Source organism: Equus quagga, chromosome 8 (genome assembly GCF_021613505.1).
Source record: "Equus quagga isolate Etosha38 chromosome 8, UCLA_HA_Equagga_1.0, whole genome shotgun sequence".
NCBI classification, from domain to species: domain Eukaryota; kingdom Metazoa; phylum Chordata; class Mammalia; order Perissodactyla; family Equidae; genus Equus; species Equus quagga.
The window spans coordinates 58,318,520-58,390,608 of NC_060274.1; positions in this window are offsets into that span (position 1 = coordinate 58,318,520).

The following is a 72,089-nucleotide window of genomic DNA, read 5'->3' on the forward strand; positions in this document are numbered from 1 at the left end:
CTGTTTTATACATTAACAAGCTGCATTCCAGCAAGTTTTGTCAAGGTCAGAAATACATTAAAAATTTCACAGTAATATGCTATAATCCATTCAACTCTTCTTTCTTCTGTCAATTATTATTATTATTGCTGTTATTATTTCATCTATACAATTATTATGCCATAATCATATGGTAACTTAAGATAAAAAGATGTGGATGTGTTTTTTCCTTATAATTTTAATTTTATTTTTGTTTGCTTTTCCAGTTTTATTGAGATATAATTTACATACAGTACTATATAGATTTAAGGTGTACAGCATAATGATTTGACTTACATATATTGTGAAATAATTGCTACCATAAATTTAATTAACATCCGTTATCTCATATAGATACAAAAAAAGGAAAAGAAAACTCTTAGGATTTACTCTTTTAATAACTTTCATATATATCATATAACAGTGTTAACTAGTCCTCACGTTGTACATTATATCCCTTGTACTTATTGATCTTATAACTGGAAGTTTGTACCTTTTGCCTACCTTCATCAAATTCCTCCTCTTCCCACCCCCTTCCTCCAATAACCACAAATCTGATCCCTTTTTCTATGAGTTTGATTTTTCTTTCTTTTTAGATTCTACATGTAAGATCATACAGTATTTGTCTTTCTCTGTCTGAATTATTTTACTCAGCATAATGCCCTCAAGGTCCATCCATGTTGTCGCAAATGGCAAGATTTCCTTCTTTTTATGACTGAATAAGACTCCTTTGTGTATACATATATTATATATCACATTTTCCTTATTCATTCATCAATGGACATTTAGGTTGCTCCCACGTCTTCGTAATTGTAAATAATGCTGCTGTGAACACAGGGGTGCAGATAGCTCTTTGACATAGTGTTTTTGCTTCCTTCAGATGTATTTCCAGAAGTAGAATTGCTGGATCATATGGTAGTTCTATTTTAATTTTTTAAGGAAACACCATACTGCTTTCCATAGTGGTTGCACCAATTTACCTTCCCACTAACAGAGCACAAGGGTTCCCTTTCTCCACATCCTTGCCAGCATTTGCTATCTCTTTGTGATAATAGCCAGGCTAACAGGCATAGGGGGAACCTCATTGTGGTTTTGATTTGTATTTGCCTAGTTATTAGTGATGTTGAACACCTTGTCATGTACCCATTGCCCATGTCTAATCAGGGTCCTTTGGCCATTCCTTAATTGGATTATTTGGTTCTTTGCTATTGAGTTATTTGAGTTTTTTATATATTTTTGGATATCAACCTTTTATCAAATATATGGTTTGAAAATATATTTTCCCATTCTGTAGCTTGTCTTTTCATTTTGTCAATCATTTATTTTGCTGTTTAAAAGTTTTTTAATTTGATATAATCCAACTTGTTTATTTTTTATTTTGTTGCTTGTGCTGTAGGTGTCATATCCAAAAAGTCATTTCTAAAGCTCGTGTCAAGGGAGCTTTTTTCCCTGTGTTTTCTTCTAGGAGTTTCATGGTTTCCAATCTTACATTTAAATCTTCAATAATCCATTATGAGTTAATTTTTGTGAGTGGGGTAAGATGGGGTTATAGTTTCATTCTTTTACATAAGAATATCCAATTTTCTCAGCACCATTTATTGAAGAGACTGTATTTTCTCCACTGAGAATTCTTGGCACCTTTATCAAATATTAGTTGACCATATATGCATGGTTTTATTTTGGGCTCTTGATTCTGTGCCATTGGCCTACATTTCTGTTTTTATGCCAGTACCATACTGTTTGATTACAGTAGTTTTATAACATGGCTTAAAATCATTAAATGTGATACCTCCCACTTTGTTCTTCTTTCTCAGGATTGCTTTGGCTATTTGGGGTCTTTTGTTGACCCACATAAATTTTAGAATTATTTTTCTACTTCTGTAAAAAGTGGATTTGGAATCTTGATAGGGATTGCACTGAATCTATAGATAGTTTTGTGTAGTTTGGATATTTTAACAATATTAACTCTTCGAATCCATGAACATGGGATACTTTTCTATTTATTTCTGTCTTCCTCAATTTATTTTATCAGTGTCTTGCAGTTTTCAGTATAGAGATCTTTCACCTCCTTGGTTAAATGTATTCCTAATTTTCTTATTGTTTTTGATAGTATTGTAAATGGGATCATTTTCTTTATCTTTTCCAGATCATTCATTGTTAGTGTAAAGAAACACTACTGATTTTTGTATATTAATTTTGTATTCCACAGCTTTACCAAATTTGTCTATTAGATCTAACAGTTTTTTGGTGGAGTTGGGATGGGAAGGCCAGCTCCAAGCACCCTTCCAGGTATTCCCAATTAGGTTTTCTGGTTGAGAGGGACCAGGAGCTACACTCAGCAGTGAGTGGGGCTATAAATTAGCTCTCCAACCTGGGCAAAGCAAAGGAAGCCTCCAAGCCCTGCAAGGCTTTTTGTTTGTCGTCTTATTTCAAGCTCAACCCCACCCCAAGTTCCCTGGCCAAATAGTGCCACTGGCTTTGCTCTGTGGACATCAGTTCTGCCTGCCTTACCCTCTGCTCAAGGTTTGCTGAGATATGCAGCTTCAAGGTATTCCTGACTAGGCTTTCTAGTTGGGAGGGACCAGGAGCTACATTCAGCTACATTCAGCAAGAGGCTGGGTGATGACTCAGCAACATTGCCTGGGTAGGGGGCAGACCAGGCTCAAAGGCTGTAAAAGCTTTGTTTGAGGACGCAAATCAGGCAGACCTGCATCCTGCCACATTCCCTAGTCAGACTGTGCTGCCACCTTGGCTCTGCAGATGAGCAAAGCCAATGGTTGGGACTACTACTTGGGTGCTGCAGGTAGGAAATCAGTCTGCCAAGATCGGAGTGCTGGTTGTTGCAAGCTGCTCCCCACTTCTCTGTCACAATCAGACTTACAGTAGTCAGGTCCCACAGATTCCCCTGCAATCCCCATGGGGCAAGACCAGAGTGGAGGCTTCCAAGAAGTGACCCACAATGCTGGGGGAACTAGATGTCCACCCTAGGCTATCTTTGCCAACTGGAGGAACCATAGGCTCAGGCGAGACCTCTTAGCATGGTGCTGCGTTGGCCTGAAGGAGGGGCAACGTGGTCACTGTGCAGCTGTTCCTCTTACCCTTCTAATGCGGTCTGTTTTGGTCTCTGGTGCAGAGGGGTGCTTCAGCCACACCTTCGTGTTCCAGGATTGTCTCAGTGGTGTCTTGTCCACGAATAGTTCTTATGAGTGGGAGCAAAGTCAGGAATGACCTATGTTGGCATCTTGGTGATGTCACCCCCTCCATATAAATTTTTTAAATTCTCCTAGCTATGGTTCTTATTTTTGTAAGTATATAACTATACAGTTATATTATAGATTTGAGAATTTACATAAAATGAGAATGTTTGTGAGAGCTTGTTGTTGCTCTTTAATGTACAACAAATAATGCCATGCCTTAATCGTTATGCTTCATGTTTTTACTCATTGACTTGCAGGCCTATATTTTATACTTCATCCAAATATCTAATTGCCTGACTAGGAATCAAATATCTTCTTCTAGGATCTTGTCTGTTGTCAGTACATTCGCCATATTTCCTTTAAGAGGGGAAAATTATACTAAAAATAACTGTCGCCTTGCCATTTTGGAGACAAGTAAATGATAAAAATGGTAAAATACCATTCCCATAAATTCTTGCTGTTAAGAGAAACTTTAGAGCTCAGTTAGTGTCCAGAACAGTAGCTACAACCTCGTAGACACTAAGTAAAATTTTTTTAGTGAATCTAGTACTGTGCTTTTCATTTTATAAACAGTGATTTTAAAAGTGTGTCCCAGAAACACAAATGACTTTCCCAAGGTAACCTCATATTGAATACAAAAATTTGGCTCTTCGCTATAATACCGTGCCATCCAGATTTGAATTGATGGCCAGAGTTAAAAGTATTAGCAATAATAATGTAAAGAATGGACTTTAGGACCAAACTGTCCAACTGCAAAATTTGGCTCTTTGACTTGCTAGCTCTGTGGTCTGAGCTAAGTTCCTCAGCCACTCTGAGCCTCAGTTTCTTCATTTAAAAAATGTTGATAATGATAGCACACATCTGTGTAATAAGGAATTTGCCTGGGAGGTAGTCTCTGAACTGTTGGAATAAAGAATTTGGCTGGCCTTTGACCTGGGTTCCTGGGAAGTAGCTCCAAATTCTTGGAATTTCCTGAGTAATAGGTGTGCCTGGATAGTTTATTCTAATGAGGTGGGGTGACTCAGGGCCTGTCCCTAGGTAATTTAAACTAATGACTCAGAATAGAGGCTAACCATGCCATAAAGACCAACCATGTGACTAGAGGGTTGGGGCTTTGAGTCACATGATATCAACCTTATCTCCAGAAAGGAGAAGTAAACAGGAGGTTGAGTCACATGGCCAATAATTCAATCAATCCTGTAATGAAGCCCCAATATAAACTATGGACACTCAAGCTAAGAGGAGCTTCCCTGGTTGGTGACATTCTGTGTCCTAAATACATAAGAGGACAACTGGAACTTTACTTTTGGAACCCTCCCATTGTCTATATGCCTCTTCTTTTTGATGGTTCTGATTTGTATCCTTTTCGCTATAATAAAACTGTAATGATAAATATAGTGCTTTCCTGAGTTCTGTAAGTCATTCTAGTGAATTATTGAACATGAGGGGGTAGTAGGAGTCTCTGAATTGGTAGTCAGTTTGTCAGAAGTGACGATGGCCTGAAAACCCCAAAACTTGCAGCTGGTGTCTGAAGTGAGGGCATTGTTGTGGAGGACTGTGTTCTTACTCTGTGATGTCTGTCACAACTGTGGGTATCTGGTGTCAAGTCATTGCAATATCTTATAGAGTTATTATGAGAATCAAATGATTCATTGTATATAAAATGCTTAGAATAGTAATTGGTAAGCAATAAATGCTATGTAAGTGTTAGCTGTTATAATTATTGTTAAAAGGTTCAGATTCTTCATGACTGATAAATATAGTAGCAATAATAATAAATAATAGTCATTGCTTGCTTAGCACATTTTTTTAAAGCTTAGAATCATTCTATAAGATGTTTCTATAAGATCATTCTTCAAATTGTTAATAAAGGTAAAAGGAACATTTAAAAAATCTATAATCTCTATTACAATGTAATATATCTTATCCCATTTACTCAAACCTAAGGCTGGAATCTCCTTTTCCAGAAGGAACTATTAAAGGTATAGCCACTTAAAATTTTGGACTGATCTTTTTTTTTGGTAAAAGAAGAAGAATGGAAAGTTCACCTCTAGATTTCCTTGTAACTGAGCTAACTGAGTCGCTTCAGTACTGTCTGGAATGTTTGGCTATCTGTCATAACAAATAGACCCCAGAAACGATAATGATGCAAACTTGGTAGAAGTTTATTTTTCAATAAACTTCATTAAAGTTTATTTTTAATAGAAGGACTGGGTGAATAAATACATCCGTGGGGCTGCCACCTTATGATATTCAAGAAAGTAATCTGATAGAAGCTCTTCGGTCTTCAAGGGATGGCTCCCAAAGCTTCCTTGGGTGTCATCTCCAATTCAGCTGGACAGAAGTGGGGGGAAAAATGGGGAGAAAATATAAAAGGTTTATACGGTGTAAGCCTAAAAGTAATGTCAGCTTGCATTCCCTTGACTAAGTCTCAGTCACATGGACTAGCTGCAATAGAGCCTGGGAAATACAGGACAGCTGTGGAAGAAGAGGCAAAAATGTTCTACCAGCAGTTTAGTATTTCATTGTTAATTTTTCATATACTTTTTATGCACACCCACTAAGTCCTTGCAGAAAGTAGTCAATAACAATTAAGTGCCCACTGATTATTTCATTAAAGTCGCCCCCTTCAATGAAATATCTTTCTTGCCTACCACAGTTAAAAAAAAAAAAGTCTTTCTTTTTCGCTGGCTGGCCTCTTTTGCCTAAAATTCCACTATAGAAGTTTCAAGCTTTGGTATTCAGTGTAGAAATTCATCATAGGCATTTCTGACTTAATTCCCTGCCCAAATGCAAATTAGCTCATCTGGAATAAATGGTATCAGTCATTTATACCTTGGAAAGAATGAGTTTATCAGACATTTTCCTCCTGGCTCTAGTCCATTGAAAGGGCATTTTCCCTGGTGGGAGTGGGGAGAAACGTAAGTGGGCAGGCCACACAGTCAATGAGGCAAATGCAAAAGCTCCATCACATCTATGCTCACAGCTCTGTGTAGAGTGAGCTGGGATTTAGTTATAAATATTCCATTATATGTGCTGTGTGCCTTACTTTCCTTCTTAAAGAGGAGTGAAATCATAGTTCTGATTCTGGCAAATTTAAATATTCATTTCTTCTCCTGAGTGAAGGAAAACCAAAATGTTTAAGATTCCATCTACCATTGTCTTTTCTGCTTTCTATCCGAAACCCATCCAGTGGCAAGAAAAAAAGAGTGGAGGGATGGTATTTGCTAGTCTCATGGAAATGAAAATGTACAACTGCAGAACCCCAGGATTTTGGGATGGAAAACTGCTGTTCTGATAGTGTGATGTGATCGGGCCTCTGTTATACAGCAGTACAGTTAAGTAGCCTGTGACTCCCAGCACCCTTTCTCCTGACATTTGCTCTCTTTCAGTTCCAAAATATTATTTTAAAGAATTCTTTTTTTAAATTTATTTGTTTACTTTTGGATTTATATCATAACATATTTCAAATTCTGTGTAGATTACATCATGTTCAACACCCGAAAACTAATTATAGTGCATCCCCTCACGTGTGACCCTAATCCCTCCTTTTGCCCTCCCTCCTCCCCCGTTCCCCTATGGTAACCACCAATCCAATCCCCAATGCTATGTGTTTGTTTGTTGTTTTTGTCTTCTACTTATGAGTGAGGTCATACGATATTTGACTTTCTCCCTCTGACTTGTTTCACTCAGCATAATACCCTCAAGGTCCATCCATGTTGTCATAAATGGCCGGATTTCGTCATTTCTTATGGCTGAGTAGTAGTCCCTCTTGTATAAATACCACAGCTTCTTTATCCATGCGTCCCTTGATGGGCACCTAGGTTGCTTCCAAGTCTTGGCTATTGTGTATAATGCTGCAATGAACATAGGGGTGCAAGTATCTTTATGCCTTTGTGTTTTCAAGTTCTTTGGATAAATACCCAGCAGTGGGAGAGCTGGATCATATGGTAGATCTATCCTTAATTTTCTGAGGATACTCCATACTGCTTTCCATACTGGTTGCACCAGTTTGCACTGCCACCAGCAGTGAACAGGGGTTCCCTTCTCTCCACACCCTCTCCAACATTTGTTGTTTCCTGTCTTGTTAATTATAGCCATTCTGACCGGAGTGAGGTGATACCTCATCGTAGTTTTGATTTGCATTTCCCTGATAGCTAATGATGTTGAGCACCTTTTCATATGCCTGTTGGCCATCAGTATATCTTCTTTGGAGAAATCTCTGTTCAGATCTTTTGCCCATTTTCTAATTTGGTTGTTGGTTTTTTTGTTGTTAAGCTGTATTAATTCCTTGCATATTTTGGATATTAACCCCTTATCTGGTATATGGTTTGCAAATATCTTCTCCCAAATGTTAGGTTGTCTTTTCATTTTGTTGATGATTTCCTTTGCTGTGCATAAGCTTTTTAGTTTGATGCAGTCTCATTTGTTCATTTTTTCTTTTGTTTCCCTTGCCCGATCTGACATGGGACTTGGAAATATGCTGCTCAGACCAATGTCAAAGAACATACTGCCTATGTTTTCTTCTAGAAGTTTCATTGTTTCTGATCTTACATTCAAGTCTTTAATCCATTTTAAGTTGATTTTTGTGCATGATGTAAGGGTATGGTCTACTTTCATTCTTTTGCATGTGGCTGTCCAGTTTTCCCGACACCATTTATTGAAAGGACTCTCCTTTCTCCATCGTGTGCTCTTGGCTCCCTTGTCGAATATTAGCTGTCCATAAATGTGTGGGTTTACTTCTGGGCTCTCAATTCTGTTCCATTGATCTGTGTGTCTGTTTTTGTGTCAGTACCATGCTGTTATGGTTACTATGACTTTGTAGTATATTTTGAAATCAGGGAGTGTGATACCTCCAGCTTTGTTCTTTTTTCTCAGGAATCCTTTGGCTATTCGGGGTCTTTTGTTGTTTCATATAAATTTTAGTATTCTTTGTTCTATTTCTGTAGAAAATGTTGTTGGAACTTTGATAGGGATTGAGTTGAATCTATAGATTGCTTTAGGAAGTATGGACATTTTAACTATGTTAATTCTTCCAATCCAAGAGCACGGAATATCTTTCCATTTCATTGTGTCTTCTTAGATTTCTTTCAACAATGTTTTATAGTTTCAATGTACAGATCTTTCACCTCTTTGGTTAAGTTTATTCCTAGGTATTTTATACTTTTTGTTTCAATTGTAAATGGGATTGTATACTTAATTTCTCTTTCTGCTACGTCGTTGTTAGTGTATAGAAATGCAACTTATTTTTGTATGTTGATTTTGTATCCCACGTCTTGACTGTATTATTGTTTCTAAAAGTTTTTTAGTGGATTCTTTAGGGTTTTCTAGATATAAAATCATGTCATCTGCAAAGAGTTATAGTTTCACTTCTTCTTTTCCAATGTGGATCCATTTTATTTCTTTTTCTTGCCTGATTAGTCTGGCTAAGACTTCCAATACTATGTTAAACAAGAGTGGTGACAGTGGGCATCCTTGTCTGGTTCCTGTTCTTAGAGGGATAGCTTTCAGTTTTTCTCTGTTGAGAATGATATTTGCTCTGGGTTTTTCATATATGGCCTTTATATGTTGAGGTATTTTCCTTCTATACCCATTTTATTTAGAGTTTCTATCATAAATGGATGCTGTATCTTGTCAAATGCTTTCTCTGCATCTATCGAGATGATAATGTGATTTTTATTCTTCATTTTGTTAATGTGGTGTATCATGTTGATAGATTTGCAGATGTTGACCCATCCCTGCATCCCTGGAATGAAACCCACTTGATCCTGATGTATGATCTTTTTAATGTATTGTATTTGATTTGCTAGTATTTTGTTGAAGATTTTTTTTTTTAAACTTTTTTTTTTTTTAAAGATTTTATTTTTTCCTTTTTTCTCCCCAAAGCCCCCCGGTATATAGTTGTGTATTCTTCGTTGTGGGTTCTTCTAGTTGTGGCATGTGGGACGCTGCCTCAGCGCGGTCTGATGAGCTGTGCCATGTCCGCGCCCAGGATTCGAACTAACGAAACACTGGGCCGCCTGCAGCGGAGCGCGCGAACTTAACCACTTGGCCCCGGGGCCAGCCCCTTGTTGAAGATTTTTGCATCGATATTCATCAGTGATATTGGCCTGTAATTTTCCTTTTTTGTGTTGTCCTTGTCTGGTTTTGGTATCAGGATAATGTTGGCTTCGTAGAATGAGTTAGGAAGCCTCCCCTCCACTTTAACTTTTTGGAAGAGTTTGAGAAGGATAGGTATTGTCTTCTTTGAATGTTTGGTAGAATTCACCAGGGAAACCATATGGACCTGGGCTTTTATTTTTTTGGGAGGTTTTTGATTGCTGTTTCGATCTCCTTACTGGTGATTGGTGTATTCAAATTTTCTACTTCTTCTTACTCCAGTTTTGGAAGGTTGCATGTTTCTAAAAATTTATCCATTTCTGCTAAAATATCCAATTTGTTGGTGTATAGCTTTTCATAGTATTCTCTTATTATCTTCTGTATTTCTGAGGTGTCCATTGTAGTCTCTCCTCTTTCATTTCTGATTTCATTTATTTGAGCCTTCTCTCTTTTTTTCTTGGTGAGTCTAGCTAAGGGTTTGTCAATTTTGTTTATCTTTCAAAGAACCACCTCTTGGTTTCATTAATTTTTTCTAGATTTTTTTAGTCTCTATTTCATTTATTTCTGCTCTGATTTTTATTATTTCCTTCCTTCTGCTGATTTTGGGCTTTGTTTGTTGTTCTTTTTCCAGTACCTTTAGATGCACTTTTAGATTGTCTATTTGAGATTTTTCTTTGTTGAGGTAGGCCTGAATTGCTATAAACTTCCCTGTTAGAACTGCTTTTGCTGTATCCCACAGATTTTGGCATGTACTGTTTTCATTTTCATTTGTCTCCAGGAATTTTTTGATTTCTTCTTCGATTTCTTTATTGACCCAATCATTGTTCAGTAGCATTTTGTTTAATCTCCACATTTCTGTGGCTTTTATGGTTTTCTTCCTGTAGTTGATTTCTAGTTTCATACCTTTGTGGTCAGAAAAGATGCTTGGTATTATTTTGATCTTCTTAAATTTATTGAGACTTGTTTTGTGGCCTAATATGTGATCAGTCCTGGAGAATGTTCCATGGGCATTTAAAAAGAATGTGTATTCTGTGGTTTTCGGATGGAATGTTCTCTACATATCTCCTAAGTCCATCTGGTCGGATGTGTCCTTTAAGGCCAGTGATTCCTTATGGGTCTTCTGTTTGGATGATCTATCTACTGGTGTAAGTGGAGTGTTAAAGTCTCCTACTATTATTGTGTTACTGTCTATTTCCCCTTTTATGTCTGTTAATAATTGCTTTATATATTTAGGTGCTCCTATGTTGGGTGCATAGATATTTACCAGTGTTATATTTTCTTGTTGAATTGTTCCCTTTATCCTTATGTAGTGCCCATCCTTGTCTCTTGTTACAGCTTTTGTTTTACAGTCTATTTTGTCTGATATAAGTATTGTTATCCCTGCTTTCCTTTCTTTGCCATTTGCATGGAATATCTTTTTCCATCCTTTCATTTTCAGTATGTGAGTGTCTGTGGGTCTGAAGTGTGTCTCTTGTATGCAGCATCTACATGGGTCTTGTTTTCTTTATCCTATTGGCCACCCTATGCCTTTTGATTGGAGCATTTAGTCCATTGACATTTAAAGTAGTTATTGATAAATAGGTATTCATTGCCATTATGCCACTTTTTTTTTCTGGGTGTTTTAGTAGTTCTTCTCTGTTCGTTTCTTTTTCTCTTGCTCTCTTCCCTTGTGTTTTGATGGTTATCTTTAGTAATATGTTTGGTTTCTTTTGTCTTACTGTTTTTCTTGCTTGTTATAGGTTTCTGATGTGTGATTACCATGAGGATCCTATTTAATATACTATGCATTTAAAAGTCTATATTGAGTTGATAGACTCTTTAGCTTGACCTCTTTCTAAAAGCTCTACTTTTTCACTCGCCACCTCCCACGTTATATATTTTTCAAATCATATGTAGTCTCTTGTTTACTGTGTGTCTATCCATTACCCTCTTATCATTGAAATAAGTGATTTTAGTGCATTTGTCTTTTAACCTTCATTTTATCTTCACAGGTAGTTGATCTGCTGCCTTTACTATATTTTTACCTTACAAATGATTTTATTGCCTGATTTTTTGTTGTTGTTGTTTTGTTTTTTTGATGATTTTTTTAATCTCTATTTGTGGTCATTGCTTTCCCACTTAAATAAGTCCCTTCAGCATTTGTTGCAGAACTGGTTTCTTGGTGATAAACTCCTTTTATTTTTGCTTGTCTGGGAGGAACTTTAACACTCCTTCCATTCTGAATGATAACCTTGATGGATAGAGTATTCTTGGCTGTAGGTTTTTTCCTTTTAGCACTTTAAATACATCGTGCCATTCTCTTCTTGCCGGTAGGGTCTCGGCTGAGAAGTCCGCTGATAGCCTGATGGGTTTCCATTTACATGTCACTTGTGGCCTTTCTCTTGCTGCTTTTAGGATTCTCTCTTTGTCTTTAATTTTGGACATTTTAATTATAATATGTCTTGGTGTGGGCCTCTTTGGGCTTATCTTGTTTGGAGTTCTCTGTGCTTCCTGAACTCGAATGTCTGTTTGCTTCCTCAGTTTAGGAAAATTTTCATCTATTATTTCTACAAATAAATTTTCTGCCCCTTTGTCTCTCTCTTCTCCTTCTGGGACCCCTATAATCCAAATGTTAGCACACTTTATATTGCCCTAGAGTTTCCTTAGACTGTTCTCATTATGTTTAATTCTTTTTTCTTTTTTCTGTTCTGCTTGAGTGATTTCTTCTAGTCTTTCGTCTAGCTCACTAATCCATTCTTCTGCTTCCTCTACTCTGCTATTGAGTCCCTCTAGTGAATTTTTCATTTCCAGTACTGTATTACTCATTTCTGATTTTTTTTTTTGTATCTTCCAGTTCTTTGCTGATGTGCTCACTGGGTTCATCCATTCTTCTCCCCATATCTCTGAGCATCCTCATGATATTTTGTTTCAACTCTTTGTTGAGTAGGTCACTAGTTTCTGTTTCATTGAGTCCTTTTTCTGGGGTTTTGTACTGTTCCCTTGCTTGGAAAGTATTTCTTTGCCTCCTCATCATGCCTCTTTCTCTGAGCTTATTTCTATATATTAGGTGAGTTGGAGAGGTGGCCTTATGTATGAGATGCCTTATGAGGCCCAGCAGTGTGCTTCCCTCTCATCACCAGTCCATAAAAACCAGGAGTGACCCCTTAGTGAGCTACCTGTGTCCTTCTGCTGTGGCAGGGTTGCTCCCACTGCAGGTATCCAGGGAGTCTAATCTTTCCTTCTCTGGCCAGTTGTTTGTAAATCGGGTTTGGGGAGCCTCAGCACTGTTTGCTACAAAGTCTATCAGCACACTCCTATTGCAGTTTTCCTCTTAATTGGGTGGGTACCCAATGTAGCTGGTTGCTAGGCTCAGGGGTGTACAGTTGTGATAGCCTCAGGTCTACATGGCTGTTGTCAGTTGTCTTAGGAGTGCAGCTGAGTGGGGCTGGCCCTAGGTACAGGGGCACTCAATTGTTTCAGGCTTTGGAAGGTGGGGCTGATCCTTTTTATGGTTCTTTGTGAAGCACAGGTCTTCTGCTGCTTTTAAGCCTCACCCCCAACAGGACCACATACACCATCAACACAGTCCTGGTTAGTGCAGGCTTCTCAACCCCCTGGAGCATACCCCGATGCCACACTGCAGGGGCCCACACTTCTCCACCAATGCCCCCTACAGTTCACCTGGTCCTCACACAGGCCTTGCCCCACAGAGGCAGACACCATTGCCTGCCTGCAGAGGATCAAGGCACCCAGTCAATGCAGGCTGAAAAGTAGCCTGAGGGCTTGCTGTTAGGTGGGGCCGGTCCCTAGGGTGGGTTGCCTGTCCTGGCTGAACTGGATTAAATCTGTGCTTTAGTGTGTGTTGCAGACCCTTGGGCTAGCAGGCCAAGGGATGAACCTCAAAGGCACCCACAGGGGTCCTGTCAGCACTCCTGGACCAGCTCAGAACAATGGCCCCCACCAATGTCTCAGTCTCTGCAGAGGTCCCTCCTCTCACCAAGATGCCCCCAGAGCCCACTGGGTGAGTCTCGTTTCACCAAAGGACAGTCAGCCTTCTCTCTGGTGATTTTAGGTTGCTGCAATGAGTGAATTTGTGCGTGGACCCTTTAAGACCCGGGTCTTTTCGGCTTTCAGCAGATAGCTTTTCTTGGGGTATCCTCACTGGGTTAATAGCCAGCAAAGCCAGACAGTAAGACCCCTGTCTCAGTTGGGCTGCATCTGAAGGATGCTTATAGCAGTATCGCCCCCGCTCCAGACCTCACTCCTCCAGGGAGGGCTGTGTACCGTAGCTGGCTCCTGCCTGGCCAGCTGAGAAGCTCCGCTGCTCCCAAAGGTGGCTTTTTTCCTATCTAGCAGGAATTACTACCTCTTCTTCGTCAGGACTGTCTCTTGTTGTGGGGGTTCTTTTTATCCAGTTTTCAGTTCTCAATCCGGGGTAATTTTTCCAAAAATTGTTGTAATTTGGTTGTGCTCGTGGGAGGAGATGAATTCAATGTCTGCTCACACCGCCGTCTTGATGAGATCTCTTCTCTTAGACCTAAAGAATTCTTTAAAAAGACCTATCATTGCTTTGTTGCAGAGTAGAGTTTCTTAAATGTTGCAGCCATTACTGAATTTCCCATACCACATCTTCCATTTCATTGAGGAATAGACTATTCCACTGCATAATTACTAATCTGGTGGATTTACTCCAAAAGCTTATACAGTAGACAACCACAGGCTTCATTCAAGTTCTTACCTGTGGGTGCCTGGTGATATCCAATTGCTGTATGAAATTACATATTTATAATTGAAAAACACTGCTTATGGATATACATTTTTACTTTATAAAGTCCCTGCAAATGAGCAGATATGGTCAGGCTGAATTCCCTTTCAACAAAAAATTCCTCTCTCCTGCATTGAAGAAGGAAAGATTCACCAAAAAGAGAAGTTAGGACATCATAACTACTGGAGCCCTTGTAGAATGTGACCTATTCTGAGGGTTAGCATATTCTAGGCAGAATGTTACTCATAATAATCATTTCAGATCTCTTATGCCCAGGAACCAAGCCTACAGATGTGGTGTAAAGGTGATGACGAGAAAGGGTGGGAGGAGAGACAATTATTTCCCATCAGTGGTTTCCAGGATGGTGGTGTATTCTTAGATGATGAAATAGAGACATTGCCACCACTTTTTCAGAATATACTTTAAGTGGTGGCTTAGAATTATCAATAAAACAAAAATTAATAGAAGGATAGATACATAAAAAATAAAATGGTAGGATTTTATGGCAATGAAGTTTCATATTGATATTTTTCCTCAAAGAGAAAGTATATATTTTAGGTGTCTTGGTCTGTCATAGATAATCCCAAATATGTTTTCCATTCTCTATGCAGTTATTTTGCTTTCTCACTTTGGTTTCTGTATCTACACAAACATGTATACACACACAGAGATATACTTTAAAGTATATCTTCTTTCATAACAGACTTGTTTTCAACCAGAAATAAAGATGGAAGGAAAGTTAAGGACCAATGGGAGAAAAAGTGAGTTTTTTTTTGGTTTTAAGGAATTTGAATTAAACATATTCAGATCAGTTCAGAAAACATTTTGATGTTGTGTCTTGTTTTCAATCCAGCACTTTTATAAAACATATAGCTTTGTTTCCTGTTCATTCTGGTTCATTTGAAAATTACTAAAATAACAAAACAAAGCAAAAAATGACTTAGGTCACATGTCAGAAAAAAAAAACCTAGTCAGAACCATGCAAATTAGCATAATATGCTAATAACATATAAACAAGTTAAAATGGATACATTCAGGTCAAGCCATGGCTTATTTCAAGGCTGATCGGCCTGTGCCAGGTGGGTATTAGTCCTCAAGAAATTGTCTCTGCAATGGGACTGCAGGTGCTACAGGAAGCTCCAGAGAACAATGAATTGTCTTGGATGCTCTATACACAATGTGACTAAAACAAATTGGTACATGATGGTTGGAAATTCTAATTTGTTTTGCTGTCAAAATTTGTATCTTATAAGGCGTAACTTCATTGGGCCCGACCTGGCTGCATAGTGGTTAAGTTTGTATGCTCCACTTAGGTGACCTGGGTTTCGCAGGTTTGGATCCTGGGCATGGACCTATACAACGCTCATCAAACCATGCTGTGGCTGTGTCCCACATACAAAATAGAGGAAGATTGGCACAGATGTTAGCTCAGGGACAATATTCCTCAAGCAAAAAGGGGAGGATTGGCAACAGGTGTTAGCTCAGGGCCAGTCTTCCTCACCAAAAAAACCCAAAAAGCAAAAAAACTATAACTTCAGAGAGGCATGCTATAGAGTGTTAAGCAAGAACTTTCGACTTATTCTGCCTGAGTTCAGATTCCAATTCCGTCTTTTACTAGCTGTGGAAACTTGGGAAACTACTTAACCTCTTTGCACCTCAGTGTCCTCATCTATCAGAGAGTAATAATGATCATTTATACCTTGTGAGGTTGTAGTTTAAAGCATTCAGTGAAATTGTCTGGCACATCTAAGGGTTTAGTTAGTATTGGCTATTGGTATGATTGCCAACCTTCTATTTAAAAGCAGAATATTTTACCAAGGTAATGAGAATGGGGTAAAATCCTCAGTTTGAGTTTAGCATAAAGGAAAAAGACCATGAGCCTCAGTACTCCCCTAGATGGGCTCAGCTGCTCATTTATTCCCTGACTCTTAGCTATAGACCTTGGGCTGAGGTAAGAATGGAACTTCTGCTTTCCTCAACTGCCTTGATTGACCAGGCCCTAAACACACCTACTTCTGTAAACCAGACATCACATTGATATTAATACATAAAACAGCATCATGACATGTCCCAGAGAGTCAATCTTGATTATCTTGGGGAGAATTCCTAAATGGGACATCTTTCTATCTAAATTATTGATATCCATATGGATCACAAAATCTTATTGAAAATTATTTTATTGATCTCCACCTTGCCACTGATGTGAGTTAGGGTCTCCTGAGAGGCAGATACCAAATTGGGATTAGCCGTGCAAAAAATATATTGGAGAAAATGCCTGTGAGAAAAAATCAGGAGAGAGTCAGAAGAAGTTGGGAGAACTATCAGACCAAGATGCAGGTCTAATTCTTATGAAAGAGAGAAAGAAGCCAGGATGGTTGAGTAGGAAAAGTCTCAGACTATAGTGCAGTTCCAAGAAAGTTATAGGAAAGCCAACAAAGAGCCCTGGAGCCAAAGTCATCAGTCCTAGGCACCTCATATCTCCCAGGAATTGGCCTGGCTTGGTGTCCCTGTCACATTCAGTCTCTGGCAGTGAGCACCTGTTGGGAAGCAAGGCTCCTAAACTGCCAGTGGATTTTGGAGCACATCACCTGGGTCCATTGGACAACTATCTCCCTGCTGTGAGATACAGGAGAGGATACTTCATGGCCACCAAACCCCATGCTGCTTGAATCTCTCTCTTCTTCTGCACTCTTCCTCTCTGCAATGCTGGAATTCCACCACCTCCTCTGCTAGGCACTGGTTGACTCACTACCCCCCTCCCTCTCTGCCTTTTCTTTTATCTCAAGTGATTTCCAGAACATCCCTTATGTCTTTGATTGTGAGAATCACAATAAACTCCAAAGACAACTGTGCTTAGGGTTAAGTATTAGGCAAACACTAGCAATATAGAATGTAAATAACAAGTCCCAGAGCAAGCACAATCTCCAGTTGTTATTAATCTTTGCCAAGACTGATAAATTGCGGTAGAGGACTTATTATTAAACTTTATGGACTCGGAGGCAGATCAGGGTGTTGGCAACAGTCTGCATTAATATCGTGCTTTGTTCATTGATGCTGCTTGGGATCCGATTGTAAAAATCAAATGAACATTCAAATATCCTGAAGTCTTTCCAAATCTATAAACAATACTCTTTCCCTTTAGTTTTGTTTTTGCTTTCATCAGTGTTTACTAATTTAACAGCGATGAAAAATGATGAACGATGCTGATAAAAAAGTCAATTACAAAACTGACTTTACAGAAAAAGAGTGTTAAACTTTAAATCAGTGACAATAATCAATTTACCAAACTTCCAAATGTACATAGACCAAACTTTTCTCATTAACATTTCAAAACATTCAGAAGTAGTAGAATTTTGTAGTAAATTGTAAATAACTTATGAGAAAAAGAATTTGTAGTCAGGTTTTGGCTAGAGAAACAGAGAAACTCTGCTTTGCAGTTAGTTTTATTAATTTTGTTTGCCCAAATAAGATAAAGGATCACATTTTTCTTTCTCTAGTGTCTTAGTAAGCTGAGGATGCCATAACAAAATACCATAAATTGGGTGTCTCAACCTAGAGAAATTTATTTCCCACAGTTCTAGAGGCTGGGAAGTTCACCATCAAAGTGCCAGCAAGGTAAGTTTCATTCTTAGGCCTCTTCTTTTGAGTTTGTGGGTGGCCACCATCTCACTGGGTGCTCATATAAGCTCCTTTTTGTGAGCATGTGAGGAGATAAAGAGAGAACAAGCCCTCTTGTGTCTCTCCTTATAAGGGAAATAATCCCATCATGGGGGCCCCATCCTCATGAACTTATCTAACCCTAATTACCTCCAAAAGGCCCCATCTCCAAATCTTGTTGCATTGAGGGTTAGGGCTTCAGTATAGGAATTTTGGGGAGTAGGGGAACAAACATTCAGTCCATAACATGGAGTTATTGCCATAGCCTCAGATCTCAATCTCTAACACAGCATGGTCAAATGACAAAACCTCCCAGGTTTACTGGAAGTACACTCATTTCCTTCTGAAGTCTCATTGTAAATTTTCCCCATGTATGCCCAAGGTTCTTTGCAAAGATCAGTATTTCATTCCTCCTTTGTACTGAAGGTAATCTGGTATGATATTGGGGTTTCAGGGATGCTCCTCAAAGCCAGTTGCCACAACTGTGACCTCCAGGTCTGCTAGTCTTGGTTACCTCCTGGACTACCATAGCCAAATTGGGATCTTAGAGTTACTTATTAAACCATTACAACAATTCCCCACATGTAGTATAACATCACTGCAGTCCCAGTGCCATCTTGCTGCCTCTGTGTTACATCTCTGTTGACTCTCTCGGGACTCTGTGAGTGGCCCAAGTGTCAAGCTCAGTCAGTGAAATCCTACAGCGAAACCTACTTAATCACCAGCTATCACAGCTTTTTGTCACCCACATTGTCAGGCACATACAACACACATGCACATACACAAACAAACACACACAAACACAGAATTGTTTTCCCAACAATATGCCTAGAGTAATGAGTGGGTACTTGCAATGCAGAGACCAAACTGTCTCTGCCCCAATACTTAGATGGTATAGAGTATTAAGGACAAGTCTAGATGCTTCTTCCCATATGGTTAAGTGTATCTCAGAGGCCTCATTGGCCTTTTAGCTCTGTATTGCTTAGTCAGGTTTCTCCTGTTTAATTATATAGATTTCAATACACGCAAAATTTCAGAATCTATTGACAAAGCTGGTCTGATACTATGTTTAGCCAGAAGTTCCTGCTATATCCTTCTTCATAATGACATGGGTACATGCCTTATTATCAACATGGATAGCTATCCAAGGGTTTTTACTCTGAACATTTAATATGATAAGAAAAACATTACACCTTAAGATCTCAAAACTAACAATGACAGGGCCCCATTGTAGAGCTCAATGCCCTAGGGAAATAGCCTTGATACTCTGGAGGTCTTTACCTCCTGACTTCCACGTTCATGCTACATTATGAAGTTGAAGAACAATGGAATAAAAATTATGACATTTCTAATATGTGCTTTACACCAATTTGTTTTAAATACCTCACTCTTGAGGTGAAATGCTACAACTTTCTAAGTTAGAAGCAGTAGGGTCTGACTTTCAAAGAAAGCTCTCCCAGTGAAAGATACCCATAGGCAGGTATCTGAGCTCCAGAAGACTGTACTGTCCTAGCTCAAACTTCGGCTTGCAATGCCTCTCCCTAGTGTTTGATGGGGTGCTGCATCCCTGCTTAGGGCCCGGGCACTGAAATTCCTTCTCAGTCCAAAGCCCAGTGAGGAGCTAGAATGTGTGGAGTTGAGAGGAAATTGAATTCTGGTGATGAGACGGATGAGGCAGTGTACTACGGGAGGCCATTGCACCTTTGGCCCCTGCCCCATGGAGCGTGGTAGTGAGAAAGAACAGTCTAGCTGGAGAACTGCTCTTCAGTAATTATTGCTTAAAGTAAAACGCAGCTGTCTCCCTAGGCTCTTGTTAGAAAGCCTAATGTTGCATTTCCATCTTGAGTTTTATTTCTACCACCTGAACCATTGGCATTTCTTTAACATCAATCAGGAGGTTGCTGTGAACTTCCTCCATTTGAACTCAGTTGATGCAGAATTTATTTTCTAGATAGTCTAATTTTATCATAAAAAACAGCTCTGAAATTAAAGCTGGGTTATATCAAGTCTCTTGGGAATTGAAATTTGTGTCATATTGACTTCCTCAAGTTTTATTTCCGAACATGAAAAACAATTCTCCTGTTCAAGTCTTTAGGAAAGAGAGAATGCACAGACTTTGGGAATTTAACAACATATAGCCATGGAGGCAACACTCACAATAGCAAATTTGTAGATACAATGGTGTGAAAGTTTAACTGCCCATTACTCTCATAAATCTTTACTCCGTCACTCTTGCTGTTCCTTTGTCTCTTGACTGTCTCTCTGTCATGCCAAGCTAGGAACCAATTTCACAGTTGACATGTTGGTCTCATTTCCTAAATGTAGGTTCCTCCAGGGCAGAGACCACATCCTCTTATTTAGAGCAACTAGCAAGTCCTGGGATATGGTGGGTACTGCATCAGAACAGATCTTCCTCGACTTATGATTGGGTTATATCCCCATAAACCCATCATAAGTTGAAAATATCATAAGTAGAAAATGCATTTACAATGCCTAAACTACTAAACATGACAGCTTAGCCTAGCCTACCTCAACTGTGCTCAGAACACTCATATTAGACTGCACTTGGCTAAAATCATCTAACACAAAGATTATTTTATAATAAAGTATTGACTATCTCATATGATTTATTGAATACTGTAGTGAAAGTGAAAAACAGAATGATTGTCTGGATACAGAATGGTTGTAAGTGTACTGGTTGTTTACCCTCATGATCACATGGCTGACTGGGAGCTGTGGCTCACTGCTGCCCAGTATCACAGGAGAGTATCATACTGCATATTGCCATCCCAGGGAAGGATCAAAATTCAAAATTCGAAGTACAGTTTCTGCTGAATGCATATCACTTTTGCACCCTTGTAAAGTCAAAAATTGTAAGTCGAACCGTCATAAGTTGGGGACCATCTGTATTTTATTAAAACAAAATTAAAAAGGGACTGCCAAACGCATTCTAACTGCTTCCTTTCAATTTCTAGTTGTATTACTGTGAACATCTAACATTCGTGTACCTTAGCTTCTTATCTGCAAAATGGAGAAAGAATATCTTTTTTTCTCTGGGTTGTTATGCATATGGTCTGAAATAATACCAGGAGAAAAGATTTGTAGATCATAAAATATTATCCAAATATAATACATCATTATTACTATCTTATCTGTAACAAGTTTATCAGTGGTAAAGAACAGGAATCTTCCATCAGATATTTCAGCAAAGTAGATAACTAAGTGTAAATTATGAAAGAATTGGATAATTTTGTAGTAATTTCTGAAATAAATGCAAACCTCTCCAGTTGTAGTTTGCATTAGGTTACATAATGAGATACAGTTGTAGAAGGTACTCTCAGCAAATGAGGCAGTAAGTGAGATCAATATTCAAACTGTCTGATTCTAGTTGGAAATACCGACAACTTAAAAGAAAAATCCTACCAGCAAAACCACAATTGCTTACAATAGGATGGCATGGCTTACAAGGCCATAAAATAAAAGCTCATATTTTGCATTTACATGTAATGAGAAACAAGAGTTGCAATGGGGGCAGCTTCAGGAATCTTACCCCTCAGAAGCATTCAGGAGGCCCAAATAATCATGGGTATTCTAAGACCCTACGAAGGGGACACGTCCTGATATAAAAGATGCTGCAGCCCTGTGGCAGCCCCAGGCTTGCTGATGCCCAGGAGAATCCTTCCCTCATCCAGGGTCAAGCTTGCAGCAACTGCTGCTGGTGTTGCTGCTGTAATTAGGATTTGTCACAGCTCTCCTCCACTTCCCTTCACTCCTTTCTTACTTTCAATAACATTGTTTAACCCACCCCCTAATCACATGAATTTTTTTCATGAAGAAATGCCTATTTGAGATCGTGGCATATTCTTTGTAGCAAAGCATCCTCTGCATTTTCAAGTTGACGTGGTTAATAGAAAATAGTATTAAAATATACATGCCGTGTAGAATTTATCAGTTGTGTTGACACATGTTGATACCACAGACTGCTTAGTCAGAATGAGTCTTCTCTGTTTAGTTTAAGGTATGTAATTTTTTTTTTCTGGGGAGAGGGTTCTACTTAAAATGACAATGGAACTACATTAATTCCCCAGGACTAAAAATCTAAAAGTAAGCACAAAGTTCCATAATTTTGTTGGAAGGCATCTTTGTGCAGATTAAACAAATTGTCCAAATGCCTCTTTCTTTGATCACAAAAACATTCTTCATAAGCAAATTCCCTATGGAAGTCAAAATGTACATCCAACAAGAGTATCAATAAAGCATCTAAGAATCTAGGCTTCTGATGTGTGATTAGCTTTCTCTCCTGCAGTGGCTTCCTGAGCAATATTGTTTAGGAGAGCTATCTTTGTTCCTGCTGCCAAAATCCATCACGTTTGTCAAAGTACAGCCCAGCCTTTCCCATAGTAGACTCCAAGGCGGTAGCTTTCCTTAGATTTCTACAAAGCATTTGGGTCCAGGCATTCATTCTGGTTCTTCACATTTTATTATTCAGGCATTTGCAAAGTATTTATTAGGTTCTTGCTAAATGAATATGTGAACAAGTAATATAGAGGATTATAATGAGTTATGAATTTGTATTCTTAAAGTTAAGACTTTGGCATCTAAAACTAAAGACAGCAATCCACAATGTGTTTTGCTCACCATCTTATCTCCAGAAAATATAACAGAATTTGGCACATAGTGAGCCCTCAGTGTTTATGAAATCAATGAATGAAGAAATAAGTAAATGAATCATTATACTAGAGAATGGCATGTGAAGTGTTTTAAGAGAAAAAAAAAGAAAACTCTCCAAGTCTTGTAATCCTTGACTGTCCTTATGATGGAACCATAGGTGACACTTTGGGTAAACTCTCTTCAATTAATACCCCCCAAGCACATCTGGGAAAATTTATAACCCAAAATTTACAACTGTCTTATTTTATACATTTCCAAGATAAAGTTACAAAAGCAGGTTATATGTACTGAAATACACAAGAAGCAGCATATCATGAACAGCATAGGACTATTAAGAATCTTGATACACCACCTTCTCTTAACTGTAATCCTTATCACTCATAGTCTGAAAATTCATGGTGACAAGGAGAGATTTTTTCTCCTGGCATGCCCACTGATAAACTCTGCCGCATCCCCTGCTGCTTCCTGAACATGGGCTTGGCTGGCCCTCATCAGTGTGCTCTGCTTACTGGACTCCGTCTAGTGAACTGGGTACAGCTTTAGCATTGGAAGAACCCAGAAGAGTCCACCTCTATGTTACTTCTCTGTTACACCTTTTTGTTGCTGTTGTTTTTGGTTTTCCATCCAAGCTCACTATCCAGACACAGAATAAAGTCCGAATGTCCCCTAGAGGCACTTTGAATAATTCTTGTTGATGCCAGAGTCACAATGCATTCTGAAAACAGGAAGAGCTTCTCCATGGAAAGATGCTTATCAGTAAACTTCTGAGGGGAACAAACACACAACACACTCGGGGAAAGGTGAGAACATATTTCAATTTGGGGTTTGGGTTCTCAGTGAAGGAAAAATTGATGTCTGGAAGGATAGGTTTGGGCAATCCAGTCTTCTCCTATTCCTTAATTATAGAGAGGTCATCCCATAACAAGGTCTTCACTATTTCTTCTGTTTAAAATGTCATTTACCTATATTATTTCACGAATTTTTCCTTCAAAACTTTCAGATACTATTCAAATTTTCTTTTCTCAGAGATCTTTCCTTGACTACCCAACAGAAGCACCTTCCATGTCATTTTATAATGTTAGCCTATTTTATAGTCTGCATAGCACTGAACAATATTTTATATTTCTTCATGTTTTCTACCTGTTTATGTCACGACATATCCACTCTTTCCAGTCACCCCACTTCACCACTGTATCCATAGCTCCTAGAATAGTGCCTGGCCAAGACTAACGGTGTGGAGACCTAAGGGAAGATAGTAAAGGGCATTGGATGCCAGACTTTTTCAGGTGGAACGAAGGGATCTGTGGAAATTTTTTCAGCTATGGGAGGTCACATGTCCAGAATTGTGCCTCAGAGAAATTACGTTGATTGGTGGCAACATGCAGTCTGGACTGGAGAAGAGAGATCCTGGTGCAGAGAGTTCAGTGAGGACATTAGAGTTTTTTTGCTGTATGATGTGGTTAACATTGCTCTAAGTTATATTTCTTTGTACAATATGGTAGCTGTTCAGGCTAGAAACAGATTTTAAGCTAAAGGAAATCTATTCTTTAAGACATGTTAAACATCATAGATCATACATATTTCTCAAAGCAGCCATTAGCTGTGTGTGTGTGTGTGTGTGTGTGTGTTTGTGTGTGTGTGTTTATGAAGTCTTATTTGGTTGCTTAAAGCCATTAAGACATCTCTATAAAAATGAAAGCAACTATTGACCAAAGGAACTAAGCATTTTAACCCAGACAATATAAAGAGTCTTGGAATTCAGAATTTGCTGTAATTATTGCAGTAAAAAAAAAAATAGCAAAGGCCATTTAAAAAGCTTCCTGTCTTGAGATGGTATGCCCTTGTAGTCCAGGAACTTAATGAGGGATAATAATAATGATTATGATAATGATAATCTCATTAAAATCATGAAAGTATATTTAAAAAGCCTATAATGAGTTTCGTGCTGAGATGATAAAAAGGGTGTTTTGAGGCCAAGTTGAGAATTGAATGTCTACATAGTCCAATTAACTTCACACAGAGGAACAAAAAAAACACACAACAACTGTTAGTCGGCTCTATGCTTTACTCTCAACTCTGTGTAGCAACTACAACAAATCAACAATATAATTATTGAGCATCTAATGTGTTGATGGTTGAAAACTATTTGCAAATATATGTCACCAGCCAAATAGGAAACTGGACAAAGTGTGGATGAGTTAGTGCAAACATCCCAACTACTGGCAAATGTCCAAAAAACCTCAATCAAAGCAAAATCATCTTTCTAGGTATTCAAGAGCTAGATGTTGTTTATATCCCTTTATCTCTTATGACTTCTCTATATTAGATTGTAATAAATATTAAGGAAAAAAGAAATTAATTTATCCCCATATTCCGTTTTTATCACGAGGCTCTCAAACCTCCCTTTCAATTCCGTAGTGTTGATTTAAAAGACAGATCTGATTATGCCTCTCCTCTGCTTATCACTTGTTAATAGCTACCAGAGTCAATAGAAAAAGGCCAACCATCTAAACATGGTATATAAGGTTCTCCATTGCCAGTGTCTTGCCTAATTCTCCAGCCATATTTCCCAATTCTCTTCACTTTACACTCAACAATGTGTTAATCCAAGCTGCTTCTACTCATTCTGCCTGAAATGCCCACCTTTCCTGCGCTACCTTCTTACTTCCTCTCCTGACTCACTCTTACTCAACCTTCAACCCTAAGTTTAAACATCTCCTCAAGGATGTTTTCCCTATATCCTGAGCCTTAGTTAAGTGCCCTTAATCTAGACTTCTACTGCACTCTGGATACTTGTATCATATACTTATCATTAACTTTATTAGCACCCACTTAGGTCACTGTACCTAATTCCTCAGTAACATCTGTCCTCATTTCATTCCAAAATGTATCCATTCTCATTACTTCTTTCAAATGTCTCATGAAAGCATCACCAAAGTCATCCTCAATGTAAACATAAATGACTATGAACTGTTGCTATATTGCTTGACTAGTTGCAATATTTGACACAGCTGAACTTGCCAAAATTTTTAATAAATTATTTAATGAAGTATAATACATATAAATTCCATAAGTCATGGGTGTACAGGTTAAGAAATTTTTTTACAAATTGAACATACCCGTGTAATTACCACGCAGGTCAACGTATCAAGGTATAGAATATTTCCAGCACCACGGAAGCCTCATTCTGGACCTTCCTGTTATGATCACTAATTCCCATTAAAAGTTAATTACCAAAGTTTGATTTTGCCTGATCTTAAACTTTATATAAATGGAATAACATTGTATGTTCTCTTCTGCATTTGAACTACTTCCTTCAAGTTTTGGTTTGTGAGATTCACCCATGGCCTGTCATGTATAAATAGTTCATTGCCTTACATAGCTGGATAAAACTCCCTTCTATGAATATACCTCAAATTGCTTACGTACTCTTTGCTGGATGATTATTTAGTTTCCTTCCAGTCTGTAACTATTGAGAATAACTCTCTTCTGAATATCCCTGTACTTGTCTTTTGGTGCAAATATATATGCATTTCTATTGGTTATATGCCTAGGAGCAGAAAGTCAAATCACATGTATGCATGTGTTAATCTTTGGTAGACACTACCAAACAGCTTATCAGACTGGTTGTATCAATTTAAATTCCCACAAGTAATATATGATAGTTCTTCTTGTTTCACGTTATTTCCAACAGTTAGAATTTCAGCTATTTATTTTTTTGCAGTTATTTTGTTTTAATTGATAATTTTCTAATGACAAATGATATTTTTCCCCTCAGCTTTATTGAGATGTAATTAACATATAATATTGTGTATATTTAAGGTGTAGTGATTTGCAAAATGATTACTGCGTAAGGTTAGTTAAGACATCCATCAGCTCACATGTTTACAATTTTTTTTTGGTGGCGAGACCATTCAGGATCTACTCTCTTAGCAACTTTCAAGAATATAATACCATATTGCTAACTATAGTCACTATGACTATAGTGAATATTATATAGCTGAATATTAGGCCTCCAGAAATTATTCATCTTACAATTATAAGTTTGTACTCTTGACCAATATCTTCTCATTTCCCCCACACCCCAGCCCCTGTCAGTCACCATTCTACACTCTGTTTCAATGACCTTGGCTTTTTTTTAGATTTGACATTTAAGTCAGATCACATAATATTTGTCTTTCTCTGTCTGACTTATCCCAATTAGCATAATGCCTGAAAAGTGCATCCATATTGTTGCAAATGGCAGGATTTCCCTCTTTTTTATGGCTGAATAATATTCCATTATATAGCTATACCAAATTTTCTTTATCCATTCACGGATAAGTGACACACACTTAGGTTGTTTCCATATCTTGGCTATTGTAAATAATGCTGCAATGAACAAGAGAGTATAGATGTCTTTTCAATATCCTGTTTTCATTTTCTTTGAGTATATATCCAGAAGTGGAATTGCTGCAACATGTGGTAGTTCTATTTTAATTTTTTGAGGAGCCTTAATATTGTTTTCCATAGTGGCTGCACTAATTTACAATACCACCAGCAGTGCACAAGGGTTCCCCTTTCTCCACATCCTCACCAGCATTTATCTCTTGCCTTTTTGATGATAGCCATTCTAACAGGTGTAAGGTGATTGTGGTTTTGATTTTCCTGACCATTAGTGATGTTGAGCATCTTTTCAGGCACTTGTTGGCCATTAGTGTGTCTTCTTTGGAAAAATGTGTATTCAGGTCCTCTGCCCTTTTTTTCATAAGATTATTTGAATATTTTTGCTATTGGGTTATATAAATTTCGTATATATATATGATATTAACCTCACATCTGATATATGGTTTGCAAACATTTTCTCCAATTCTGTAGATTGTTTCTTCATTCTGTTGATTGTCACTTTTGCTGTGCAAAATCTTTTTAGTTTGTTACAGCCCCACTTGGTTATTTTTGATTTTCTTGCTGATGCTTTGTTGTCATATCCAAAAACTCATTACCAACACTGATGTCAAGAGCTTTTTCCCTATGTCTTCTTCAGGTCTTACATTTAAACTTTAATCCAGTTTAAATTAATTTTTGTGAATGGTATAAGATATAGGTCCAATTTTACTGTTTTGCATATGTCTATCCAGTTTTCCCAACACCGTTTATTGAAAAGACTGTCTAATACCCAGTGAACATTCTTGGTTCCCTTGTCAAATATCAGCAGACCATATATGCATGGGATTATTTTGGGCTCTCTATTCCATTCAATTGACTTACATGTCTTTTTTTTTTTTTCCAGTACCATATTGTTTTGATTACTATAGCTTTGTAGTACACTTTTAAATCAGTAAGGATGAGGCCTCCAACTTTGTTCTTCTTCCTCAAGATTGTTTTGGCTATTCATACAAATAGATTCCGTACAAATTTAGGATTTTCTGTATTTCTGTGAAAAATGCCACTGGAATTTTGATACAGATTGCGTTGAATCTACAGATGGCTTTGTGTGGTATGGACATTATAATATTAATGCTTTAAATCCATGAACATGGAATACTTTTCCATTTATTTGTGTCTTCTTATATTTCTTTCATCAGTGTCTTATTTTCAGTGTAGAGATCTTTCACTTCCTTGGCTAAATTTATTCCTAAGTATTTTGTTGTTTTTGATGCTATTATATATAGGATTGTCTTTATTTCTCATTTATAATATTCCATTGTGAAGATATTCCATTGATATAATACATAGATTTTATATCCATGGATATAATATAATGTATAATAATTTGTTTTTATATAGAAATGCAGCTTATTTTTAAACGTTAATTTTGTATCCTGCAGCTTCATTGAATTCATTCATTAGTTCTAAGTCTTTTGGTGATGCATTTAGTATTTTCTCTGTGTAGGATCATCTCATCTGCAAACAGAGACAGTTTTACTTTTCTTTTCTGATTTTGATGGCTATAATTTCTTTTTCTTTCCTGATTGCTCTGGCTAGAACTTCTAATACTATGTTGAATAGGAGTGATGAGAATGGGCACCTCTGTCTTGTTCCTGATGTTAGTGGAAAAGCTTTCAGCTTTTCACTATTTAGTATGATGTTAACTGTGGGTTTGACATATTTGGCCTTTATTATTTTGAAATATAATTTTTCTATCCTTAGAGAGCTTTTGTCATGAAAGGGTGTTGATCTTGCCAAATGCTTTTTCTGTGTCTGTTGAGAGAATATGATTTTTAATCCTTCATTCCATTAATGTGCTGTATCATATTTATTGATTTGTATATATTGAAACATCCTTGAATCCCAGGGATAAATCCCAATTGATCATGGTATAGGGTCCTTTTAATGTGTTACTGATTTTGATCAGGTAGAATTTAGTTGAGAACTTTTGCATTTATATTCATCAGGAATATTGGCCTGTAGTATTCTTTTCCTGTAATGTCTTTATTGGCTTTGGTATCAGGGTAATGTTGGCCTCATATTGTGAGTTTGGGAGTGATTCTTCCTCTTCATTTTTTTGGGAAAAGTTTGAGAAAGATTAGCATTAATACTTCTTTAAATGTTTGGTAGAACTCACCAATGAAACCGTCTGGTCTGGGGCACTTCTTTGTTGGGAGGTTTTTGATTACTGATTCAATGTCCTTACTAGTTATTGATCTGTTCAGATTTTCTATTTCTTCACATTTAACTCTTAGTAGGTTGTGTGTTTCTAGGAATTTATCCAGTTTCCTAGGTAATCCAATTTGTTGGTGTATAATTGTTCATGGTAGCTTTCTGTGATCCTTTGCATTCTTATGGTGTCAGTTGTAATGTTTCCTCTTTCATTCACAATTTAGTTTATTTGAGCCATGTCTCTTTTTTTCTTGGTTAGTCTAGGTAAAGCTTTGTCAATTTTGTTTATCTTTTAAAAAACCAACTCTTAGTTTCACTGATTTCTATTTTCTTTCTAGTTTCTATTTCATTTATTTCTATTCCAGTCTTTATTATTTCCTTTCCTCTACTAAATTTGGGCTTAGTTTTTGCCTCTTTTTCTAATTCCTGGAGGTGTAAAGTTAGTTTGATTATTTGAGATATTTCTTTTTTTTAAATATAGGCATTTATTGCTATAAAATTCTCTCTTAGAACTGCTTTTGCTGCATTCCATAAGTTTTGGTATGTTGTTTTATTAATTTGCATTTCTCTCAAGATACTTTTTGATTTCTTCTTTGACCCATTGATTCTTCATGAGGTTGTTGTTTAATTTCCACATATTTGTGAATTTTTCAGTTTTCCTCCTGTAATTGATTTCTAGTTTTATACCATTGTGTGAAAATATCCTATATATAATTCCAGTCTTCTTAAATTTGTTAAGGCTTGCTTTGTGGTACAACATGCGATCTATCCTGGAGAATGTTCCATGTCTGTGTGAGAAGAATGTGTATTCTGGTGCTGTTGGATGGAATATTCTGTATGTGTCTGTTAGGTCTATTCGGGCTATAGTATTATTCAGGTCTTCTGTTTCCTTATGAATTTTCTGTCTGGATGATCTATCCAATGGTGAAATGGAATATTGAAGTTATTACAATTATTGCTGTGTAGCTTTCCCTTCAGCTCTGTTAAGTATTTACTGTAAATATTTAGTTGCTCCCATGTTGGATATGTATATATTTACAAATACTATGTTCTCTTGAAGAATTGACCTCTTTTTCACTATATAGTGACCGTCTTAGTTTCTTGTGACTGATTTTGACCAAAAGTCTATTTTATCTATCATAAATATAGCCACCCCTGCTATCTTTTGGTTACCATTTAAATGGAATGTTTTTTTCCATCCTTTTGCTTTTAGCCTATGTGTATCCTTAAGGCTAAAGTAAATATCTTCTAGGCAGCATATTTTGGGATCTTAGTTTTTAATCCATTTAGCCACTTTATGTCTTTTCACTGGAGAATTTAGTCCATTTACATTTATGTTAATTATTTATAGGTAAGGACTTACTATTGCCATTTCATTAATGTTTTGTGATATTTTTGTTCCTTTCTTCCTTTCTTCCTCTCTTACTTCCTGCTTTGCGATTTATTATTTGAAGAGTATGTTTTACGTCCTTTCTCTTTATCTTTAGTGTAACTACTGTAGGTCTTTTCTTTATGATTACCATGAGGCTTCCTTGAGACATCTTATAGTTCTCACAGTCTATTTTAAGCTAATAACAGCTTATCTTGATTTTCATACAAAAACTACATTTTTACTTCTCCATCCCCGATATTTTATGCTATTGACGTCACACTAAATTTTTTCATATTATGTATCCATTAAAAAATTATGGAGCTCCTGAAGCTGAGTATAGGACCCTTTCAAGATTTCCTGAGGTGCAGACATGAGTATCTCCCACCCGGTTCATGTGCCAGCAGTACTGCCTGTGGAGTGTGGCTGAAAGAGGCTGGAATCAAATATAGGGCCCTTTCAGGCCCTCATGGGGTACAGACAGGAGTATTTCCCACTGGTTCCAAAACGGGCTAGCAATATTGCTCATATTCAGCAGTGAAAATCAAATTTTGAAAATGAACCTTGATGCTTTGGTTCTTTGAGCTTTGATTCTGCCAAGAGAGGAACGAGACAGTCAAAACCCTTGTTAGCTATTATTTGGTGAGGTAGACTGTAACAAAGCAAAATGTTCTTATTTTATAGCTACAAGAAATGTAGTAATTACCTGGAAATATCCTGAGTCTACAAGTGAAGGGAAGAGAGTGGACTGTTGACAAGTAGCAGGACAATGAATGTCTAATGTTAATGAATCGTTATGGGGAAAAGTTTGAGTTGCAAAGCTGATTTGGTGCCAAGGCCTAGAGCAGAGCAGGTCTGGTAACAGACCCAATCATCCAATTTCCTTTCTTCTTCACTCCTCATCCTAAACAGAGTGCCAAATATTGTAATCATCTTCACTTTCACACAGGAAGAACAAGATCTTTGGCTTTCTGCCCATATTCTAGTTAAATAACAAAAGTTGTCAGAATACCCTTTTGTATAATGGTTTCTATTGCTCTATTCAGAGAGCCTAAAATGGAAAGAAACCTTTTCTTTTAAAAAAGAAATTAAGTTGAGTTTAAGGTGGAGTTAAAATTGAGACATCTCAGGGATGTTTTTATAATTTCAACCCTGTGAAATACAAAAGCTGAAGGAACATCAATAAAATTTAAAGAAATTATTAAATTAATTTCATTTTATATAATCCCAAGGGATAGCTTTAAGTAAGCCCTCCTCTTTCTTGTCAATTACCTTGAGCAGAGCTCTTTATGAAATAACGTGTCCTTTACCAAGATCCTGTCTTAGTGTTCTGCTCTATTAGTGAATACCTTCCATTAAGGTTGGGCCAATTACAGAGTACAAATGCTGTTCAACGTTTTTTTCTTCATACTAACACAAAGGTCAAAGTCTGAGAAACCTTTGGGTGGGTTGAGGTTTCTTTTTGCTTCAAATGAGACTCTATATATGTATTTCTTGGGATGCTCCCAATTCTTGGAGAAGGCTTTTAAAGCTCACGACATCATCCCTACATCCCTCTTCAGGCTACCACTGAGCAAGTAATGGATTAGCTGCAAGGATTTTTGCATGATATAGAAAATCCTCTAACTAGTGGTTCAGTGGGTAGTAAGAAAGGCATTTCGCAGCACAAATTATTGGTTTTGTTTTAATTTGCAAAATTAATTTAGGAAAAGCAGTAGCTTGTTAAGGACAATCTCTTATCTTACTACAGAGCGGACATTAATTTTTATTAATAGATTTTCATCCAATTTTATACTTAATTGCATAAGATCCTGTAAGATCCTGTTGCGATTTGACAGTTTTTCAACTATAGTCTTTCTGATCAGAATATTTTATGGTACTCTGATCATATTTTTACGCAGTGATTTTATGCAATCTCATGAACACCAGATTTCTATTACTATTTGGGTACTAACTTTAACATCTCATAAAGATAAACTCTTTATAAACCCTATCTGAGAAGATACAAAGGAAGTAATGAATAAAAGGGTCAACACATTTAATATGCTTCATTAGAGGTTACATTTCTATTGGGATGTGATCCCCAATAGGTTAACATTTCCATTTCCATAAAAATAAACCAGAACAACAAGAGTAGGGACACATTGAGTAACTGCTGCAGCTGGCTATTTCCCATTACTGCTCTATTTTCTTATTCATTTGTGTACATACAAATTCAATATTCCTGTCAACAATGGAGAGTTAGATAACTATTCAATACAGTTTCACATTTGAGTGTAAATTAACATACCCGCAAATTTCTAAAGATAACTTTGCACAGCTCCTTTAAAATCATGGTTTAAAATATGGTCTATGGGCAAGATGTGATTTCAGTCAGCTCTCCCAACCCATCACTGATGGAGTAGATTGATGGCAGAATTAAGTCTGAGCACAGGGATAATTCTATGTCATACAGATTTGACTTGAAAAACATTGTATTTTCTAAAGCAGATTTACTGTTCTGGTTCAGCTTGGTTGAGGCTAACATTCAAATGTGTTGATTTTCCCTTGGAGATGGAACCTGAACCATGTTGGGCCTCAGGGTAAATGAGCCTGTCGCTGCTATATTTGTGGCTCACTGTCCACAGAACTGATGGGCTGTATTTGTTCATAAAGGAGAGCAAACTATTCTAAATACCTTAGACGATAATAATTTTCATTAATTCCATTGTTCTTAATGTATTTTAAAGAACTTGAAAAATTAGCTCAGTTGGACTTTTCATAAATCATTGAGGATTTAAATTTGACCATTAAAATAGAAGCAATTTGAGAAAAAAATTTAGTATATATTAATGGCCATAAAAATCACCTTTTTGTATATAATAATGCTTCTTTTTTTCCCTAAAGACTTATTTCAAAGATGATACTAGTAATGATCACCAAAGCATGTGGCACTTTTAACATTTAATGTACTCAGAGTTTCATAATCTGGATATATAGCTTGCTTCCAATCTTTTGATGGGCATAAAATTATTTTTAAAAGAAATATAATTAATTGATATATGGTCTACCAATCTGTGAGCCTATAGCTTTTCAGTTCCTTGACTTCAGAATTGATTAATATTTTCTTGATGCCCTCCTTAAGGCCTTCAACATTTAACTTTTCCTTTATGAAAAGGAATTAATAAAGGCTTGGAATTAAGGTAAGGGCCATGGAAAAAGTATCTAGGACTATGGCAAATAGTTGGAAAATTTATTTTATGTAATATACGTGCAATAATACAAGAGGGATATAATTGGATTCTTCTAGTTACCTCTAGACTCCCATGTAGTCTTTCAGGATTAGTCTCTCATTTTTCATAATTTTTATATTATATTCTCAGTTCTGTTAATATTTGCTTTATATATTGAGGTACTCCAATGTGGGTTGTATATATATTTGCAAGTTTAATATCATATATTTACCTTTGTCTCTTGTGGGGTCTGTTGTTGATGGGCCTGTTACCAGGGTGTTGAGGGTGTACGGATCCTGTCTGGCCCCTGGATGGATGGGGCTGCCTTTATGACCTGGGCCAGTAGGGCTGGCACTGAGACAAGGGTCTGCTTTAGTGTCTACAGTTGGATCTGCCTACCTTGTACTTGTTACTAGTGTGCAGATGGGTAGGGTTCCTGGTGGGGCTTGGAAAGGCTCCCTCCAAGTTACTGATTAGGACCATGGATGGACAGGACGGGCCCTAGATCTTGGCTGAGAACAGCTGGAAAATAGTAAAAGAGCTGCTTCAGGGTTTACAGCTGGATTCCAAAGCTCCCACAAAGGCACTTTTGTCCATGAATAGCTGCCGAATTATTGTTGCTGAGGGGGGATACAAGTGAGGAGTCCCCTATTCTGCCATTTTGCTGATGTTACCATATAGATACTGTTGCTTTCATGTAATCCAATTTATCCATCTTTTCCTTTGTGGTTATTTTCATGCATATATGTGTGTTTGTGTGTTTGTGTGTCTGTATTTTCTTCTGAATGCTTTTAAGATTTTCTCCTTGTCTTCTGTTTTCAAAAACTTCCCTATGGTATGCCTAGGTTTGTCTTTCTCTGAATTTGTTTTATGTGTGTTTCATAAGACTTCTTGATTGTGTACCTTTATGCCTTTCAATTGTTTTGGAAAATTATTGGCCATTGTTACTGTGGGGGACTGGAATTTGCCACCCCAAGATATGTCTCTTTGGTATGAAGATTATTTTGGACTGGTTACTTTTAAAAACTGCAAACATGAGAGAAACTCTGAAAAGTAGAAGTTACCATTTGTCAAGAGAAATTTACATTTGTAAAGGAAATCTCCATCTGTAAAGGTGTCTCTCTCTCTGTACCAGGAAGAAGGGGGGATGACCTTATCTCTAGAAACTCTTTTCAATGTGGAAGGCAAGGACTTAAATCTGCATAATAACCTTATTCATGTTTACTGTGCTTTTATGGTACTCTCCCATAACTGACTTCCCCAACCCCCAACATCCTCCTTTGCCTTTAGCTGAGGATGGTATTTAAGGTGAGAGCTTCTGCCATTTTGGCTAGTTGCTCAGTTTGCCTGAGTCTCTCCCATGTATACACATTACAAAGCTTTGTTTGATTTTCTCCTGTTATTCTGTCTCATGAATTTAATTCATTGTCCGGCCAGAAGGACCTGGGGTGGGTAGAGGAAATGTCTTCCTCCCCTACAGTTTGGCAATGAGGATGGGATAAAATTTCACTGGCTGGACACTGCTCACTCCTGGCCTACTGCAGCTGAGAGATCCTGGACCCCTGACAAGAGCTGGCAGGAGGTAAGAGTTCTTACCATGTCAGTCTCCCAGATCTCTGCCTGTAGGGCCCAATGCAAGCAAGAGTGGTGAGTTGTTTGCTTTTCTAAATTTAGATTAGCAGGAGAAAATTTTGATCAGGCTAGCTTCTTGGACTCAGCGACTCTAGGATATGGTTGGGTACTCATTGGTTGTAGGTCCTTTTCCTCCCAAAGGTAACATTTTTCCTTGTCTCTGTCTTTCTTTGTCATTTGTCATAAGACACAAGCATCTCTATAAGCCTGTTGTCTAGGCCTTTTGTCTTGTTCTATGTCTTGAGAGCTTGTCTTTGTGACCTTTCTGCTCTCTGCCATCCAGAGGATGCATGTACCGGCACATATCTTGGTGACCAGTCAAGTAGACTGGGACATGATGTCTTTATACAGCTGTGTCAGCTCTCATGGGAGTTTGTCAGAAGGGGTCCCAATTGCTTTCATAAAGGGCCTTTGTGATCTCAACCTTCCTTGCTTGCTATGCAATGAAGGCCTTTGCTTTCTTAGACTGTTTTTGGGACTGAACTTTCTGTATATCTTTTGGGGATGCCTCTTGTGCCCATGGTTAAGCTTATTGGTATGAGTCACTGTTGATCCTACTCATCAATGTGGCCAGATGGTGAATCATTTAAATTGGAAAAACTTATAAATTGGGGGAAAAATTTGTGAGAGCTCTCATTGTAATTTTTATTGGTACCTATGAAGAGGCCAAATTAAAAAGGAAAGACAAAAAAAGCAAATAAGATAATGACTAGCCTTAAGACCTTGACTCAGTTTACGATTGAATTTAGGAAATATAAAAGTGATATAAAAATATAAGTGTTGATGAAATTATAAAGGTTGGAATGCTTGAGCTAATTTTGTATAGAAAGGTTATACTAACTTTGCCTGAGTATGTTTTAAAATGTCTGGCTGGTAATACTTCCCTATCCAATATTATAAGAATAAGACCTATTGATGAAGTCCTAATGAAAACTATAATTAGAGGTATAAAAGTTGATGGAATTCAGATAAAATTTTTTGGAAAATTGATATATTTATGGGCTTTATGTAAAGTGATTGTATCTGCTTTTGCTTGATTGTATTATAGATTGTATCCTGCAGATAGACATTGTCTCACTGGGGAATGTTTACCCTGCCTAATTGTAAGACTTTTAAAGGTGTAGATACATTGTCCTGAAAAACTTTAGAACATACAAATCTTTGATTCACCTCTTAAGTTAAAAATTTCCCTGACATAAAGAAGCAATTGGAAGGCTGTAGCTGCAGGGGTGAGTCAGCCTCATTTTTCATCATTCAGGCTGTAATCCAGTTCCTTGAGGAATTGGAAGCAACCGTCTTTGTCTTGCAAATCTCCGCAAGGCCAGAAGTATGGTTGTAGAGGGCAGTTTAAGAGTCACCTGTCTTTTTGCCAACCCCAGGGCCTACCCTTTTCTTCCCAAAATGCTCCTAGATATTGAGACAAAAGATTGAGACATTAGAAACAGATAAGGAAAATATGCCTCAGAAACATCATCTTGAAAAAGATTTGACAGGTTTTTCTGGTGCCTTCATGATGTAAATTTTCAGCTCCCATTTTCTCTAGGACCTGAGAGAGAAATTTTCAGTTCCCATTTTTTGAAATGCAAATGTTTTTCAGAAACTAGTGTATTTTGTAGTGCACCTGATTCATAACAAAAATTTAACATCTCCGTCTGTGTCTACCTGTGCATTTATGTGTGTCCGTATGTGTCATATTTTACCCCTGGATGTTATGGCCAAAATCAAGAGCTCTGTTTAATTGACTTAAAGTAAGCACTTACATGTCTTTAAAGTTAACATGATATGAAATAATCTTTGGTAAATGAAAGCTTGTTTAAGTTTGTTGGTTTGATTAAAACAGACATGTCCTCAAAATTATCAGCACTGGATATGATGCAAATGTGCAGCCTGGGTTTACTAGTTAAAAAAAGCCTCATCTTATCCTTGTTACAAATTTATCAGCATAATAACTTAAAATGATAGCTGATTTTGTCTGATATCTCAAAGTCTTTATAGGCAATCTAAATAATTACTGGAAACAGGTAAAATAAACAGATGTGGAAAAGATAAGAGTGTTAGGTAAACTTTTAAAAATAATTATGTGTTATGACATTTGTATCTAAAATAACTTCCAAAATTTCTTTGGAAACTTGAAACTTTGAAGTTTTGCTAGGTTAATTTAAATTATAATATTCACTGAGTATCTAGATCATTTCCAAATAAGATAAGATATTAGACATTAATTATTAAATGTGAGTTTATCCACTTTTGGCTTCTTATTGCAGAGAGTCTAAAAGTGTTTGGGTCTATTAGTAAACATGCCTTGTGTTTTATTACTTGAAGGAGTGTGTTTCCTAGAAATTATCAAAAGTGTTTAGAATGCTGAGGTAAAAGACAGTTCATAATTGCTTACTTCTTTAGTTTTTACTATTGTCTGTAAGTGTTAAAAATTCTAATTAATATATGTAATTAAAGTTACTGAAAATAAGGCAAACATCTTTGTATTCAAGGAAAGTAAAATGTAAGGTTTGGTAAAGAAGGTATAAAGAATGGAAGTATTTTTGTTTGTTTTATTAAGAAAGATAAATTTTTCCTAAAGTACTAGGAGGAAAAAAGAAGGGCATGGGACAAATTCTGAATGTAAAAGGAAAGTTATAGAAGTTTTGTGAAAGAGGAGATCTGAGAGAGTTTTTTGCTGGTCAAGTTGACTAAGATCAAAGTGAATCCAATTAAGTAAATGAATTTTTATGTCAAAAAAAAAGCTGGTGCAAAGGTTAAAATTTGGTTTTCTCTCTCAAAAGGATAATTTTCTTGAACTTTTGGTGTGCTCCAAGACTACCTAAAAGACAGAAAATCTATGTTTTGCTAAAATAATTTCCTATGTTCAGAAAGACTGAGGTCTCTCTCTCAAGATTTTTTGACCGTTTTAACTGCTTTTGACTGCTGATGTTGTCACTTTGAATAGATACCTGAGCATTGTTTCACAGTGAGCATTGTTTCCTATCTGACCAAGTGTTTTCAAACCTTTTGATAATTTTGACAAGCTGTCCCCCACCAAAATATTCAAATCCTGAATGAAGGCTTTCTTTTGACCTGGAAGAAGGAAGAAGATTTCTCTGAGGATTTTCAGAGTGTCCCTGAGACTTCTCAAAGAAATTTTTTCTCTCTTCCTATAAGGAATAAAATACTAAACTAAGTAGGCTTATTTGGTATGTTAAATTACATGGGAAGCATTGTCAGATAAGTGATGATAACTTTCTTAGGTAGTATTATGTGGGTAAATGTTATTGACATAAATGTTTTGAAATTATATAACATTCCTAAAATTCCGATCTGTCCAGCTTGTCAGCCACAATTCTGGTTATTATTTTAAAATATCGTATGTCACAAAATTAACCAAATCTCTTTGTTGCCATTTTGGGATCTTGTTGTTTACAGACAATTGTTGTTTTACTCTGATGCTTTTGCAAATATGTCTCATCTTCAGAGAGATTCATGGAAAGGACTCTGACATTTACTCTGGAATGCAGATTTCTGATAAACTTTCAGATCATAACACTGAACTGGGTAAGAAATTACAGAATTCTATTGGAGAAACTGATAACCACATAAATCTGCTAACAGAAGATTAAGGTAAAAATTGATTACACAGGACTCTATGAACTGATGAAGATGATTATGAACTGATGAGGATGATTATAAATTTTTATGATTTTTATGATTTTTGTTTGAAATTGTGTTGATTTTTTGATGTTTTGTTTTCTCAGATTTAAGGAAGACTTCTTCTCTTCTCTAATGCTAACTATGACATAGCAATTTGGTGAAATGATACATTTGTGAGCAAAACTGAAACATTTATATTTTTCTCCCTACCTCATCCCTCCAGAATTTGGAAACTTAGTGGGTGAATGCGTGGGGCTATTTCATGGCAATATAATTATTTGTATAAATTCAATAAGGCTATTTCATGGCAATATAATTATTTGTATAAATTCAATAAGAAGCTGTTCTCCTTGGGCCAGCCCTGTGGCCAAGTGGTTAAGTCCATGCGCTCCGCTGCAGTAGTCCAGGGTTTTGCTGGTGCGGATCCCGGGCACGGACATGGCACCACTCGTCAGGCCACGTTGAGGCAGCGTCCCATCTCCACAACTAGAAGGACCTGCAACTAAGATATACAACTATGTACCGGGGGGATCTGGGGAGATAAAGCAGAAAAAAAAAAAGATTGGCCACAGTTGTTAGCTCAGGTGCCAATCTTTAAAAAAAAAAAAAGAATCTGTTCTCCTTATAACAGGACATATTTGGAAACATTGGCTATATTACTGAGGCTTTGACTGGAATGTCATATTTGAGAGAAACGTACAGACTCACATATGACAACACAGCCTTTGAGTAATAAGGTCGACTTTCTGGAATAAAGCCACTTGGAAATATTGGCCTGGTACCTTGTTTACAGAGATTCCAGTAATCTTAACTGGCAAGTAAGGAAGCTCACTTATCTGGCAGGTGCAAGGAGCCTCAAAATATTTTGAGGGACCTCGAAAAGAGAGGAATCCACCCAAATCTTTAGGGTCAGATATGGATTTAATTTGGTGGTTCATATCAGATAGGAAGCCAGAGATATTTTGATGGCAGTCAGGAATACAGATGCAAGATTTGGTTTTTATAATGGCACAAGTGCCCCCATATGTTGCTGTCAAGACATCCAGTGCCATTCGGTTTTGGAGGACCGTCTTACACATTTGGTATACTTCTAAATTGGTCAGTGAAAGCCTATGTTGTGTATCATATAATGCTTTCATGGTAAATTTGTTTAGGGCTTCCATGTATCAGACTGCACTTTTACAATATGACTCATGAATATAGACGCAAAAATCCTCAATAAAATAATAGCAACCAGAATTAAATAAGGCATAAATATTGGAAAGGAAGATCTGAAACCATTTTTATTTGTGAGCGATATGATTTTATAAATATCAAATCCAAGAACATCAAATAAAATATCCATTAGAAATGAAATGAGAATTGTTTAACTGATTATAAGATTAATATATTTAAATCTATAGATTTATTTCCTAAAAATCTCACTAATATAAAATATATTATGAATAAATATGCTAGCTACATTGTTAAAAATATGTCTCAGAATAAACTGAACAAAAAATTTCAAAGCCCATGTTATAAAAAGAATTCAAAACTCTACTGAAGTGCATTAAAGGCAACTTCAGGAAATGGAAAGGCATGTTTTTCTTAGATGAAAGACTAATATTATCATGTCAATTATTTATAAAGCAATCAATAAATTCATTTCCACCACCAATCGATGAGCTGATATGTATTTTTACCTCAACAAAATGATTATAAAGTAGTTCTAGAATAACACACACACAAATGCAAAAGGTACTCTAAAAAAATCTGATGATGAATTGGCAGTTGAAAGGATATTATAGCCCTACCTGTTATTAAAATATATGAAATGATATGTCACCATGTAAAGGAATTTGGTACTATAAAACTAGGCATATTGGGGTAGAGCTCAAAATTACAAGGCTATTCAGCATGGAAGAGTGGTAATATTTCATACCAGTGGAAAAAGTAATCACAACATTCAACAAATGGTTTTGAGGAACTACCCAGCTGCTTGGGAAAAATTATATAAGGACATATTCCTAACATCCTTCTAGAGTTAAACTGTAGATATTTTAAATAAAACACATGGGTGAACCTAAAATTAGACTAGAGAATGTATTTCTTAGTGTAATTCCAAAAAATGAAAAAAAAAAAAAGGCGGGCATTAAATAGATACTATTACAGACACAACTGGTTGTCTAATACTCTTCCTTCATAACATAAAATGTGAGTGAATTGAGTATTATGCCAGTTAAATGTTAAAATAATGTGTCATTTTTATTCCATTTTATACTAGATAAACCACAGCAGAGTGATGCTGCTGAGATTTTAGATCTACACCTTTTCTCTTTTCCTCTGCTTCCATGGTTTCTGTGGGGGAATTTATTGATTACAGAAGACTTTTCCCTACTGCTAAGAAGCTTTTAATTGTTTGGTTGGTTTTATTTCGAAATAACTGAGAATATGTTTGTTTGGAATGAAAATGAGGAGCCCAGTGTTATAGTACGCGATACGAGCACTGCTATTCACAGCCAGGGGAGATTTTGCTCCTGTAAATCGCTGCTGTCAGTAAGGGAGGTGACTTGGGAGGTAAGACATAATATTTTGCAGGGAAAAGGGTATCTTACTGAAAGCTTGTTTATTTCTAGCTTAGTTTTGATCAAGTTTGTGAAAAAATATTCAGAAGGGATTATCTTGTACTACTTTGTGGTCTACTTATACAGTTTTTAAATCCATTTTAGAAAAAGAGACAAATTTTTCCTGCCTGAATCTCATGTTCAGGCTCAAGTTTGCTTTCATGTGATGAGTAACCAACACAGAGAAAACCACCCACACAACCTTCTTCAAAGGAAAGATATGAAAGGCAAAGTCCAAAAGAGGAGAATTGCCAGGGAGATGGGGTTGCACTCATACTTTATATCTTCCACTAGGATACAGTTTAAGTTGATTAGATATTTAAATATAGAAAGTTAAAAAAATAAAGTTATTGAAGAAAACCTCATTTTTTTATAATCTTGGAATATGGAAGAACTTTCTAAAAATGTTAAAATTTAATGAAAGTCATAAGAAAGGTGAGATATTTGGATGCCACACAGAAAATTAAAAGATAAAAGGCAAGCAGGAAAAAAGTTGTGACATTCACAATGTCCATTTGTATACATGATTTTATATGTATATTTTATATATATATATATCAACTTCTAATACAAAAAAGAGCAAAGACTACTCATGGAAAGTATTTTAAAAACTGCAAATGGGGGGCCAGCTCCATGGTCTAGTGGTCAGTTTGGTGCATTCCACTTCAGCAGCCCAGATTTGATTCCCGGGCATGGACATATACCACCTGTCAGTGGCCATGCTGTGGCAGCAACCCACAAACAAAATAGAGGAAGACTGGCACAGACAAGTAGCTCAGGGTGAATCTTCCTCAGCAAAAAACCAAAACAAAAAAAGTGAAAATGGTCTTTTAAAAAAATAAAAAAGAATTCAACATCACTTAAACAGAAATCCTGAAACTTCAAAAACAAAATTGAAAAGACATATGTGATATAGTCAACCAAAAGAATTCTACATACAACATAAAAGAATGAATTACCAACATTTGCAGAAGCACTGTACTCATTAAAAGGTCAGAAACAAAAATGTTCATATTATATGATTTTATTTATATTCAATAATTTATTTATATTTAATAATTTACAATTATTTTCAAGAATAAGCAAAACTACTCTGTTGTTATAGAAGTCATAATGGTGTTTATCTCTGGAGAGGTTGGATATTTATTTAAAAATGAGCAAGAGAGAGATTCTGGGATAGTGATTATGCTGTAAGTCCTGATTTGGGTAGTGGTTACACAGGTATCTACACATGTAAAAATTCACAAAGTTGAACACTTTTATTATAGTATACAATATAAGCCTCATTAAAAAACAAAATCTTCGATGAGATATAATATTTTCCCCCTTAGGTTAGCAAAGATAAAACAATATGATATTGAAGTATATGTCTAATAATTATATAACTTAATAATAACATATCCAGTAATATATACAATATAATAATATACAATATGATAGATTGATATATAGAAAGAAAGGTAACGTGCTATTAGGAACTGGAGGAAACAGAGACTCATAAACTCATAGTTGGACAGTAAATTGGTACACCTTCTGTAGGGTGCAATTTATTTTATCTTTCAATATTACAAGTGGACATAATATAGGTCTAAATTGGACATATGAAGCGCTGTTAATAATTCCCAAAGAGTGAAAGAAATCTAATGCCAGTCATTCCACATATGGAAGCACAAACCATAACAATGAATGGGGAGGCTCGTTATGTCCCATCATGCAATAACTTCTAAGATACATTAAGTAGAAAAACCAAAGTAGAGAACAATGTGCATAATACGGTAGTATTTTATCTTAGCAGTAGGGTGGGCTAAATGACTATTTGCTTGGATATGCATAAAATATTTCTAAAAGGGTACGTAAAAAATGGTAAGATTAATTTCCCCCAGTGAGAAATTATGTGACTGAGGACAAGGGTGGGAACAAAGATATTTTTTGTAAATTTACATTTTTGAACCACATAAGTGCAATATTTACTTGAAATATTAAAATTAAAAAAACTATAAAACTGGAAATATTGTTAATTTGGGTATAGACAAGAGTCTGAGAGCAGTGATTGCCTCTGGAGTAGGGTATGAGTGATTGTAAGGATAGAGGTGGGAAGGAGACTATTTTTACAGTAAACACTTGCTATATTGTGAGATTTGTCTCTGTATATATCACACCAATCAATATTTCCTATGAATAATCAATGACAGACATTTTGCAGAACACTGGAAGAAATAAATGAATTTGGAAACACAAATAATTAAGATGGTAATCTCTAAATGAATTTCAAGCAAGTTCCTATGGAGAACTAGATAAGGACCCTGGCAAAAGAACATTACTTCTCAAGAGAGACAAGAATGATGCAAGAACTGTGTAGAGGTCACCTAGAAGAGAATCAAGACAACTTGACAAGAAGAAGGTGAGGAACTGAGACTTCTGACACTTGTCTAGAGCAAATACATTTTAATTCTTTCATAGTAAACAGGTACTGGAAAATAATACCAGCCACTCCAAGTAGCAATTTAATTTGTCTTTTTTTAAAGAATTTGAAATTCAAGGGACAAATTCTTACTAACTCTTGATCAAGCAAAGAAAAAGAAAAAATTTACAAAATATAGAAAGTCTTGAGATAAGCTTCATAAAATCAGGATTGGGCCTGGCATTTTGTTCCTCTCTCACTGAATCTGAAAGAATTCTTTCTCAGCTTCTCTGATTTTTGTCCATTCTCTTTTCTGTTCAGATCTGCCTTGTCTCACATACAGCACCCTGTGACTCTCATGGTCACTGTAAACCATTGTCAAGCATTAGGTCTGTATGGCTAACCTTTTGGGTCAGCTGTTCATAGAAAACTGACTGAATTTGTCAGTGGTCTAATTTACGGACCTTGGGGCAAAAGAATCATATTAATTCAGTCTATTCTATGTGTTGATTTCCCTTGAGATCAAAGGTCTATCCAAGTCCTTATGGCTGTGGCCAGCATGGGGTGGGATGGGAAGATTACTTTGTACAATTACAGCAGAAAGGGCTAAGAGAAAAGGAAGGTTACTTTGTAACGACAATGACTTGTATCCTAACAGCACTGTACATCGTTGTGATCAAGCTGACTATATGGTTACATGGAAAAAACTCTCATTCCAATACATAATCTATTTTGTAACTTATAATTTTTTCTTCATAAAATTCTGAATTTGAAAACAATAGCAATAATGCAACCTCTTCCGAATAAGATGTTTTGTCTGAGTCAACTGTACCTGTCTTATAGCCAAGATATCTGTGCTTTGGGCTCAGCCCGCTAGCATAGAGGTTAAGTTCACCTGCTTCACTTCAGCGGCCCGGGGTTCGCCGGTTCAGATCCCGGGTGTGGACATATGCACTGCTTATCAAGCCATGCTGTGGCAGACATCCCACATATAAAATAGAGGAAGGTGGGTGTAGATGTTAGCTCAGGGCCAATCTTCCTCAGCAAATGGAGGAGGACTGGCAGCGGATTATACCTCAGGGCTAATCTTCCTCAGAAAAAAAGATATCTGTGCTTCAAATGAGTAAGTCATAAAAAACCTCTCACACCACACAAAATTATGTTTTCATTAGGGGTATGCAGCAAATGTACACACGTAGCTTTGAGGATAGGAAATACAGATTCTCAAGAACTCTTACTGACATCATGCCACTTAATCCACTAGAATGGAAACTAGGAGAATGAAATCTAGCAATTCTCCTGGCAGTTCATATTATCTTGTATCAGTTAATTTTGAGGAATAATCTGAGAGTGAAATTTAACAGCTATTTTATATTCAGAAGGCCTACTCTAAGATGCTTCAGGAAACTACAATATTTACAACAGTTTTTCTACATAGCCATGAGTACTAAGTGAGAGTTAACACAGCAGTGGTATTTCAAAGATAATAAAGATTTCACTTTTCTTAGGTCTTTTGTGTTCTTAAGGCTCGTGTTTTCTTGAGATTATGATGGTCATACATACTTGTGGCAATACAGTGAACATCCAGTCAGTAGATTCTATTATAGCACGCAAAATAGTGGGCATGATGGCTAAATAGGAATGCCCCTAAATGACTCTTGCTTAGGATGTATTTAATGATGCTACATCAGAAGTGTTTAGTGCTGGGCAAGGCACCATCTGCATTCAGTTAGGATACAGACCCAAAATGGTTCCTTCTGCCAAAGGGAATAGAATACATCGCCCCACTAATGGAGAGAGAGAATGCAACCAGCAGTGAAAGGCTGATAGCAGCAGACAACAAAGACGAAAAGGATAAAATGTAGGAAAGCATTCCAGGTTAACAAGAAAAGCATAAAACAAATATTTTGCAGAAAGTATTGGAGGGAGCATACTTTTATATAAATTGAGGAAAAACCGTGAAGACCAAGAACTTTGCAAAAAAGTTCCTGGATCTCAGTCTTGCTGTGGGTCAATAATACTACCTGGGACACACCAAAAAGCATCATCAGATCTGTGATAACACTAGGAGTCTAACTAAGCTATCCATTCAGAAACATGAACAAAGCATTGATTGGGATTTTCAACAGACCATAAATGTATATATCACTTAGTAGAACTATTACTATAACCAACAATACACACCCACTTTTCCATGGAACATGACTACACATCTGACTAAAGATTCATACTGATTTTTCTGAAAAGAACAAAAATTACCTTTTTTTTCAAAAATTCTTAATTTTTTTCCAGTATTATTGCAAGATATTGATATAACTAAGAGTCATCACTAGCACTCTATTTGGCTTTGATATTGAGCATGAGTTTGTTTGTTGGGCAAAAATCACAAGTGAGCTATATCTAATAAATTATTGCACTCAAAGGACTGTGCAGATTATCCAACAAAATTTTTCATAGCTAAAATATTACATCCTCTGTAAACTATTTTAATAACAACAACAACAATAATAACAATAAAAATACCTCACATTTCGGGGCTGGCCCCACAGCTTAGTGGTTAAGTTCGTGGGCTCCACTGCGGTGGCCAAGGGTTTTGCTGGTTCTGATCCTGGGCGCGAACATGGCACCGCGCATCAGGCCATGCTGAGGTGTAGTCCCATGTGCCACAACCAGAAGGACCCACAACTAGAATATACAACTATATACTGGGGGAATTTTGGGAGAAAAAGCAGAAAAAAAAAAAGATTGACAACACATGTTAGCTCAGATGCCAATTTAAAAAAAAAAACATACCTCACATTTATTACACAATTACCAGGCTCTATGCTAAATGTTGATATTATTTCACCAATTCTCAGGGCAATGCTATAAAGTAAATACTATCATTATCCCCATTTTACACATGAGAAAACTGTGGCTTAGGGAGGTTATCAGTCAGGAGACTGTCAGGAAACCACTTATATTGAAAGGGGTAGCTGAAGGGACTATTTACAGAGGTGTGGGAAGTGTTAAGAGAACCAACAATGTACAAGACAAGCAACAGTGAGAAGCCATTATACCCCTAGACTTGAGTGGCCAGGAGAATGAGAAAGGGAACAATGTCATTGGAAATGAGTAAGAGCAGAAGTGGTGGAAGAAAGACCATACTACTATCAAAACAGAACTTTGGGTTCTTGATTCTCAGACTAATCACCTTTTTGCAGTAAAGTGCAATTAAGCAGATGACAATCTTAAAATGAGCTTAGTGGCACAGCTAAAACAAGGTGTAACAGATGAAAGACAATATCCAGTTTAGCTATGGTTAGTTTTCTCTGAGTTCAGTACCTGTAGATCCCGCAGACATGTAGGGTCTGGAGCACTAAATGCAGCTGAGGTATAGTAACATTAGCTCACAGAAATCAGATAGACCAGCCCAGAGGCCTTTCATCCCTAGAGGTTCATGGAGAGGTGGGGGGAATGCAAATAAAGGAAAAGTGTAAGATATTTTAAAATGGGGAATAGAGACAGAGCCTGGTGAAAGTTCTAAGATAAGCTCATAATTATCTAATAAACGTCTTTTAAACTTATTTGGGAAAACCATAATACTCTGCACAACACTGATAACTTAGGCATATGTTCTGGAGGCTATATTTTTAAAGGGTGGCTGGCCAACATTGTGTGTCCAGAAGATGCCAGGTGGAAAACAGGAGAGTCTTGAAAGCCTGTTCACCAGTTAAAGAAATGGAGATATTTATCCAGGAAGAGAAAAAAAAAAGATCAGTGGAATCAGGTATTAGAATAAAACTTACCCTGTCTAGTTGCATTTGGCAGAAGTGGGACCAATAATAAAAAAGAGATCAGAAATCAATTTTAATTTTGATATAAAAAAACATGGCTCTAATTGCTAAATTATGTCTAAAAACAAAATGGGTTGCTTACAAGTTGGTAACTTCCTTGTCACATAAGATATTCCAGCAGGATGTCATAAAATAAATTCCTAAATGGAGAGATCAAACAAGATGATATCAAAGACACTTTTGAAGTTCAAGATTCTGTGCAATGTCATTAAACTAAAATATATACTTTAGCAGCATTTCTGGCCTCTCTATGGTCTCTTATCTTAGAGAGAGAGATTTGCCCAGACAATTCAGCTGGCTGAAAATGAATTCCCAAAACTTTCCAGAAAAGCAATTTTAAAAATATACTTTCTCCTTCTAAATTACATTTTTATGAATTCTAAGTAAATAAAAAACTCAATAGGATATTGCCAAAATTTATATAGGTTTTATTGTTTTATTTTCACTTGATTAGCTCTCTGTAGTATAGATCAACTCTTTAGCCAGAATTCAAAGAGAATGAGATGTTTAACATTTTCCTCTCATTAGCATTCTACCATTAGCAGGGCTGAGCAAGTTAAATTTCTGCTAGTGCAATGTGCTCCGCATAAGATAGCAGAAATTTTCTGCATTGAGGAAGTTCTTCAGCGTACAGGATGGAATCACTAATGTATCACCTTGTGACTGGAGTCTTCATTTTAAAGTACAATGAGAGAATCAACAATTATGTGGGCTTGGAACAGATGACACATATGAAATTTTACTTGAACAAAAGGAATTGCATGATCACCTAATGGATGACAAGAGTTCTAAATACCATCTTATTTTTTTAGATGAAATTTCTGTATACAGATAGCCTAGTATAGGTTAGTAAATTTCAGCAAGTTGTTTTCCTTGAATGAGCCAGTGGCTCCCACAATTATGACCCTGACAGAAGGCTTGCTTAGCAAGCCTCTGCTTCCTCATTAGAGAAGTTCACGCCTTAAATTGTGGGTCTTTGTGGATTAAGGACAGCAGCCAGAGACAGTTGTCAAGTCTGGCTATGGATCGGCACCCCTTGAAATCTCCATAAAGACTGACATGTATCCTATGGGAGCAAGTTTTTTCCTGCCTTTCTGGTCAGCACTCATCTCTGCTTCCTTCCCATATGATCCTTAAGTGTCCAGAAGCTCTAGGATCTCTCTACCCTCCTATAAAATCTTTCTGAAGAAGAAAGCTGAGATATTCATACAAGCTAATGATGTTTTCAGAGATATTTATATTTTAAAAGCACTCAAAGACTTAATCCAAAGAATACAAATAAATGGACGTTCAAAAGGCCATGTCAGGCACTTGCCAGGAGGCCTCCCAGGACACGGGTGACGTACCCAGAGTATTCCTAAGATCAACCTTGCTCACACCTCTGTGCCAGCTACAGTATTTCCCAGGTTATCAAAGACAGAATATTAGTGCTTGAGGGAATCACAGCAAACATGTTCAAGTATCTCAGATTGTAGATTAAAATACAAAACCAAACAGAACAACAACTAAAAACCTGACCTCAAGGGGGATGAAGGCACTTTGACACAAACCAGAACTGTCCAGTGTCAAAACCAAAATTAAAACTCAAGTCTTCCCTACTTGTATTCTGTGGAACACTCCCCCACCTCTTCAATCATTCTTTCATACTCTGTAATTTTTGATGTCACATCTCCATGTTATCCAGACATTCTTTGTATGTGATAAACTTTAAAGTAGAAAATGTGATTTTTAAAGTACACCTTTGGCCATGTGATATCTGAAAGTTTATTATTTTTAGGAAAATATTTTGATAAGTGTGTGTGTGTGTGTGTGTGTGTGTGTGTGTTGGTAGGATGAGGAAATTAATGTCTGAGGGTAAAGACATGTATCTTTTATGCTTTTAAGTAAGACTCTATTTAAAAGTTTGTATTTGTCTTACTCTGATAGATACATCATTGAAATAGGTGGCCATCTTTGTGCTATTGAGCTATTCCTGTGGTAAGAAAATGCCTAAGGTAAGGTAAATATAAGTTTTAATAGGCCTTATAATCTAGCATGCCTGCATGCATGCACACAGACATATATGCACATGCAGCCAAAGAGAATCCAGCAACCAATTGTGTAAACATAAACTAAACCAGAATATAAAAGCATGGTGAAAAATTAGAGATGTATTTCCAATATTTCAACCACATTTAACAAATTTGTAAAATATTCAAAATATTGTCCATCCTAGTTTAGTAAATGAAACTTCCTTCCATCAATTCTACATATTCAACAAAATACAACATTTTCATTCCCTGAAATTTTATAGGTCCTTCTATAAAGCATGTTAGTAAACATATGTCTTTCAAAACTATTTTAAATGAACTCTGAAAAGCTTAAAATGAAACTATTAATGGAGAAGAAATTAGTTTTATTTCCCCCAAATATTCCAGTGCAAGTGATTCTTAATAACTCTAAACAGAGACAACATATTCATTGTATTTCTAAATGAGAAGCTGCCAAATGATGCTTTCATGTTGATCTTACTTGGGAATTATACTGAGATAATTAGACAAACTCTCAGATATTTGTTCATGATTTCTCTTCATGGAAAAATAATAACAGGTTTGAAAGTTAAAATGAAAAGTGGCAAGAAAATAATAATTGTCATAGAGGAAGGCATTAAAGCAGCAGCTTATGATTAATTTCTTTCCCATTACTGAGGATAAGCTCTCTGGGGAAGAAAAAGTTCAAGTGACTCAGTCTAGTCACCTTTTAAATTTGATGTTAACTGAACCTCCTGTTGTACAGACTGCTCTATCTATGGAATGCTTTTAGTAAGCTGCTCATGTTCTAGGATTCCTTATGATAAATCTAGAATCCATGATACACAAGGCATAGCTCCATGGAAAATATCACATAAGCTGTGTAACGTATAAAATGTTTATGTCTTATAAGTTAAACACTCCTTGCTCCATCAGGTAACTCATATACCTCACTAGAGACCAAATTTATTACTCTGGGCCAGAGTGTAGGTCTGATATGAGAAGGTTTGGGGAGCTATCCAAGATGTTCCAAACCTCTCTTTGCTTTGCTCGTGTGTCTTGATTGAATGTATCCTTGCATTAATTACAAAATCATATTTCCAAGTAACATTGTATTCATATGAGTCTGATTTGATAATGTGATCTTTGAGAAAGCTTGTTCATTTTTTTCATATCCTTCCTCTTGGAACACTGTCAGTAATAAGCCTTCTTCCAAACTGAGTCTTACCACCACAGTCTCCTTTGATAAATCTTATCATAGCCCCAAAAGAAGCCCCAAATTCCCATGCCATTCCTCTTCAGACTCTCATCTCCATAGAGTTCTAATACTGCCTTACCTGATCTCATTCTATACCCCTCCTGAAATTCCTAATACTTCTATGGTGCCTCTCAGTACTCAGAGCCTATAATCAGCATGATCTTGTGTTTCTTCAACATTTTTTCTGATTATTTCTCAAAATATCCTGTTTGAACTGCAACTTGGTTTCCTACTGAAAATAATACCTCATGAGAGTCCTTTCACATGGAGGTTATTTTGTCTTTCATGTCTCTTGTCTCACGGAGTCTTAAGATAGATGCCTACCTTGCGCCTCATTGTCCTTGATCTCCATCGTTTCTCTATCCCTCCTTAAGTCCCACACTGACCACTCACCTCATTGGAGTTTTCTACAAACCTTTGATAATTCATTCCTTGGTGATTTGGGTTCTTGGCTCACTATATTGTGATTCATCAAGCTTAGCTGTTACTAGCAGGCATACATTGCTATGAAAATTCCTATTTATCCATTCATCAAAGTTTTAAATGGCATGAGGTCCAAAGAATGCCGTCTTATTTAGAATCTGAACCTCTTATCTTCACAGATGCTTGTATCCTTTGTCCAAATCTTTTCCACATTCATTTAGAAGATATTTCCAATAACCTGGCCTCCCTCAGTTCCTTGACCTCCTCTTCTCCAATGACTTTGACTTCTAGTCCATCTCAGCTACTCATTCCTGTGTTTATACCTTAGACATTTAATTTCTAATAGTTCTTCTAAACTCTGAGGTCTGTCCTTATTTATAAAACTTTTATATAGGTATAGATGCAGATAAAAACATGAATACAGACATAGATAGGTAGAGATTTAGAAGGAAAATTTCAAGGACTTCCTATCTGATCTACAGTTAAGAAAACTGGGTATTTCTAAAGGAGGGTGGTAGTGTTTATTTAACTTTTTGTAGACACTAAAATAATTCTTCGAACTTTCCCATACAATTATTATGAAGACATTTTTCTCTCTGCTGATTTTTACTTCCACAGGCAGTGATACTAACGTGGTGTGGTGAAATGTATTCTCTCTCTTTCATACATACACATGCTTACACAGGCACAATATTATAAATCCAATAGACATGAATAGAGCCTTAACCTATAGTAGAAAGTGGATGGGCAGAGTTGAAGAAAGTAAGGAAGTTTAGGCACCAGTCAGGGAATTTAAGGGGAGCAGATTCATCAATGATTTGTAAAAATAAGGCTTCACTGAGTACAGAGGCCTGAAAAGCTAATTTTTTTTTTTTAATGAGCCACATAACAGCAGTGATGACTTGGTAAAATGTCGCTGGCAAAATACCAACCTGCTGCACTCACGGAATGGTTCTACACCTAAATACTGATTTCACATTTATTCAAAAGTTTTTATTTTTATAAAAGAAATATTACAGCACTGCACTCTGGTGTAGTTTACTAGTACATGACCGGAAACAAGTGCATAGAGTAAAGCACTTTGACTCTAACAATTCAACCACATCATTTCATATATCCTTGATTCTGATCCTTTTCTCTCCTGAAGCATATCTGTCAGAGACAACATAGACTGTCCCAAATGCATACTGCCTTCTTTGCTGTGGGTTCATGCCCTATACTGGTTTTAATGTTCTAGCATAAACATGACAGCAGAATACCTAGTGGGATGTGGAATTCTCTAGAGTCCATGCAGTGTCTCTCCTAATTATATTCATTGCCACGCTGGGTCTTGCCTGCAGCTTCTTGACAAGTGAAGGAAATCATTGTGCCTGTAGCAGCTGAAACCAGCAATTCCCAAAGACTAGTCCTCCTCTTTCCATAAGAGAAATCTCTTTTAAAGGGAGATAAAGCAAAGCCTAACGGGACATTTTTCTTCTTCCTCCCTAACTCTGCTTGGTATATCCTCAAGGTTAGGAAAGGTTTATCAGCAAATTTAGCAGTGAGTATCTACAATTCCACATATTCTTACATATTTAGAGAAATTTAAAAAGATAATTACCAGTGTTATCAAAGTGGACGTCATACCTAAGGAGAGAGTTCTGTTTATTCTTATTGCTGTATCGCCAAACCTTAAAAAACAATCAGAATACAATAGGTGTTTAAAAATATGTTAAATTGTATTGAATTCATAGTCCATATTCCCATTGCCATTCTGATAGAAACTGTCTTAATTACTTTCACTTTATCATGCACTGACATTTTGTATCTCCATCCCTTCACCTGGTCTCCATTAAGAGTATCTTGGACTTGAGGCTTTGATCTTCCGGATACATTTGAGAGTTAGCTTTCAGAACTGTTGAAAAAATCCTGTTTGGGAAGTTGTTATTAAATCAACATACTAACTTGGAGGGAACTGAAATCTTTATTACGTTGAGCCTTCTTCTCCACAAATATTATCTCTTTCTTTGTTTAAGTCTTATTTAACCTCCTTCAAAAATATTTCATAATTTTGTACACAAAGTTCTTGCATACATTCAGCTAATTTGTTTCTTAAGTTCATTATATCTTTATTGTTATAATGCATGGTAATTTTTAAAACTGGAAGTTTTCATGATGGGAAGTAAAATGGAAACATGCCCTCACTTTAGGACTGTTGTTTTCAACTCTCCTGCACATTTGAAGCACTTAATTTATTAAAAAAAACTAACTGGGCCCTAACACCAATTAATTCAGAATCTCTGGGGGTAGGGCTCAGGTATTTGTATTTTAAAAATTTTTTCCTAAGTGATTCTAAGAAGTAGCCAGGGTTGAAATATGCTGTTTTAGGAAAGTAGGTCCCAGGAAAGCAACCATAACTATATTTAAAAGGACATATTAACAGGCAACACTATTAGGTGATAATTAACACATTGAAAGCTCAGGCTTTAATTTTTGTATATTTTTGGATTTAGACCCTCCACATCCCATGGCTAATTAAAAGATCAAAATTATATTTTAATATTAACTTCTCATAGCAGGTCTTTAAATGTATACAAAGAAACAAAATATCATTTTAGTTTTTAATTGCTTAAAATTGGACAAAGTATTTTGATATGAAAGGATGCGTGAACCAAAGTCACTAGCTAGTGTACAATGGAAAACAAAACCGTGTTCCAAACATCGCAATACCCATCAAGATTAAAAAAACTTATGCAAGGACCTAATGATTTTTTTAAAATGTCCTAATTCTTAGAAAATTCATTAAAATGATCCACATAAGACAAAATTTATATTATTCAAAATATAGCAATAAGGGAAAATTCTCTGGACAAAAGTCTGCATTATTTCATCTAAAAACCAAAATAAAAACATGAAGAGTCATGAGAAAGAAAAGAAAAGCTAGGTAGACTAATATTGAGCATAAAGTTTAAACGGAATAGCTTAGGTAGGACATCCTCTTGGGAAGACAACTCTTTTTCTCTAGGAAAATTTATGGAGGATCTTTTTGAGCATTAAATGTGACATTTCCACCTCTCCATTGACAGAATGAGGATAAAGAGATAATTGAATTACTATGATTAGAGTTGAGGAATTTTTGGTTTCTTGGGACAACCTGAGAGAATGAGAGGAAAACCTGAGCTACACAGTACAATGTCAAAAGCAGTCTGAGGAAGGAGAGTGTCAGGATCTGATGTGCCCTGGGAGAGAAATAACAGAAAGACTACCTAGAGTAGAAAGAGGATATCACAAGAAGGATCCAGGGTTACACAAATTTCCAATGTGGAGTCCTATTCCATTTTATTTCATTTTAAGTTTTGAAAAGAATGTGACTCCTCATGGCTGGAGGATTTGAGGCTTTCTAGGCAAATGACCTCTGGGTTATGCACACATGGCAAGTCCTCTAGGTAGCCTGGAAATAAACCTCGCTAATGTCAAATACTTAAATCCAGGATTCTCAAATCAGGGTGCTTAAGAGTCGACTTCTATGTGTAAGAGGATAGATTAAGACACGACGTGGGATAAAGGCCATCCTAGAGCTTAGTCTTGAAATTAGGTTACGCATACTGTGGTTCCACAAAATCTTTATGAGGCAGCGGCATGACCACAAGGAGTAAGATAATTAATATCCAAATTTCAATTTTCCATATTTACTCCTTCTTAAACACAACTGCAGTCTAGTTCTCTTGTTGCTTCTTTATTCCCGTTTTTCCTTAAAAATTTCTCTTCTCTTAGTTTACAAAAGAAAAGCAATTTGTTCCCAGCCTGTCAGAACCTTTCCATTCTGCAGTGTGAGGGAGAGAAAAAACTTCTGGAGAACAAAGTGACAGTTCCAATTATTTGTATTGAGAGTCCTCCTTTAATCAAGACATCAAAAACCTGTGGTAGGCTTTGTGTCTCTCCATGCCTTTCACATATTAATGACCAGGACAATGGTGGTATTAGAAACAGGATATGCTGGGCTGTGTTGAGATAGTCTAAATGCAAGTGTAGTGTACAGCATGGTGGCAGGATTGATGACAATTTTCCCTTAACTACTTTCCCTTTCCTTTCCAATGACTGTGGTCTAAGAATTCATTACTCTTGAGGGAGAACTCTTTGACATTTTTGGCAAAAAAAGTGTATAAAAGGTTTGAATTCATCTCTCTTCTGAATATATAATTTAAAAAATTTCTGGAATCTATAAACAAATCCATTTTTTAATTAGAAAAGATGAGTATTAGGAAAATGTAAATAAAACCAAAATTATGATGCAGTCAACATTATCTTGGAAGCCTCATCCAGGTTAGCTGTGCTCAACCGGGAAGCTAGAAATTATACATGATTGCAAGAAAGAATGTAATATCCTTCAGACTGTTGATAGTTTAAAAATATTAAATACCAAGTTTATTGTTGCAATTAAATTGGTTTCTCCTATTCCAACAGTACTATACCTTGTAAACATCAGATAATAGCAGGGAACACTGTTCAATACATTTTGACAAAAATTGCTGTTAATAAAAGATACATACCTTGGGTATTAAGGATTCAGAAATATTTCCAATCACTGTCAGTTAATAATGTATATCCAAAGGTACAGAGAAGAAAACCAGCATTAATAATTACAATGTAGTATGCAATCCTTGCCAAATAATATCTTGGAGACAAGATTTTCAGAACATGAGACAGTGCTATCTGAGTTGGTCGGCTGGATGGACAATGATCAGATACAAGAATGGTTTATTGTTCACTCCCGCACTTTAAACCTTATTTTGTTTTTGGAATGCTATTTTTTTTAACAAGGTCTTTAAACTACGTGTCAGCTGGGATCTTTAGTAAGTATTGAAAAACAATAAATTCAAATATAATCTTAGGATAACAAATAGAATAAGGTAATGCAAGAATCTATGTAGTCTGAAGAAAACAAGTGTTACAAATGCTGTCAGTGAGGCACTCACAGGGTGCTAGCGAAGAAAAGCAGAACTAGTCAGTCTGAAAACTGTGAAATGTTGTTAGAAGGTTTTTTGGTTTTTTTTTAATTTTTATTTTTTTCAGATGTACATCATATTTCAAATTCTGGATACAGTACATCATGTTCACCACCCGAACACTAATTATAGTGCATCTCCTCACATGTGACCTTAATCACTGCTTTTGCCCTCCCCCTCCCCCTTCCCCAATGGTAACCACCAGTCCAATCTCCAATGGTATGTGTTTTTTTTTTTTTTATCGTTTTTATCTTCTACTTATGAGTGAGATCATATGGTGTTTGACATTCTCCCTCTGACTTATTTCACTCAGCATAATACCATCAAGGTCCATCCATGTTCTCACAAATGGCTGGATTTCGTCATTTCTTATGGCTGACTAGTAATCCATCGTGTATAAATACCACATCTTCTTTATCCATTCGTCCTTGATGGGCACCTAGGTTGCTTCCAAGTCTTGGCTATGGTGTATAATGCCTCAATGAACATAGGGATGCAAGTATCTTTATGCCTTTGTGTTTTCAAGTTCTTTGGATAAATACCCAGCAGTGGACTAGCTGGATCATATGGTAGATCTATTCTTAATTTTCTGAGGATAGTCCAAACTGCTTTCCATAGTGGCTGCACCAGTTTGCACTGCCACCAGCAGTGAACAGGGGTTCCCTTCTCTCCACACCCTCTCCAACATTTGTTGTTTCCTGTCTTGTTAATTATAGCCATTCTGACCGGAGTGAGGTGATACCTCATCGTAGTTTTGATTTGCATTTCCCTGATAGCTAATGATGTTGAGCACCTTTTCATATGCCTGTTGGCCATCAGTATATCTTCTTTGGAGAAATCTCTGTTCAGATCTTTTGCCCATTTTCTATTTGGATTGTTGGTTTTTTTGTTGTTGAGCTGTATGAGTTCTCTGTATATTTTGGATATTAACTCCTTATCTGATATATGGTTTGCAAATATCTTCTCCCAATTGTTAGGTTGTCTTTTCATTTTGTTGATGGTTTCCTTTGCTGTGCAGAAACTTTTTAGTTTGATGTAGTAGCATTTGTTCATTTTTTCTTTTGTTTCCCTTGCCCGGTCAGACATGGGACTTGAAAATATGCTGCTCAGACCAATGTCATAGAGCATACTGCCTATGTTTTCTTCTAGAAGTCTCATGGTTTCGGGTCTTACATTCAAGTCTTTAATCCATTTTGAGTTGATTTTTGTGCATGGTGTAAGGAAATGGTCTACTTTCATTCTTTTGCATGTGGCTGTCCAGTTTTCCCAACACCATTTATTGAAGAGACTCTCCTTTCTCCATCGTATGCTCTTGGCTCCCTTGTCGAATATTAGCTGTCCATAGACGTGTGGGTTTCCTTCTGGGCTCTCAATTTTGTTCCATTGATCTGTGTGTCTGTTTTTGTGCCAGTACCATGCTGTTTTGGTTACTATGGCTTTGTAGTATAATTTTAAATCGGGGAGTATGGTACCTCCAGCTGTGTTCTTTTTTCTCAGGAATCCTTTGGCTATTCAGGGTCTTTTGTTGTTCCATATAAATTTCAAGATCAGGAGACAAAGCTGACTCACCTAGTACAAAGAAAATAGCGCAGAGAAAGAGGAATAATGAGGAGGCAAAGGAATACTTTCCAAGCAAGGGAACACTACAAAACACCAGAAAAAGAACTAAGTGAAACAGAAACTAGCAACCTCCTTGACAAGGAATTCAAACAAAATATAATGAGGATGCTCACAGATATGCAGAGAAGAATGGATGAACACAGTGAGTACATCAGCAAAGAATTGGAAGATATTAAAAAAATTCAATCAGAAATGAAGAATAGAATACTTGAAATGAGAAATTCACTAGAGGGATTCAATAGCAGAGTAGAGGAAGCAGCAGAACGGATCAGCGAGCTAGATGAAAGATTAGAGGAAATCACCCAAGCCAAACAGAAAAGAGAAAAAAGAATTAGATAGAATGAGAACAGTGTAAGGGAACTCTGGAACAATATCAAGCATGTTAACATTCAGATAATAGGGGTCTCAGAAGGAGAAGAGAGAGACGAAGGGGCAGAAAATTTATTTGTGGAAATAATAGAGGAAAATTTTCCTCACCTGAGGAAGGAAACAGACATCCAAGTTCAGGAAGCACAGAGAGCTCCAAACAAGATAAGCCCAATGAGGCCCACACCAAGACATATTATAATCAAAATGTCTAAAATTAAAGACAAAGAGAGAATCCTAAAAGCAGCAAGAGTTAGAAGGTTTAGTAAGACATGAGTTTTGTATTTATGCAGAGGGAAGTGTAGGAAATAAATACAAATTTATGAATTTTTTCTAGGCTGAACATTTTTAATCAAAAGGCAAAAAAAATTGAATGTGTTTAATTTCCATTTCAAGATCAGAGCACTAAAAATAAATTGAACAGTTGAATGAAGAATGTTGATCATAGCAACAATAGGAATGTGAGTGTTTTCATTCATTGATACTTGATAAATTTACAGGTCTATAATCTCTTATGCTCAATTCCAAAACCCAAACTCTTCTGAAACCAAAAACAGTTATATAACTTATCTGGGAACAAAACCTGATGTGAACTGATATGAGGCTATTTATCGTCTTTTTTACTTTATTTTACTGAGTATGATATTATGTGTTTCATTGCAGAAATAGTAATAGGTTTGATTATAGGGTACTCCCCTGGACTCAGCTGAGAATGTTATGTAATCTATGGTGTATGTACTCATAAACATTCTAATATCTAAAAATTCTGAATATCAAAACATATCTGCCCCAAAGGATTTAGAAAAGAAATTGCTGACCTGCTCATATTATTAATGTAAAACAAATTACAGGAATCACTAGCCATCTTTCTATGCTAAAAAGACCTTTGACCTGCATTCCCCTGAGATGATAAGAGAACCTGACTGGCTGATGCAGGACCACTTCAGCCATCATATGAGGCAGTTCATTTGAACTGAGCAAGAAGATGATACCTAAAACTGTGTTCACCAACAAGAACCCTGAAAACACCACTTTTCTACTTCTTCGGCAGTACTTTGGATCTCCAAAACACTGGGGAAAAAAGGCTGTTGCTATTGGGGCTAGCCTGGTGACGTAGTGGTTAAGTTCACGTGCTCCACTTCAGCAGCCTGGGATTCACAGTTTTGGATCCTGGGCACAGACCTAGCACTGCTCATCAAGCCGTGCTGCAGTGGCATCTCACATAAAGTAGAGGAAGATTGGCACAGATGTTAACTCAGTAAGAATATGCTTCAAGCAAGGAGAGGAAGATTGGCAACAGATACTAGCTCAGAGCCAATCTTCCTCACCAAAAAAGAGAAGCTGTTGCTGTATCCATAAATTTGTGTAAATTCAGCTTTCAAAATATTGTGACACCAAGGCAAAGAAAAAATATACATTACCTGGAACATGATACATTCATTTATTCACTTAACAACCATTATGGAATGCTTCAAATGTGTTTGACACTATTCGGGGTACTGAAAATGCAGTGGTGACAAGGACACTTGCCTTGTTTTTTTGGCCCACCTAGCATGTTATGAACAGCTTTCTTACATCTAGGGGATTTCTTCTGTTGAGAAACACACTTCTCGAGTTAGAAGCCTGAAACTTGCTTTTCTTGCCACTGCCCTTGATCTAAGGCTCAGCTATGTGACCTAGGATTTGCTAATCAGGATACACTCACTCAATACTTTGGTCCTGAAAGAAACAACTACAGGAAGCAAAGACAAAGGGGGTACTTTTTGAAATGTTTTACCTCTTAAGTCAGATCCCATAGCTGAGAAGGTGGGTTTCCAGAGGTGGCATGTCACCAGCATGTAAACTGCTATCTGACTCGGGGGGCGGTGGTGGTGGAGTTTTGTTGGAACATCCCCAGAGCGAGGCTTCAGCAGTGTTCCTTACAGCTTAGCCTCCAAACCTGATAGTCTTGCCCTCTGGAGAGGCCATGAGCTTTTAGTAAATTTATTATTTTTTATGATAACTATGGGTTTGGTTCTTTTGCAATTAACAACCATGATTCATACAAATGCTGAAAAATCCCTGACATTATGGGGCTGGCATCCTAAGAAGGGACAAAATTAATAACTTAATCAGCATAAAATGTAGCATAACGCTATTTTTTAAAAAGAACACGGGTAGAGGAAGAGGAGAAAATATTTTAGAAGGCATGATAAGGGCAGAACTTCCAGAGAAGATAGCATTTAAACTAAGTAAAAGATAACTGAAGAGAGGAAGTGAACCATGTGAATAGCAGGCAGAGAAACTGTAAATGCAAAGGCGCTAAGGTGGAAGCTTACTCAGAATATCTGAAGAACAGTAAGAAAGGAATGTGGTTGAACTGAGTCAAGAGAAATTATTGGCAATGAGGTCTGAGGAACAGCCAGGGGAAAGCATAAGTCAGTCTTTGTGATTGTGGTAAGGACTGGAATATCTATATAAATATATAGATATATAGAGATATATATACATCTCAGGAAGGAATGCTGTTTGAGTCTTTATTCAATCCATTTTACAAAATTCTTGGGATAAATCTAATAATATAATGCCCATTAATCAAGGTGACAAGTTAGAAAATTTAGTTGTATTTTTTATGAGTTAATAAAATTTTAAAATAAAGAAAAACATTACATAGTATGATGCAAATTTTGCATGAGTTATAAGGTTATAACAGGAAGCCCCTAAAGATTGTTTAATTATGTTAATACCTTCTGCAATTGGGTTTAATTAGTAGGAAAAGTTTGAGAAGAGCTACATTGATAAGCAATGAACAAGTAGAGGAGTGAGACAAAATCTGAATTAAGTGAACATTTACAAAGATTCACTCATCTATTTAAAACAATGTGGTTTAGTGAAAGAGTATGGACTTTCAAGTCACTCAATCCCAGTTTCTTTAACTTTTAACCTAGAGTTGTAAGTGAATTATGCACCACTATTACCATATTGCAGAGTCTAACTATGACTATATCTTTACCACTACCAGTGAGATTTGTATTACCCTTTTATGTTTTTATGATATTAATTAGTATTCCTATACTTCCATTCAAAGAAATCCCTTCAGCATTTCTTGTAAGGCAGGTCTGATGGTAATGAATTCCCTCAGCTTTCATTTGTTCAGGAAAGTCTTTATCCCTTCTTCACTTCTGAAGGACAGCTTCACTGAGTATAGAATTTTTGGTTGACATTTATTTTCTTTCAATATTTTTAATATGTCATCTCATTCTCTCCTAGCCTGAAAAGTTTCTGTTGAGAAATCCACCAGTAGCCTTATGGGGGTTCCCTTGTATGTAACTTCTCTCTTTTCTCTTGCTACTCTTAAATTTTTTTCTTTGTTTTTGACAATTTAATTATAGTGTGTCTTGGCACAGCCCTATTCAAAGCCAACTTATTTGGGGTCTCTTGGGCCTCATGGATCTGGCTGTCCATTTCTATCCTGAGATTCAGGAAGTTTTCAGCAATTATTGCTTCAAACGTACTTTCTATCCCTTTCGTTTTTCTCTTCTCCTTCTGGAATTCTCATAATACAAATATTTGTTTTCACTATGTTCCATAATTCCTATAGGCTTTTTTCACTCTTTTTCATTCTTTTATCTTTTTGTTCCTCTGACTGAATAATTTCCAACGTCCTATCCTCCAAGTCACTGATTCTTTCTTCTGCATGGTCAAGTCTATTTTTGAAACTCTCTATTGGATTCTTTAGTTTAATTACTGTATTTTTCAACTCTAGGATTTCTGGGTTTTGGGGGTTTTTTTTGATGGTTGCTATTCCTTTATCAAACTTCTCATTTGTTCATGTATTGTTTTCCTCATTTTATTTAGTCATGGTTGTAATGTCATTGGGCATATTGGACTTTCTACTATGGTCTATTTTGGGGTAAGGTAACTGTTCAAGCTCTGAGGACAGGGGTGAGTGTGTACACCACTGGCTGAGAACTGTCAGATAGGACTACTGGCATGGTTCCCTACCCAAGTGAGGCTGTAGGATGGGCTTCGCAGTTGCCCAGATTCTCTGAGCAGGCTTACTAGATGGTTGGGACTGGGTACTATACTCAGTAGTAGATGGGGCCATGAATAAGTTCCCCTCCCCTGGCAGGGCAGCAGGACAGGACCCAGGGTCTGTATGGCTCATTGTTTGGGGACCTGAATTGGGCTGAGTGTTCCCTGAATTCCCTCGTCAGGTGAGTCCACTGGTCTTGCTCTACAGATGGGAGAAGCCACAAACTGTTCTCTCTGCTCAAGTGCCACTATACATAGGGCTATTAAATGGGCTTTGCAGCTTCCCATGGCTCTGGTTAGGTTTTCTGTTCAGACAGGCTGAAGGCTGTATTTAGAGTTGAGCAGGGCTCTGATTTAAAGATACCCTGCCTGGGCACAGCAAGAGAAGGGAGAAGCAGTTCTAAAGCTGGTAAAGCTCTTTGTTTTTGTCTTAACTCAAGCCAACCCACCACCCAGGTTTCCTGACTGAACAGGGCTACTGGCTTTGCTCTACAAACTATTGGCTCTGCCTCCTGCCTCTCGACTCAAGTGCTGCTGGGCTGCACAGCTTCTAGCAGGTGTCTCCAGCCTTTCTGGTCCAATGGGGCCAGAAGAGACTCTCCACAGCACATGAGTCTATCTCTCAGCCTCCTTGCCTAGGCAGGACGCAGTGAGGCTATTCCCTGGCTGCTCTCAATTTCCCAAATTGGCTTTCACATTGGAAGGAGCCAGGAGCTACCCTGAGCTTTGGCTATGAATTAATCCCCTGGCTTTTGCACAACATGGGAACATTCCACAGTCACTACTGTCTTTGCTCTGGGGGGGTGATCAGCGCTGCCCACCTGCCTCTTGGTTCAGGTGTCACTTGGCCACATAGCTTCCTGGAGTTGTTGCCAGCCTTTCTGGTCAGATGGCACTGGAAGGCAGTCTCCACAATGGGTAGGACTGTGATTCAGCTCCTTGTCTGGGTGTGAGCAAACTGGACCCAAGGGCCAGCAAAACTCCTCATTTGAGGATCCAAACCAGGCAGATCTGCACCCCACTAAGTTCCCTGGTCAGAGTGTACACCCAACTTGGTTCTGCAAATGAGCAAAGCTTCTGATTGGGATTCCTACTTGAGCACAGTAGATACAAAATCAGTCTGCCAAGTGTGCTGGTTGTTTCAAGCCCCTCCCCCTTCTCCCTCACAGTCAGATTCCCAGTGGTTGAGCCCTGCAGAATTGCCTGCAATCCCGTGGTGGGAGATCAGAGTAGGGTCTTCTGTTTAGTGGGCCACAATGCTGGGGGTGGATGGGCTATTTGTCCCCCCTGGGTTCTGTTTTCCCACTGGAGGAGCCAGAGGCTCAGGGGAGACCTCTCCATGCGGTGCTGCACTGGCCTGGGGAAGGGGCAATGCAGTCAACATGTAGCCGCCTCTCTTACCCTTCTAATGCAGTCTGTCTTGGTCTCTGTGGAGCAGGGGGGTTGCTTCAGTCTTACACCCATGTTCTGGGATTCTCTCACTGGTGTCTTGTTTTTCCATAGTTGTTAGTTACTCTTGTGAGAGGGAGCAAAGTCAGGAACAACGAATGTCGCCATCTTGGTGGTTACTCCTCAATCCTGGTTTCAAATTTTGATTTGCCCTTACCAACCATGTGACTATGAGAAAGTTACTTAAGGCTCAGCACTTTAATATCCTTATCTGTAAAGTTAGGGAAAATAAAACACATTATACAAAATTATTATAAATATTAAATTAGGCAGTATTTCTAAGGAGTAAACTAAGATACTTCCCATAAATTACACAAATATATATGTCAATATTCTTCATTTTTATTTTCATGTTTCTATTTGTTTGTATCCAGTTTGTTTTACAGAATAGCTAAAGAACTGGATGAGGAGTACAAGGATAAAAAGGTGCTTAGAATAATATTTTATCCTAACAACAACAATAAACACAAAAGAATTGTTTAGTAAAAAACCTTTCTGTGAGATTCTATATCATAATGTATCTTGAGAGCTTCATGGTTGTTGATAAAACCCATAGATTTTGAGTGTGTGTTGAACTTGCCATCACCACTTTAGTGCTCCCTATCTCTCCAAAGCACGAGGAGATAGAAAAGCTGATAGGAATAAATAAGCACACTTACCTCATCTGAATGTAGTATGGAAATAAACTCAAGATATTGACTTTTAGGGGCCAGCCTGGTGGCGCAGTAGTTAAGTGCACACGTTCTGCTTCGGTGGCCCAGGGTTCACCGGTTCGGATCCCAGATGTGGACATGGCACCGCTTGGCCAGCCATGCTGTGGTAGGTGTCCCACATAGAAAGCAGAGGAAGATGGGCACAGATGTCAGCTCAGGGCCAGTCTTCCTCAGCAAAACGAGGAGGTTTGGCAGCAGTCAGCTCAGGGCTAATCTTCCGGGGGAAAAAAAAAAGATATTGGTTTTTAATATAACTGGTAGGTAAGTTTAGTAGACATTATAAATTTTTGGAAAAATACCAGTGAGGGAAAGGCTCAGAAAGTAGCAATGACATATAGTACTCCAGAACAAACTAGGAAATACATGTTTGGATATATATTGGCCATTATGTTGGATATATGTTCTGGCCAGAGCTAGAACCAACTAGATACCAATATAAAGATACAACCATTAGGAATCTAAAGAATTCACAAAGATGCGTGTAGAGCAGAGGCCACAATCAGAAATGTAAAAAATTAAAATTTAATTACATAATAAAACAATAATGAATGTGTAAAATATTTTAGCACTATAGGGAAAATGTGAGGGACTATAAATAAAGGGGACATTGCGTAAACTAGTGTCATCAATGGACTTTTCACATCAAATGGCGAATGTTACCAGCATAAGGAGATCCTGGGGAAAGACATGGGCTTTGATAATGGCTCATGTTGCAAACGGCAATTTCTTAGTGCAACACAGCACCAGGGAGTTATTGGTGGTGAGTTTGGAGCCATGCATATATGAGCATCCAACAGGCCTGGCAAATTTGTGTTGGATTCAGTTAATAAAGTGCAAATAGTGAGCTCAGCTGTAACGCAGAATTTACAATATATTAGCAACATTGCAAGTATGGGTGCAAATTCTACCTCTTCCACTTAACTGGGCAAAGACTCTTCATCTGTAAAGTGGAAATAATTTCTATCTCATAGCACATATGAAACAACTGATACGTTTCTTGGTACATAGTAGGTACTTGAAGTGATATCATTAGTATTACTATTTTGTTATTGAGATTATTTTTAAAAGTCAGTATAAACTTCTCTTTTCCTACTTCTACATACAATCAAATTTAGATATCTTTTCATCTCCCTAAAACTTTAAAATAATATACATTGTTAGATGATACTGTATTCTTCTACCCACTTTTCAAGAATAAGGGAGACATTCAGGATTAAGATATCATATTACCATATTATTAGCTGTTTTTATTTCTAACTAAAACATGAAACATTAAGAACATCAAACTATAAAGCCTTAGGAAAGGATGTGGTCTTTAGTCAAAAGAAAGAAGATATTACTAATGTTTCTGCATGAAATGAATAAGACCTTAATATATTGTTTCAAAGTATTTCCATTTAAGTTTAAAGGTAAGTATTATTTATTTTCTTTTCCATGAGCAGGTATCAATTATCTGTTGCTCTAAATTCCTAATAGTGCCCAGACATTTCAGGAGCTATTCTGAGTATTAAAGAACTACTAAGGTTTATCTAGTCTCGGTTAAAGGAATTTTTTCAAAAACATCAAGTTCAGAGGAGAGTTTCCCTCAGGAGAATTTAAAGGATGCTGGTACTAAAATATGCAGTGTCGACAAGGTTTCAGGCCTGCAATTTTTCATCAGCTTTCTCAGAGAATGGTAAGATTTTATCATTTCATATTTCTAGCTCGAGTTCTCTCTGTAATAAGAACTGTGGGTCCTATTTTTGATCAATCAACCTCCCTAGCAGTTCATGTCCAGGTACTGAGGACAGCTGCTGCATGGACAAATGCTCTTGCGAGTTGAATTTGGTGAATACTCACTTCCTAACAGAAAGAACACAGGTACTAGATCCAGCTCCCATTTCCTGCTCTTGATCATATGCTAGGAACATTTTTAGCTTCTGAGTTATATAGTGAATTAAATATTTTTCTGTCCAAGTTGACTGGCATTCTGGGGAAAAGCATATTTTGCGTCTGATTTTGGGCCAAGCTGTGAGTCTGCATTTAAAAAGTGGAGTCATCTTCCACATCAGTTTATTGAACATGTAGCAGGAATGGCAGCCTGTGTGAAAACTGAATGGCAGACAGTGCAGTTGGTCAGCTTATATGCCCATGGCCTTTTAAGTAAGTGAAAACACAAAATTAATTTTGCCAAGACTTGTGATAATGTCAACTGTCTAATCCTGTACTATATGAAAATAGAGTCAGTATTCTGGCTTTTGAAAACTTACTGGTGTTTAGATAGTTATCGAAAACAATATGACTTTTTCATGCACAGACAATTCCTTGTAGAGTTACAGATGGCCCAAGGCCACACAAAGTCTTTTGTCCTAAAGGATTATTTCCCAAAAGTGGAGAAATAACTGTCATTTTGAGGACTAGTGCCATAGCAGTAGAGTTTTCTTGCTGGGGAAGAAATTGAGAACAGCTTTAGGTGAAGAAAGGTAAACAGCCAGGGCAGCATTATTTGGTTATGTTGACCCAGCCAGCAAAAAGCAATTGTTTCAAAGGTGTTTTCTAAACATATTTAAGTGATCATCTCAATTCATCTGTTTTGCAGAATGGATAGATTTCATAACAAATTGCCATTTGGATACCACTGCTTATAGGACGAGCACAGTCTAGATGCCAAGGAACAGGTGGAAAGCCAATTGTTAAAATTACTCCTTTGCTACATGTCACAGGGTGTGTGTCACTATGCCCTCTGAATTTTGAAAGCTGCCAAATTGGGCAATAGTGATAAAATGTTAGAAGCAGGCCGGCCTGGTGGCGCAGAGGTTAAGTTCACACATTCCGCTTCGGCGGTCCAGGGTTCACTGGTTTGGATTCCGGATGCGGACATGGCACTGCTTGGCAAGCCATGCTGTGGTAGGCATCCCACATATAAAGTAGAGGAAGACGAGCATGGATGTTAGATCAGGGCCAGTCTTCCTCAGCAAAAAGAGGAGGACTGACAGCAGATGTTAGCTCAGACTTAATCTTCCTCAAAAGAAAAAAAAAGTTAGAAGCTCCCTCAGCTTCATGACCAGGGGAAAATGAACATTCCCATGCCAGACAGAAATGGCATAGTTTGAATAACAGCTTTAAAAAGTTAGATGAAGTATCCAAAATTCACAAACCGCTGAACTCAAGGGAATTATGTAGCTGTGCTCATGAAAAGAATCTAACGTGAAACACTTTGCAAAGCTTTTCACCATGCTTTGACATTAGCAATCACTCTCAATGTACTTCAGGAAACTAATTCTGGGAAAAAAAATAATGAGAGACAGTACTTGAAGAAACAAGCTAAAACATTGTCAAAAACCTGCCTAAATAGTCTACACACTTTGAAAAATCTAAAGGTTCTTGGCTTTAGCACTGGGCAATGCTCTTGTTGGATGAACAGACATATATTGATATTCCTAATGGCTGAAAAGTTTATGTTACTCAATTATCAGATAATCGATTATTTTTTATGTTAGCCAGAAGACTGTTTACTTCTCGACATTTTTCCAAGAACTCCCCCATTAACTTGCCTCCTTGAATTTGCCTTTTATTTAAATATTCTGAATAAATGCTGCCACAAAAGAAAACTGTTCATTTCAATTTTACCCTAATGGCGGCTGTTCTACCAAGAACACATCAGAGCAATTTCTCAGTCTCAGACTTCAATGGAATAAGCCTCTTGCTCTTCCTTATCTTATTTTTTAAATAAAGCATAGCAACAAAAATTTATGAATGTAAGCTGGACCAAGGCAGTAAGTGGGAAAAATGAACCAGCCATGCTGAGCTCTAGCCCTGACTCCTAATCATATTTCGGGGCCCCATTATTCTTTTATATAAAATAAAATCTAGTTTAAAATGGCATCTAAAGTCCTTTTCAGCTATAAAATCTTAGGAATCTTTTATCATACTTTGATCACCTGTGTGTACATAAAACACAATAATGTTTTGCGTTTTGGAAGCTCTGTAGTTTTCAAAATTTTATTAATAATCCTTTAGTCCACCTTCATCTTAAAAAATAGCCACTTTTAAATTACACTATCATGGATTAATATCTTACTTATACCCCAATGACAGAAAAAATTCACAAAAATATTTTTTAAAAGAGAGGAAATTAAGAGAAATGCCTAAATATATGTGCATATAGCAATAAATATATAGATATGATATAGTTCTATATATCTGTCTGTAAGGATAGATAAATCAGGAGATACAGTTTACCACTAAACAGAATGAAAATACATTAATATTATAAAATTTAGAATGAACTAACCTATATAAAATCAAGAACTACTGACTTGTGAGAAATAAATAAAATATTATGAGTGACTTTGCGTTGTTCTAGCTGTATCAACTATCTCCACTGAAAGTCTGACATTGATTTAATATTGGCCAGGCCAAGGTTGGAAGAAGAATGTGTTGGCCTGAATTTCTGAGAAAACAGAACCTGAGACAAAAAGTTATACCCTGATATTTTAATAAGGGTAGTCGAGGGGGCAATCCCTGGAAGCAAAAGTGAATGATAAAAGGAAGAGAGACTGTAATGGAAAGAGGGCAAATACGGGATGGTTTGTTACCATATGGGCCACAGCTTCAAGAGTAGCACATTTGTGATAGTTGTGGTGAAAATAATGGCAGTGGAAATGACCTAGGCTTCATGATTGAGGCAATAGCATGTCATCCCTAAGACCATTCTGGCCAAGCAGCAGAGAAAACTGCTGAGATCTGGGGATCAGGTGAGGTCAAATAGATTCAGAAGGCAGAAACTTGTATTCACTCACAGCCTTTAATGATCTTCAGATCTCACATGGGAATACTTTGCATTCAATTCTTCCCTAGGAAGGGAGATGTAAATTTAATCCTTCAAGCTGATGCTCAGTGCACTCTCCTAAAAAGACTTAAAGAGGATTAGAAAACAAAGTCATATTCAAACTATTGCAGGTGATATAGAAGTGATATTTCTCATCATCCTTCTTCACTCAAGCTTTCTGGTTTTCCCTTAACCTCTCCTAGCACTTCAACAGGTCAGGGTTTCTTGTTTCAGGAAGTGACACACCATTCATTCTTAACGGGTTTGAGATTTTAATTTGCCTTTATTGGGTCACGGCTGTGGAAAGTTTTCATTCGCAATTATCAATGAGTATAGAAACATCAAAAGATGCACCAGTGAATCTCCTAGGACACAGACATACTCTGCTCTGCCTTCGTTGTGTAATGATAAATGTAAGGCCCAGCCTTACATTCCTGGGCCATAATCTTTAGTTAGATCCACTCCCACATTTGGTTCCCTGGTTCCTGTTGGCATATTGTAATCAGGCCTTTAATTTCTTTGAAATTTAGGCTTTTTCTTCCCAGAGCAGAGCCTATGCCTCTTTTCTGGGACTATAATGAGACTTGACTGGCCAGGATCCAAAGAGGCCTGTGAGGGACAGATTTTGTGGAGAACAAAGATTATCTTTTGAGACCTCTGTATTAAGTCAAATTAGTACACAGTCTCTAGGAAAGGGCAGGTTGTTCTCTTCTTAAAAGTTATTTTAGAGCTGTCTCTATTGATCAGAAGATTAAGGAAAGTTCAACAAGTTGACAGCTTCAGGCTCATTCATCCGAATACAATCATCACAGGTTTTAGGATCCCATCCTTTCCCTATCAGGACCCTAGTTTAACATATGAGACTTGTTAAGATGACATTTTTAGTCTCCTTTCCAGATTTACCATTCAATATTCAGATCTTAGGCTTGATTTTCAGCACAATCTACCAGAGGAACAATATATGAGAGACATTTTGAAAGATTCCATAAAAGTCTTGATTTACATGGGAAATAGCTGCTGTAAGCCTATCATTTTTGTTTTTCTCAAAGTATCCAAGTTATCAAAAGCTCAGTTACCACCGACCTCATAATGATCAATGCAATAGCCACCTGATTTTCCAATGCCTTGCCTTCTACTTGTGCTCAATTCCAATTCCAATTAACCATAGGTCAAACATTAGTAATTATGATATCTCTGAATATCAATATTTCCCTCCTCCACTTACCATGAGCTACATGGTCACTACTGCTTTCAAACAGATAGAGAATTCAACTCCAGACTCCCATCCTGAAGGGTATGTGCTGTCTCAGTCCGGTCTAGGATTCCCTCAAAAACAGATCCTGAGGAAAAGAGCAAAGGAAAAAGGAAAGTAAAACAGAGAATGCTTTGGGCATATTTTATAATGATTAATCTTCCCCTTCTACTGTCAGAGCCAGAGGGGAATCTTTTCTTCCTAGAGCTACCACCCCCTAAGATTGGAACCTCAAGAGTTCCTCACTCTCAGGCTAGTCTACATTCAGGCTCTAGAAGTTTGTCAAAACTACCACTTAGGTGTTTCTGCCAGTTTTTAGCTCTATGAGCTTCTATTCCAGGTAAATACTTCTCTTCTTTGACTCTGAATTTGCCTTGTTTGAGACTTTGGGGTGACAGTTTGCCCTATGACATCAATTCTCTGATGAGTCCAAGAAAAGCCAATGATTTTAAGTTTCTTCAACTATTTTTTGTTGTAAGGACGAGCTAAAACTGGAAGTAGAACTCATATTCTGTTTTATTCCATTCACTGTTGAAAAGCTAAATACAGTGTTTCCTTGATAGTTAGACAAAATAAAAACAATAACCAGTGATCTGTCACTCATTTTTAGATATTTGGGTCAAACTAAGGAAGAGTAGTTTAAGGATTCCATTTTCTTTTCCTGCTTTTCCCTGTACGGTGGAGCAAGGAGATTGGCAGGTCAGCGGAGTGTCTAGATTTAGGACTTCAGGTGACTCACGGCTTAGCTTTCATTTGCTTCCAGCACAGATTTGTTCCCTCTCTGAGAAGTAGTGTCAGTTCTTACAAATATGCCAAACTCAGATATGGGTCCACAGGCAGCACCTTTTCAATGATCCTCAGACCTGAAAGATGGAAGAAAATACAATATATTAAATAAGATAATTATGGCCGCTGCTTTTTCTTTTTTATCATCCTTGTCTCCCTCTTCCTTTTCTTCTCCCTTTCCTTCATGTAAAGTTTTTTTATAGCCTTTGATAACTAGAAAGAAATGTAATAGCAATATATTTTACCAAGAGTTCAGTTCTTTCTACTTTAAATTATAAAGCTGGTCAAACAAAATTGATCATATTCATCTCAGTTAAGTTAGCTATTTTAATAAAGACAGACGGAAAAAGGAGTCATTATTCAACACTTTAGTTAGCTTCACACACCACCTGTTACAACCAGAACAGAAGAGTCTCTCAAGGGAGACATTCTCTCATTCCTTCAAAACCCAGAGGTCTTCATATGCAATGCTTTGGTGTCCTCATTTCCCTCTAGCTGGGTTACACAGTTCATTGACATTCAAACATAATGAAAGAAAACACTAAAATTTGATTGTGGTACTAAAGCACAAGGATTCCTGTGAATGGGGAGAGATTTCTGGAGAATGTCACTTGTCAATACTAATCCCAACATACTGACAGAATGAAAATACCAATACCTAACTCCCTGGTAAATATGTACTTTCAGTAGAGAAAAAATAAGCTTGTCTTCTGCTGATTGAGAAAAAGTAGTTAACATTCTAAA